The following is a 67,572-nucleotide window of genomic DNA, read 5'->3' on the forward strand; positions in this document are numbered from 1 at the left end:
ACAAACCCCTCCACGCTCTGCTCCCACACAGCCACCAGCCTTCAAAGTCACTCCTGTCTACACTGTACTGAATGCGACTAGCCAGACACTCAGGAATGTACCAAACAACACAGCAACATCAACCAGTTTTCTACTCCCAGCTTTGCACCCTGGGAATGTGCATCTTGGACTGCTCAGTCTGTCCACTGTGATGGACAAACTCAATAATTAGTGGGTCGTCCCCATAAAGGGGCCGGATTAGGCCAAAGCCTTGTTCTCTCCAGTCAAATCCCCCAAACGCTTCAATGAAAACACACAGGTCCAGACAAAACACTAAAACCAGTTTATTAACTGGAGCAAGGGGGTTTTCAGGGATTACAAGAGAGAAAGATGTAAAAGGTCAGAACCGGATAAAACTATAAAATTAAAACATGCATTTTAAATCCTAAATTTTACCAATCTAAGTCCTTGGTACACTTGCGAGTTACAGCGCTGTAAAGCCGCCCCCAGCGCTGTAACTCACTCCCCGTCCACACTGGCAAGGCATTTGCAGCGCTGTATCTCCGTGGTTGCAGCGCTGCATGTACTCCACCTCTCCGAGAGGAATAGCGAGTATTGCGCTGCTGCTCCAGTGCTGCGGCGCCAGTGTGGCCGTCCAGTGCGCTGTGACTGGCCTCCAGAAGTATTCGGCAGTATCCCACACTGCCTGTTCTAGCCACTCTGGTCATCAGATCAAACTCTATTGCCCTGGCCTCAGGTAACCAATCATGTGACCCACCGTTTACATTCCCCGGGAATTTTAAAAATCCCCTTCCTGTTTGCTCAGCCCGGCATGGTGTGGAGTGCTATCAGCGAATCTTTCCAGGTGACCATGCCTCCACGCGCCAAGCGAGTCCCAGCATGGAGCAATGACGAGTTGCTGGACCTCACCAGTGTATGGGGGGAGGAAGCTGTCCAGTCCCAGCTGCGCTCCAGAAAATGGGAGTGAGGGTGGTGGGGCGGATGGAGACACCCCGGAGTCCCTGGAGCCATGCAGCCAGGAGCTCTTCTCAAGCCAGGAGGAAGGTAGCCAGTCGCAGAGGCCGGTACTTGGTGGAGGACAAACAGAAGGGCAGGTTCCCGGTAAGTGGGTTTTTTTCAGGGAAGGAATTTTTTCTGTGCGGGCTCTTTGGGAGAGGAGGGTTAGGCATGCATGCCTAGATGCGGAATAGTGCATTGATGTGGTTTATCACATCACGGTAATCGGCCTCGGTAACGTCCTCGGATGTCTCATCCAGAATGCGTGCAATGCGCTTGCGCGGGTTTATCGGGAGAGCCACCGTGGTCCTTGTCCCAGCCAGGGTAATGTGTCCGCGCCACTGTGCCGCGAGGGGCAGGGGGACCATTGCTGCACATAGGCAAGCTGCATATGGGCCAAGGCAGAGGCCCCATTGCAGTAGAAGACCCTCCCTTGCTTCCCAGGTCACCCTCAGCAGCAAGATATCGTCCAGGACGAACTCCTGTGGAAAATGTTTGGACAGTGTTCAGTCTAGGTGCCCCCTGAAGCTGTTGGCTCTCCCCAAGGCACAGACACCCAGAGGACAGTGCAGCCCTGAAACAATCAGTGCCCCTTACTCACCATTTTGAGGCTCCCGTGGGATATGTGTGCTCTGTTTCGGACGGGAAAATTATGCTATTGTGTAGACCATGTGTGTTTTCTACTCCTTAAGTGCGGGGGGAATCACTACTCTGTCTGGTATAAACAATGCTGCCTCTGTTAAATGTTGTATTTTGCCTATACAGCTGCATCAACCTTGAGACCTCAGCCGTCCCTCTTATCGCCTGCTCAAAGCCTGCAAAGACTCAGGAAGAGACGGCGAAAAAGCAAAGACATGCTGCAAGAAGTGATGCGGCAATCTATTAAAGAGAATGAGAAAGCACAGAACTGGAGAGAGAGAGAAAGCAGGATCCGCCAGGAAAACGTAGCGCACTGGAGGCAAAGCATGGAGCACTGGCAGCAAAGCACGGATCGTCTCATAAGCATCCTGGAGCGCCAAGCACACGCTATCCAGGAGCTCGTAGCCATGCAGAAGGAGCAGTACCAGAAATGCTAACGCGACCCACCCCCGACAGCCCTTGTACCAAAACTCTTTCCGTTGTGCCCCACTGTCACCTCCAACCCACTTTCCCCAACTTCCCTGTTTTTCACACACCAGCTGCCTCCAGCACCAGTATCTTCACCACGCAGTTCTGAAAACCATGACCCTTACCCTCTGCACTCAACCCCCATCACCATGCAGTATAGCTATCCTGAAGTGCAGCACTCACTGCACAGCACACCAGACAGGACATATGCGAATCTGTGATTGTACCGTTCCCCACTCCACCCCCTTGTTTCTTTTCAATAAATAAATTTGTTTTCTTTTTAATAAATGCATTTTTTGGCTTTGAAAACATTTTTTATTATTGCATAAGGTAAAAGACTCCTTAGCCCAGGAAATAAACTGGCACTGCAAGTCTGCTTGTCTGCTTAGCAAACACTGATTCCTAAAGATTGGAACTACTGCACTTCACTCCCATGCAGGACACCAGATATCACTGCTGGTTTTCAGCCTCAAATTGCTCCCTGAAGGCATCCCTAATCCTTGCAACCCCGTGCTGGGACACTGTAATAGCCCTGATCTCTGGCTGTGCAAATTCAGCCTCCAGGTGTTGAACCTCGGAGGTCTATGCCTGAGTGAAGCTTTCACCCTTCACTTCACAAATATTATGGAGGGCACAGCACGCGGATATAACCGCTGGGATGCTGTTTTCGGCCAAGTCCAGCTTCTCATACAGAGATCGTCAGCGGGCCTTTAAATGGCCAAAGGCACACTCCACAGTCATTCGGCACCGGCTCAGCCTGTCGTTGAACCATTCCTTGCTGCTGTCAAGGCTCCCTGTGTAGGGTTTCATGAGCCATGGCATTAACGGGTAAGCGGGATCTCCAAGGATCACAATGGGCATTTCGACTTCCCCACCGTGATCTTCCGCTCTGGGAAAAAAGTCCCGGACTGCATCTTCCTGAACAGCCAAGTGTTCCGAAAGATGCGTGCGTCATGCACCTTTCCGGGCCAGCCTGTGTTAATGTCAATGAAACGCCCACGGTGATCTACAAGCGCCTGGAGAACCATAGAGAAATACCCCTTCCGATTAACATACTCGGATTCTAGGTGGGGTGGTCCCAGAATAGGAATGTGTGTCCCATCTATCGCCCCTCCACAGTTAGGGAACCCCATTTGTGCAAAGCCATCCACTATTTCCTGCACGTTACCCAGAGTCACGGTTCTTCTAAGTAGGATGCGATTAATGGACTTGCAAACTTGCATCAACACGATTCCAACGGTCGACTTTCCCACTCCAAACTGGTTTGCGACCGACCGGTAGCAGTCTGGAGTTGCCAGCTTCCGGATTGCAATAGCCACCCGCTTCTCCACTGGCAGGGCAGCTCTCAATCTCGTGTCCTTGCGCCGCAGGGTGGGAGCGAGATCCTCACACAGTCCCATGAAAGTGGCTTTTCTCATCTGAAAGTTCTGCAGCCACTGCTCGTCATCTCAGACATCCATGACGATGTGATCCCACCACTCGGTGCTTGTTTCCCGAGCCCAAAAGCGGTGTTCCACGGTGCTGAGCATGTTCGTGGATGACACAAGCAATTTTGTGTCGTACGCGTTACGCGGCTCGATAGCATCGTCGGACTCCTCACTCTCACTGTCACTTTGGATCTTAAGGAATAGTTCAACAGCCAAACGTAACGTGCTGATGAGATAAGTCAGCATACGCCTCACCAGTTCGGGCTCCATTTCCCGCAGACAGATCACGCTGCACAGAAACCGTTGAAAGATGGCACTAAAGGTGGATGGAAACAAAGGGATTTCTGGGATGCGAAGCGATGCATAACGGGGTGTTGGGACCGGACCCAGAATCCCCTGCACCCACGCCTCCTTCCCCCAACCCACGGTGCCAGAATGGGAAGAAGTGCTCTGTGGGATAGCTGCCCATAATCTACCGCTCCCAATGGCGCAGCAAATGCTGCAAATGTGGCCACGACAGTGCGCTGGGCAGCTGTCAGTGTGGACAGACTGCAGTGCTTTCCCTACTCAACTGTACAAAGTCAGGATTAACTCTCAGCGCTGTACATCTGCAAGTGTAGCCAAGGCCTAAGGAAAATACGAAGCAAGCAGGTTTTCTCACCCCACCTGCTGTTGCAGGCAGTTCATAGTTTTTAGTACACAGCCTGGATTTCCTTCCAGCCCTGGTCCATCCTCCCCACTCCAAGGCCCCTGTTGCCTTTCAAGCCATCTTGTTGCCTTCTGTAAAGATGGGAGAGGAGAGGTAAAAATGGAGGCAATTCTCCCTTGTGCTTTTATACCACTCTCCTCTTTGAGGTTCACCCCCAGCCGGGGGGCAGGCGACAATCAGTCTGTGGCCTAAGTGAGCGTGCAGCCGTCCTTCCGGAGAATTGTAACTCTCCTGTTCCCAGCTCCACAGCTGGTGAACGGCCGACTGAGCAATTACTGGCCACGTAGCACCTAGCTGGTGTGCAGGTGACATTGTCTCTGAGGAGCTCGTCTGTGGGCGTTTTCCAGCTTTACAGCATGTAACAAACATACAGCAAACTCTCAGAGCTCCATGGACAGTGCTGATAGACACATTTTAATGGGACAATAATATTCAGCAGATGATGACTTTTCCCATGATACCTCACAAGCCATACTTTGCAGAAGATTTATCATTTTATAAACGTGGTGCCCATAAGAGTGTAGACCAGTGGTTCTCAAATGTGTTTCATTGCCACCCCCACCTTGGTGTCTGTGGTCATTTACGCCCAGACCCTCAAAAGCACATATATCACCACCCAGCTCTAAAGGCAGAGTAGTCGTTGGTGATGTGCAGAGCTCTGAAGGCCTCCAACAGCAGCGCAGAAGTTAGGGTGGCCACGTGAAGAGTGATATTCCTCAATATCGCTGTTCACAGCAGACTTATCACCCCATTGCCACCCCGACTTCTGTGCTGCTGCTCCACCTGGGTTTGAGAGCCTGAGCATTTATCCCCACCTCCCAGATAGGCCTGTTCCTTCCTCATGAGCCGCAGCCAACTGGGGCTGAAAGCCAGTGCTCTTTAAAAAAAAAAACCCAACAACCCACACTGATCGCGCCTCCCCTGACACATTCCTGTGCCTCCATTAGGATGCTCTGCCCACATTTTGATAATTGATAGTGTAGAGAGTCACCATGGGGATGCGGACTCAAGATAGTAACACCTGCTCCTTTCCGTCTCTGGGATCCCCAGAGAAAATGTCCGAGCAGGAAAGCGGAACAGATCCGATTAACACTAACCTTGCAAAATTTCAGCTATAAACTTTCCCTCCATCCTTCAGCCCCTACCCCCAGCGAATTCAAAGAGACTGAGCTGGAATTGGGCAAGTGGCATGGGACATGGGCATAATCACTGAATTATTGATCCCTGATTTAACAGAATACAGGAACACTTTGGATAGCTAAACATAGACTACTACAGTTACCCCTCTTAGAATCATAGAATATCAGGGTTGGAAGGGACCTCAGGAGGTCATCTACTCCAACCCCCTGCTTAAAGCAGGACCACTCCCCAACTAAACCATCCCAGACAGGGCTTTGTCAAGCCTGACCTTAAAAACCTCTAAGAAAGGAGATTCCACCACCTCTCCAGGTAACCGATTCCAGTGCTTCATCACCCTCCTAGTCAAAAAGTGTTTCCTGATATCCAACCTAAACTATCCCCACTGCAACTGGAGACCATTGCTCCTTGTTCTGTCATCTGGTACCACTGAGAACAGTCTAGATCCATCCTCTTTGGAACCCACTTTCAGGTAGTTGAAAGTAGCTACCAGATATCCCATCATTCTTCTCTTCCGTAGACTAAACAATCCCTGTTCTCTCAGCCTTTCCTCATAAGTCACGTGCTCCAGCCCCCTAATCATTTTTGTTGCCCTCCGCTGGACTCTTTCCAATTTTTCCACATCCTTCTTTTAGTGTGGGGCCCAAACCTGAACACAATCCTCCAGATGAGGCCTCACCAATGTTGAATAGAGGGGAACGATCACGTCCCTTGATCTGCTGGCAATGTTCCTACTTATACAGCCCAAAATGCCGTTAGCCTTCTTGGCAACAAGGGCACACTGTTGACTTATATCCAGCTTCTCATCCACTGTAACTCCTAGGTCCTTTTCTGCAGAACTGCTGCCTAGCCAGTCGGTCCCTAGTCTGTAGCAGTGAATGGGATTCTTTCATCCTAAGTGCAGGACTCTGCACTTGTTCTTGTTGAACCTCATCAGATTTATTTTGGCCCAATTCTCTAATTTGTCTACGTCCCTCTGTATCCTATCCCTACCCTCCAGCGTATCTACCAGTTCTCCCAGTTTAGTGTCATCGGCAAACTTGCTGAGGGTGCAGTCCACATCATCCTCCAGATGATTAACGAAGATACTGAACAAAACCGGCCCCAGGATCGACCCTTGGGGCACTCCTCTTGATACCGGCTGCTAACTAGACATGGAGCCATTGGTCACTACCAGTTGAGCCAGTCGATTTACCCAGCTTTCTATCCACTTTATGGCCCATTCATCCAGGCCACACTTCTTTAACTTGCTGGCAAGAATTCTGTAGGAGATCATATAAAAGCTTTGCTAAAATCAAGGAATAAAACATCCACTGCTTTTCCCTCATCCACAGAGCCAGTTATCTCGTCATAGAAGGCAATTAGGTTACTCAGACATGACTTGCCCTCTTCTTCCAAGTCTTTGAAAATACACATTTACATTTCAATCTCTAGCTATCTAAGGTGGACACACTTTTAAAATCTCTCTCTAAACGTTGACCCTGAGTCAATTACATGCAAGTTGCTTAAACCTTTCTTGCCACGTGTCACAGAAGTTTAGATCCTGTGTGGATTCTTCCATGTTTAATAAGGTCAGATCTCCATATGAAACACTTTCCGCAGTCCAAACACTTGTGGGGTCTCTTTCCTGTATGGATTTCCTGATGTTGAACAAGGTGTGACCTTCTTATGAAACTTTTCCCACAGTCCAAGCACTTGTGGGGTCTCCCTCCTGTGTGTAATGCCTGATGTTTAACAAGGTCTGACCTTCTTATGAAACTTTTCCCACAGTCCAAGCACTTGTGGGGTCTCTCTGCTGTGTGTAATGACTGATGTTTAACAAGGTGTGACCTTCTTATGAAACTTTTCCCACAGTCCAAGCACTTGTGGGGTCTCTCTTCTGTGTGGATTGCCTGATGTTGAACAAGGCTTGATCTTTGTAAATAACTTTTCCCACAGTCCAAGCACTTGTGGGGTTTTTCTCCTGTGTGGATTGCCTGATGTTTAACAAGGTCTGACCGCTCTATGAAACTTTTCCCACAGTCCAAGCACTTGTGGGGTCTCGCTCCTCTGTGTAATGCCTGATGGCGAACTAGGTGTGACCTCTGTATGAAACTTTTCCCACAGTCCAAGCACTTGTGGGGTCTCTCTTCTGTGTGGATTGCCTGATGTTTAACAAGGTCTGACCGCTCTATGAAACTTTTCCCACAGTCCAAGCACTTGTGGGGTCTCTCTCCTGTGTGTAATGCCTGATGGCGAACTAGGTGTGACCTCTGTATGAAACTTTTCCCACAGTCCAAGCACTTGTGGGGTCTCTCTCCTGTGTGTAATGCCTGATGTTTAACAAGGTCTGACCTCTGTATGAAACTTTTCCCACAGTCCAAGCACTTGTGGGGTTTTTCTCCTGTGTGGATTGCCTGATGTTTAACAAGGTCTGACCGCTCTATGAAACTTTTCCCACAGTGCAAGCACTTGTGGGGTCTCGCTCCTCTGTGTAATGCCTGATGGCGAATTAGGTGTGACCTCTGTATGAAACTTTTCCCACAGTCCAAGCACTTGTGGGGTCTCGCTCCTGTGTGTAATGCCTGATGGCGAATTAGGTGTGACCTCTGTATGAAACTTTTCCCACAGTCCAAGCACTTGTGGGGTCTCGCTCCTGTGTGTAATGCCTGATGGCGAATTAGGTGTGACCTCTGTATGAAACTTTTCCCACAGTCCAAGCACTTGTGGGGTCTCTCTCCTGTGTGTAATGCCTGATGTTTAACAAGGTCTGACCTCTGTATGAAACTTTTCCCACAGTCCAAGCACTTGTGGGGTCTTACTCCTGTGTGGATTGCCTGATGATAAACAAGGTTTGACCGCTCTATGAAACTTTTCCCACAATCCAAGCACTTGTGGTGTCTCTCTCCTGTGTGGATTGCCTGATGATAAACAAGGTGTGACCTTCTTATGAAACTTTTCCCACAGTCCAAGCACTTGTGGGATCTTTGTCCTGTGTGGATTGCCTGATGTTGAAAAAGGTTTGCCCTCTCTGTGAAACTTTTCCCACAGTCCAAGCAGTTGAGGGGTCTCTCCCCTGTGTGGCTTAACTGATGTCTAATTATTTGTGTCTTTGATATGAAACATTTCCCGCACTCGAGAGACTGAAGGTAGTGCCAGGGTGTCTCTTTCTTGGGATTTGTCTGCGGCGCTGTGGGATCCTCCTCTCCTCCCCCACCGTTAACAGATTCATCCACTTTCTTCCCTGGGAGGTGTCCCAGAAGCCTCTCTGACCTATGCCAACTTCCCCAGGCTTCTGCCTGCTCCAAGTACTGGGAAAAATTCCCTTCAGCTCTTCCCACAAAGGTCCCCTGCGGTTCCACTTCCCCAGGAACTTCCTCATGATGATTCCCCGCCTCATTCTCACTCCCTCGCTCAGCACCTGCTGGGAGAGACACAATCCAGACAGGAGTCATTGTGCTGGGGAGAAAGAGGAACAGCACAAAGGGAAAACCCAACACAAAGACTGAGCAATGGGACTCCGCCTCCACATCCCACCCAAACATTCACAGAGAAGGAAAGCTGGAAAGCAAACTCCTGCAGATTAGAGGCTGGGTGGAATGGCGTGAGCTATATCTGATGACTGAAGCCCTGTCCTGACTGAGATGAGGAAGAACTGAGGGCGCTTACTCACACCATATTTTGGGATTCTCAGCTTTTTCCTTCATTCCCTAGATGGTTTCTGTGTCAGTCCTCACCTGTACGGGTGCTTCTCAGAAGCCTTCTTTCCTCGCAGACTTGGAGATCGGACACCCAGGGCTCTTCCCCTCGTTCCAGCCGGGCGATCAGCTCAGGTTTGGGAAGGGGGAATCCTGTGCAGAGGGGGAAATCAGACCAGATTAGGGTGCATGGAGCACTGGTGGAGTATTTGTCAGAAAGGACATTCCGTAAGTGGAACCTGTCCCTGCGCTCTGCTGGAGGAACGTGGAAGCCAAGAGGACGGGAAAATGGTCACTGAGTCTCTTGCGCAGAGGAAGTTATCTGGGGAGGTGAGTTGAATTATTACTACACCCTCACCAGGCTTTCCCAAGATCTGTGCACTCTGGGGGTCTTGCTGACTCACACACAGCTCTGGACTTAAACCCCTGCCTCTTTCTAAACCTGCAGAGCCCAGAGCCCTCCTCATGGCTGGAGCTATTCCCAAGGAGGGAGGTGAACAGGGATTGTTTGTGCAGCTGGGAAACAACACAGACAGGACAATGATGGATTTATGCCCCTTTGAAAGCTGGAGGGTGGGGATGGTTTAGCTTGTCCATTGTGTTTTGACACCCATGTCCCACTGGAGAGGGCACAGAGATGCAAGTCTCTCTCACACGGCAGCTGTGCATTATGGAACCCATTCGCCTCTGATCTAACTGACCAGGGAAGAACCTGACCAGAGTTAGACGTGCAGACCCCACGACTTCGAATAACGGAGGGGACAAGAATCCCTTACCCAGTGAGGTCACCGTCTCGTAGTTCTCCTGCATGACGTCCCTGTAGAGGGCTCTCTGAGCAGGGTCCAGGAGAGCCCCCTGCCCCTGGGTGAAATACACAGCCACCTCCTCGAAGGTCACCGGCATCTGGAACACCAAAAGCCCCCACTCATTACCTGATGCTTCAGCCACAATCCCACTAGTCATGTGTGAGGACAGATAAAGAAATGGAAGCTCTGGGAGCGACAGAGTCGCAGAATCCCACCCCCACCCTGCTCAGAGCAGCCAGGAGCCTTCAGGGGATGGGGAGAAGGTGAGAGCTACTTGTCTCCCCCCAGCACACGGAGCAGGGCAGGGTCTCCTCATTTCCCACACACCTGCGAGACACAGGCTGATACGGGAAGCAGAGCTCTGAGCCAGGGACAGGAATCCCAACAGCTTCCCTTCATATTTCACAGCAGCCTGTGGCTAGTGGGGTCTCACTCCCAGCCCTGTGCAATGGTGTTATATCCTGTTTGAGAAATGGGGGAATGTCCCGTCTCCCCTCCCCCATCACCAATGGGCCCACTCAGAAAATCAGCAGGTTTATCACACCCTGTCTCCTCCCTGCCCCTGCCCAGGAGCTCCCTGATAATCCCCTACCTGAGCTGGCTCCATCACAGACATTTCCGTTCCCTGTCTCATGGAAGACGGGCCCATCTGGAGTAAAACGTGGACGTGATTCCTCAGCCTGTCAAGGAAAGAGGGGTGATGGGGGAGGTTACAGAAGGGGCTTCAGTCCATGTAACACCGTGATTCCCTACCAGACTCTTCAGACCCTCCCAGTAACAGTATCTCTGAGCCAAATGCTAAAAAAAAAGCAGAACTAAAGGGGCCACTTTGGGAGATTTTCACACACTTCCGTGTAAACTCCTCTCCCTTAGGAGCAGCAGGAGCCCTCTGGTGGCATCACCTAAAGAATGAGCTGCCCTGGACTCCCCCAGCAGCCCCCAGGGACAGGCAGGCAGAGGCTGATCCTATTGGTCCAGCCACACTCCCTGCCTGCCCAAAGCAGCAGTGACTCCGGTGTGGCTGAGATGTGAATCCTGCCCAGAAATCAGACCAGGGCCCTGGGCGACCCCAAAACTCATGAGACACAAACCCCACCAGCACGGGTGTGTCTGACAATAACACGCTGGGAGCACGGTGGGGGAGGGGGGATGGGTTTTTGCCTCTGTCCCCCGCCAGTCTCCCCACACCCCCTTCCCTCGCAGTGCCCCCGACTCACATCATCCCCAATTCCAGCCTCGCTCCCCTCAGCCCCACAATCCCCCCCATCACCCCATCTTCCCTTCAGTGCATCCCCGCCCCCATCCCACCCTGCCCCCCGCATCCCCAGCGCCCGCCTCCTGCCCCCCCCCGGTCCCCCCGCCTGCCCTCACCCCCTGCCCCTCTTTATCCAACTCCCCCTGCAGCCCGGGGGTGACGGGTGGGGCGGGTCTCTCTCACCTTCCCTCCGAGCGGGGCCCCCTGGGGCAGGGGCCGGGCCGGGAAGGGGCCTGGCCGGGCTGGGGGCTCTGCCCTGGGAGAGGCTCCTGGGGAGCAGCGGGAAGGGCCCTGCTGGAGATTCCCCTCTCCCGGCTGCAGCCCGGGCTCCGGGCTCCCAGCACCAGCCGCCGGGGCTCGGGGATCTCGCCAGGAGCCTGGAGCCAGAGTCCCCGCAGCGGCTGCGAGTCACTTCCTGCTGCCGGGCCTGAGCCCAGCGATCGCTCCCCCCAGAGCCGCCTCCCAGCTGCTCCTGGGTCCTAGCGATCAACCCACCGCGCTGCAGCATCTCTGTGTCCGGCTCCTGTTCCACTCACAGGCTCTACGGTCAGAAGGGCCCATCATGAGCATCTAGCCCAGGGATTCTCACAACCAAATGTGGTGGCCTCAGAGTGTGGCCAGCAACTCTCACTGGTGGCCGCTCTGACACTTTCCCCTGTAATCCTAACTAACTTTACGAGAAACCAATAAATATGCAGAGGTAAGCAGGGGAAACGGTCTTAGTATTAGAGTAACAGCCGTGTTAGTCTGTATCCGCAAAAAGAACTAATAAATTTGTTAGTCTCTAAGGTGCCACAAGTACTCCTGGTCTTAGTATTGTGGGGAACTCTTCTGGCTTATACACACCCTGATAGAATCGAATAGCAAAAGGAGCTGAGTCCTCGCTCCCACTCCCTTTACCTGGAGACCTGCCTGACCTCGAGGACTCCCCTTCCACTCTGGTGTCTGAAACCCCGACAAGGCTGGCCCCAAGATTCCTGCAGGGTCTGCAGCCCCAATTTTATTGCGATCACTCAGGACAGAGGCTAGGGTGTCGTATCCGCACTCTGGGGTGCTCTTTTCACTCCGGACGCATCCCCGATGCCGCTATTCAGCATTGCGTAAAGTTCAGAACAAATACGATTTATTAAACAGCAAGTAATAAAAAAAAATTAAGGAAAAAATGGGAAAGGGGAAAGGAAAACATGATGTCATCCCACGCTGCCCAGGGTCCCTCCCTCGCTCTCCCCAGCTGCTCACCACACCCAGCTCCAGACTGCTCCAGCCACAGCTTCCCTCTGCATCAGTGCTTCTACTCCTCTGCCTCCAACCCAGCTCTAGCTGCTCCTCTCCCCTTAGCTCTGCCCTTCTCTGGCAGGCAGCTCCAGCTCACACAGAGAACTGGCACCTGACTCCCTCATTGGCCTGCCTGCCTCAGGGTTTTCTTTTCTCATTGGATCTTCCTGTCTTTTGGTACTGGGAGAAGCCAACCAACCCCTCCCCTGTGCACTAAGTTTCAGTAAGGGGCCAACAGTCATGGGGTCAGGCAACTTCCTGGTGTGTGTGAGCTCCAAAGCATCCTTCAGGTGAATTATAAATTTCTTTGTTTACCCCTTTCTTCCTCTTGGTGATGGACGGCCAGATAAGAGTTTTCTAATACCCACAGTCGGTCCTTTGTTATCTCTCAGGACTTTGAGTGGGACAATCCCTTGAACTATGACATATTTCAGTAACAAAAACTTTGACATATGTCTGGGTCTTTATGGACAGATCCTCTTGTTTGAGCCTGCTGAGGGGTTTTGCCATAACAACAAATGTCCGGGGGTGTTTGCAGAGCACAAGTGCTGAAACTCAGAAACATCCCTGATTATTCACCTTCCCAACTAGCCAATTGCCCTGCATCCACAGCTGACTGATTGCTGCGAGATCCCACTCACCCAGGCCCAGACTCCCAGTCCTGGGGGAGTGTCCCGCAGGTCGGTGCTGACTGACAGCTGTTGCCAGCACTCTGCCACTGTGACAGCTGCCAACACTGCCCTCACCTCATGAGTATCCCCACCGCACCCCCTCCAGCACCTCTAACTCTACAACCCCCCGTCAGTTCCCACCCCCCATCAGCTCCCACCCCCCATCAGTGTCCTCTTTTGGGGCACCTGGAATATGGTCAGCGTAGCAACAAACATACATTAAAATCTCACCATTCTACATGCACTGGTGTCACACGCATTTCAACGGCACAATATTCAGCAGATCATGAGTTTTCCAATGATCCCTCACCAGGCACACTTTGCACACAAAATATCATAACCCTACACAAGTGGTGAACATGGGGTGCAGAGGTTATCACAAGAGGGATCAGTGTGGGGTGAGTGGGGCAACTCTCTGTCATGCCAACGCAGGACACGGTGGGACATGGGGAGGGCGTGACCAGCTGGCTATCGAGGGCCGTGAAGGAAGGCAAGGAGAGGAGCCCCTCCCCAGGCTTGGTCCAGGTCCACTGGAGCTGCTGGGGAGAGGAACTCCTCCCTCACCCCAGCCACAGGAGCTGCCACGGCTGGGGAGAGGTGCCTCTCACCCAGTCCCAAGCAGCTGTGGTGAGAAAGGGCTGGGGGTAGTCCTCTCCCCACCGCAGTCTGCACCGCAAACTCCTCATCTGGAGCCCCATCCCACAGTCTGCACACCTGGCCAGAGCCCTCACCCCTGGAGGGATAGCTCAGTAGTTTGAGCATTGGCCTGCTAAACCCAGGGTTGTGAGTTCAATCCTTGAAGAGGCCACTTAGGGATCTGGGGCAAAATCAGTACTTGGTCCTGCTAGTGAAGGCAGGGGGCTGGACTCGATGACCTTTCAAGGTCCCTTCCAGTTCTAGGAGATAGGATATCTCCATTAATTTAAATCCCTCTGTCCCAGCCTGGAGCCCCCCCACACTCTCCAAACCTCTTGGCCCCACCCCCATATGAACTAGTATGGAGATGATGCACATGTAAGCAGAGTCAGGATGAGCTCTACCCTGACATCTGTTGGTGAATTATGGCGAGTGTGGAAAAGAACTCCAGGGGCTGATCTGGTTTGCATAGGCACAGCCACTCGCCTGGCCTGAAACAACAGCAACTCCAAGTGGTTACTTTGGCTGGTGTGGGATCCCCAGTTTCTCTATTATTGGGGCAGGAAGAATAAAGTTTTGTTACCCTGATTCTGTGAATCAAGGCCAGTGGAACTGTTGTATGACAGAAGGACTGAGTGAGTCCTTCACCATTACCTAAGTAGCACTTGCTTGACAAGGGGCATGGGTTACCAAACCCAGTGAATTGAGAGAGGATGGGGTCAGGTATTTATATCTGATGATATGGGCTCTCTTTGAGGGTTTGAAACACCAATTGCACTATCTCCTCTCTCCACTGTTGAATGTCGGAGCTAACTTTGATTCCATTAGGAGTCTAGTTACAGGCAGCTCAGCTGAATTCACTTTGGACTAATGGTGCACTAGCACTGGGGTACTATTGCTAAGAGCTGAAATCACAAAAGAGCTAAAGTTATTAAGAGCTGAGATCACTGAGACTGTGTTAACTAGTGGGGGAGCCTGAAGCTATATTGCTAAGCGGCTGGTGGAGCAGCTAGCAGAGTGGAGCCGCACAGGGACGGTTGGAGTGGAGCTGAGCGACTCACAGGGCGGTGAGCAGAGCGGAGCGGCTGGAGGAGCAGAGTGGAGCCTTGTGGGAGCGGCCCAAGGAACAGCTGAAGTGGAGCAGAGCTGAGCGGCTCACAGGTCGGTGAGCAGAGCGGAGCAGCTGCCAGAGCAGTTCGTGGATGGCGGGAGCGGCTCACAGGACAGCTGGTGGAGTGGAGTGGAGCGGAGCAGCTTGTGGAGAAGGCTGCGGCGGAACCCACCAGAAAGGCAGCCAGTCGGCCTCGGATCACGTAAGGTGCTCCTTAACACCCTGCGTGCCTCCCCCCCACCCCCCGCTTGAACTCTGGGGCTGCACTGACCAGGGACAGAGACTTTGGGGCGTTGTTGGACTTTTCGGACTTTGGTGATCCTTGGGTTGCTGGACTTTTGGGACCTTCGTGATTCTTGGGTTGCTGGTTTCAAGAACCAAAGGGAAAGGACACAGCCCAATTTGCTGGGGTGGGTTTTTTGCTCATGAAGCCTGTTTGTGGTGTTTTTCCAATTTAATGCTGATGTTGTTTACCTCATGTTATTAAACATTTTCTGTTACACTCAGACTCCGTGCTTGCGAAAGGGGAATTATTGCCTCCTAGAGGCGCCCAGGGGGTGGTATGTAATTGTCCCAGGTCACTGGGTGGGGGCTCGAGCCGGTTTTGCATTGCGTTATTGAAACGGAACCCCTAGATACAGAACCCGGCCCTTGTTGCTGCCAACTTAGATGGGCAGAAGGGTTACACACATTCTGGTGCATAGAACCAAATTCATTCCACACATGGATGTAAAAAATGAGGCAACACTGGTCACAGCACATAAGATGCTCAGAGTGAGTTTACACTAGGAAATCTGGTGGAGGGTCACAGAGATCTGCTGACTAATCCCAACCACACCTCCTAGCCTAGCCAGAACTTCAGAGGCTGATGCTGCGGAGGCAGAGGTGGGATCTCCAGGCCTCTGACAAAAGGTCCTGTTGGAATCAGTGCCTCTCAGTGGTGCTGTCTGAATGCGCTTATCCTATGATCCCCAAACACGCGATACCCCCGCACCCAGTTCCCCCTGATATCAAGCTCCACCAGCCCCAGCCATTCAATCCCCAGAGACATCTTCAGAACCCGAAGTCCTGATCCCTTAACATTTGATTCCCCCAGAGTCCAGCACCCTGGGGGATTTGGGGAGGGGAGGAGTTACCAGCCCCCAGGGACACTTGCCCAAAAGGGAACAGCTCAAGTCAGTGGGGAAGCCCAGCTCAGGGGCTGGTGGAAGATGGGGGTTGGGGACAGGTGTCTAGAGTGAAGGTGGGGTCTGGCCCAAGTGTCCTTCTCCTCATCTCCATGGCAGGGGGATCCTGGCTGGCAGGGGTGGGGAGAGGGGGGAACTTCAGCCAGGGAGAGGGAGCGGCTGGTGGTGTTTCTTTCTCTCCCTTCCCCGACCTATGGCCCATCAGCTCAGCAGCCAGGGCTGCAGCAGGGAGGAGGGGCTGATCGGGGAGTCTCCTCCTCTGCCTGGGGTTTGCTTAGACCAGGCAGAGCCAGTGGGTCACTGACCAGCTGATGCTTGGCTGCTGCTGGATCCTCACCCCAGTCATGGGCAGCTGGATGCTTGGGAGCCAAAAGCCCCTGACGTGTGTGGGAACGAGGAAATGGGGTTATTCCTATGGCCTAGTCAGGGCCCTGAGAGAATTTCCCTGCTGTGTGGGGGAGTCTCGGATGTCCAACATGGTGTTAGCTCCACTTGGAGCGTTTTCCGCACTGAGAACATCTCAGCGGTTTCTTCCCTGTACAGATTTCTAGATGCTTGATACTCCGGGAGCACCTAATGCTTCCCCCGCATTCAAGGCCTCTCTGCTGTGTGGGTCACTGAGGTGTGAAGTCAAATTGAATCTTTTCCTGCAGTCCGGCTATTCCTAGGCTCTCTCATACCTCTGTGGATTCTCTGACTTTTAATGAGGGGTGATCGCTGAATGAAGCTTTCCCCACAGTCCAAGCATTGATGAGGTCTCTCTCCTGTGTGGATCCTTTGATGTGTTATAACGGCTGACTTCTACAGGAAACATTTCCGACAGTCGAGGCAATTCTGAGGTTTGTCTTAAGAAGGAATGTGAGGTGTGCAATAAGACGAGAGCTCCAATTAAACTTTCAAACTGTTTATAGTGTCTCTCTCACACGTGGATTTTCTCATGTTGAGTGAGTTTTGAGCTACAGTTACAATTTTTCTCACAGTCCAAGCATTTAAAAGGGTTCGCTACAGTGTGGATTCTCTGATGTCTAATAAGTTGTGAGCTTAGTATGAAACCTTTCCAACAGTCCAAGAAGTTATGACGTCCCACTCCTGTGTGAAGTGTCTGATGTGTAAGAAGTGCTGATCTCTCTGTGAAACCTTTCCCACAGTCCAAACACTTATGGGTTCTCTCTCCTGTGTTTATTTTCTGATGCTTATTAAGGGCAGTAAACGATCTAAACTCCTACATGCCACAGGGGGCTTCAACAAGGGTACCCTTAACTCACCCACCAATATTGTTAATCTATCCAACCACACCCTTAACCCGGCAGAAGAGTCTGTCCTATCTCGGGGACTCTCTTTCTGCCCCACCACCCGCCCGCACACGATACAATTCTGTGGTGATCTGGAAGCCTACTTTTGTCGTCTCCGACTCAAGGAATATTTTCAACACGCCATTGAACAGTGCACCGACCCAAAGGAACCCTCCTGTAGGGAGCCAGGGTGGCTTCCCTCCGAACCTGAGGGTAAAGTGCCTTTCTCTCAGCCTGAGTGGCGGGGCCAGCCCAAGCTCGCTCCACCCCCCGGAAGGGGAGGGGTGGAACAGGAAGTATAAAGGGCGGGGCCCTTAGCTCAGTTAGGGCAGCACCAGGGAGGGAGGCAGACCCAGACTGTGGGCTGCTCCCTTCAGAGCCTGCTGCCACACCAGGGGAGGCCCTGGACCCGTGGAAACCTCACCTGGAGGACGGACTGGGGCTGCCAGGACTGCCTGCTGCCGAGTACCCAGAGGAGCTGGAGGAGCCTGAGCCTGAGGGGGAGCCGGAGCTGCCAGCAGCGGACTACCCTGATGCACTCACGGGACCAGAGGGATTCGGGCGAGCAATCGGGTAGGAAGTAGCCCAGGGACAGAGCTGCACAGTGGTGAGTCTATGTAGCGGGACGACCCCGCTGACCCAGTGGTGGGACCCTCGTTCTGCCACTGTCGGGGCCCTGGGCTGGAGCGCAGTGGTGTAGGGCGGGCCTGCGTTCCCCTACCCGGCTGAGCCACACCGGGACCTTTGCCGGCGCTCCCCTGTCTGAGGGGCGCGCTACTGACCTTTGCCGGCGCTCCCCTGTCTGAGGGGCGCGCTACTGACCTTTGCCGGCGCTCCCCTGTCTGAGGGGCGCGCTACTGACCTTTGCCGGCGCTCCCCTGACTGAGGGGCGCGCTACTGACCTTTGCCGGCGCTCCCCTGCCTGAGGGGCACGCTATTGACCTTTGCCGGCGCTCCCCTGTCTGAGGGGCGCGCTACAGACCTTGGCTGGCTGCTGCCCCGCCGCTAATTCCCCACTGACGGAGGCGTGACCCAGGCCGGCCAGTGACCTCGTAGCTCCCCACCACCCCCTAGCGGGTAGGTGGGCCGACGCCGATCACACCTCCTATCAACAATACGAGAAGAAGAATTCTGCGTGGACTCCTTCTGACGGTCGAAATGACAGAGTGGACTTCTACACAGAGTGCTTCCACAGACTTGCACAGGCTCAGATTGTGAACAAACAGCATCACGTGCCCCATAACCTCAGCCGCACAGAACGCAACGCCTTCCACGGCCTCAGAAACAAGCCTGACATTCTAATCAAAGGGGCTGACAAAGGAGGTGCTGCAGTCATCATGAATAGGTCGGATTATGAACAGGAGGCTGCCAAGCAACTCTCCAACACCACTTTCTACAGGCCACTATCCTCCGATCCCACTGAGACATACCAAAAGGAACTACACCATCTGCTCAAGAAACTCCCTGAAAAAGCACACGAACAAATCTGTACAGAGATCCCTACAACTCCGACTAGGGGTATTCTATCTGCTACCCAAGATCCATAAACCTGGAAATCCTGGACGCCCCATCGTCTCAGGCATTGGCACCCTGACAGCAGGATTGTCTGGCTATGTAGACTCTCTCCTCAGGCCCTACTTTACTAGCACTCCCAGCCGTCTTCGAGACACCACTGACTTCTGAAGAAACTACAATCCATAGGTGATCTCCCAGAAAACACCATTCTGGCCATTATGGATGTAGAAGTTCTCTACCCCAACACTCCACACAAAGATGAACTACAAGCTGTCATGAACAGGATCCCCGATAATGTCACGGCAAAGCTGGTGGCTCAATTTTGTGACTTTGTCCTCACGCACAACTATTTCACATTTGGGGACAATGTATACCTTCAAGTCAGCGGCACTGCCAAGGGTACCCGAATGGCCCCACAGTATGCCAACATTTTTATGGCTGACTTAGAACAACGCTGCCTCAGTTTTTGTCTGCTTGAGCTACATTGATGACATCTTTATCATCTGGACCCATGGAAAAGATGCCCTTGAAGAATTCCACCATGATTTCAACAATTTCTATCCCACCATCAACCTCAGCTTGGACCAGTCCACACAAGAGATCCACTTCCTGGACACTACAGTGCTAATAAGCGATGGTCACATAAACACCACCCGATACCGGAAACCTACTGATTGCTATACTTACCTACATGCCTCCAGCTTTCATCCAGACCACACCACACAATCCATTGTCTACAGCCAAGCTCTAAGATAGAACTGCATTTGCTCCAACCCCTCAGACAAACACTTACAAGATCTCTATCAAGCGTTCTTACAACTACAACACCCACCTGCTGAAATGAAGAAACAGACTAACAGAGACAGAAGGGTACTCAGAAGTCACCTACTACAGGACAGGCCCAACAAAGAAAGTAACAGAATGCCACTAACCGTCACCTTCAGCCACCAACTAAAACCTCTCCAGCGCATCATCAAGGATCTACAACCTATCCTGAAGAATGATCCCTCACTCTCACAGATCTTGGGAGACAGGCCAGTCCTCACTTACAAACAGCCCCCCAACCTGAAGCAAATACTCACCAGAAACCAGACAACAAAAACACTAACCCAGGAACCTATCCTTGCAACAAAGCCGGTTGCCAACTCTGTCCACATATCTATTCAAGGGACACCATCATAAGACCTAATCACATCAGCCACACTATCAGAGACTCATTCAACTGCACATCTACCAATGTGATATATGCCATCATGTGCCAGCAATGCCCCTCTGCCATGTACATTGGCCAAACTGGACAGTCTCCTAGCAAAGGAAGAAATGGACACAAATCAGACGTGAAGCATTATAACATTCAAAAACCAGTCGGAGAACACTTCAACCTCCCTGGACATTCAATTACAGACCTAAAAGTCACCATTATTCAACAAAAAACTTCAAAAACAGACTCCAATGAGACACTGCAAAACTGGAATTAATTTGGAAACTGGAAACCTTTAAATTAGGCTTGAATAAAGACTGGGAGTGGCTGGGTCATTACACAAACTGTAATCTATTTCCCGATGCTAAGTTTCCCGCTACTGTTACTCACACCTTCTTGTCAACTGTTTGAAATAGGCCATCCTCATTATCACTACAAAAGATTTTTTTCTCCTGCTGATAATAGCACACCTTAATTGATTAGTCTCGTTAGAATTGGTACGGCAACCCCCATTTTTTCATGTTCTCTGTATTGTGAGGGGGCAAGGCCAGATGGCTACAGTAAAGTGGAGAGGAACAGGTATGTTAACCCAGGCTAAACAAATCCCTGGTACCATGGTAACCAAATGGCAGTTGCTCCAGGTTAATCAAGACACCTGGGGCCAATTAAGATCCTTCTAGAAGTCAGTGGAGATAGCTAGATTGATTGGGACACCTGAAGCCAATTAAGGGCTCTCTGGAACTAGTTAAAAGCCTCCCAGTTAGTCAGTGAGATATGAATGTTAGGAGCTATAGAAGGGTTGCTTCTCCTCAACTTCCTTGTTGGCTTATAATGAAAATGGCTGAGTAAGCTGTGACTCATGTGTCTAGAGAGAGAAGGGCTACGTGGAGAGTCATGGTGAGCCTCTGAGGCTAGCAAAATCTGCCAGGAAATGGAGGACCCATGGAGTTAAGGACAGAGCTTTGTCACAGTCTATCTATCTATCTGTCTATCTAATCTTCCTTCTGTATTTTCCACTGCATGCATCTGATGAAGCGGGCTTTTGCCCACAAAAGCTTATGCTCAAATAAATGTGTTAGTTTCTAAGGTGCCACAAGTACACCTCGTTCTTTTTGCTGATACAGACTAACACGGCTTCCACTCTGAAAACTTTGTTGTTTTAGGGTTTGGTGACCTTCGAGGAGGTGGCTGTGTATTTCACCCAGGGGCAGGGGGCTCTGCTGGACCCTGCTCAGAGAGCCCTCTACAGGGACATCATGCAGGAGAACTATGAGACTGTGACCTCGCTGGGTAAGGGATTCCCATCCCCTCGGTTATTAGAAGCTGTGGGGTCTGAATGTCTGACTCTGGTCAGGTTCTTCCCTGGTCAGTTAGATTGGAGGGGAATGGGTTCCATAATCCATAGCTGCCGTGTGAGAGAAACTTGCATCTCTGTACACTCTAGTGAGACCAGAGTGTCAAAACCTATGGGATATACTAAATGATCCCCACCTGACCCCCTGCTAGCTTTCCAGGCGGAGAAGCCATGTATTGTCCTGTCTGTGTTGTTTCTCATTCACACACAGAATCCCTCTTCACCTCCCTCCTTGGTAACAGCTCCAGCCATGCAGAGGGCACTGGGCTCTGCAAGTTTAGAAATAGGCAAGGGTCTAACTCCATAGCTGGGTGTGCGTCAGCGGGGTCCTCAGAGAGCACAGATCCTAGGAATTCCTAGTGGGGGTGTCACAATTCCCCTCACCTCCCCAGATGTCTGCCTCCCCCAAGGGGGCTTAGTGACCATGTTCCCATCCTCTTGGATTCCATGTTCTTCCAACACAGCAAAGAGACAGGTACCACCCATGGAATGTCCTTCCTGACAGATGCTCTCTCAATCCTCCACACACTCTGATCTGGTCTGATTTCACTCCCTGCACAAGATTCCCCATTCCCAAACCTGACCTGATCACCTGTCTGGAATGAGGGGAAGAGCCGTGGGTGCCCAATCTCCAGGCCTGTGAGGAAAGAGAGATCCTGGGAGGTGCCCACACAGCTGAGGACTGACACAGAAACCATCTGGGAAATGAAGGAAAAAGTGGAGAATGCCAAAAACGTGTTATCAGTAAGTTCCCTCGGTTCTTCCTCATCTCACCCAGGCCAGGGCTGCAATCAGCAGTTTCCTTCCCTGTGAATTTTTGGGTGGGAAGTGGAGGCAGAATCCAATTGCTCCATCTGTGCAGCTTTAGTATGTTGGGTTTTCCCTCGGTGCTATTCCTCTTTCTTTCTCCCAGGCACAATGACGCCTGTCTGAATTGTCTCTCTCTCCCAGCAGATGACGAGACAGTGAGTGAGAAGGAGGGGAAACAACAACAGGAAGTTCCTGGGCTTGGGGAACCACAGGGGACCTTTGTGGCAAGAGCTGCAGGGAATTTTTCCCAGTGCTTGGAACAGAGACAAGCCTGTGGAAATTGGTACATGTCACAGAGGCTGTTGGGAAACCACTCAAGAGAGCAAATGTATGAATCTATTATACTTGGGGAAGGATACAGGGATCCCACAGCCCAGTAGACAACCCCCAAGGAAGAGAAATGTGATGAATGCCTCAGTTATGGGACCACAGTTTGTTTCGCCTCAGACAATTCATACTGGAGATAAATCACTTCAATGCTCGGACTGTGGGAAACGCTTCAATAACCACTGGGATCTTAATAATCATGGGAGAAGCCACACGGGACAGAAACCCTATCAATGCTTTGAGGGCAGCAACTGTTTGAATTGGAATTCAGCACTGACTACACATCAGATAAGCCACACAGGAGAGAGACCCCACAAGTGCTTAGGCTGTGGAAAGTGTTTCATAAGGAGATCAACCCTTCTTAATCATCAGGCAATCCACACAGGAGAGCGACACAATAAGTGCTTAGACTGTGGGAAAAGTTTCATATGGCAGTCAGCCCTTATTAGACATCAAGTAGGCCACACAGGAGAGAGACCCCATCAATGCTCTGACTGTGGAAAAAGTTTCATACAGAGTTCAACCCTTGTTAAACATCAGGCAATCCATACAAGGGGAAGACCATAAGTGCTTGGACTCTGGGAAAGTTTTCAGAAACAGATCAGCCCTTCTAAACATAAGGCAAAACACACATAGTGTTTAGACTATGGGAAAACATTTCAAATAGATGCCAGCCCTTGTTTTACATCAGAGAATCCGCCTGGGGAGAGACCCCATAACTACTTAGCCTGTGGAAAGAGTTTTATACAGAGGTCAAACATTGTTAAACATCCAGCAATCCACATTGGAAAGAGACCCCATAAGTGCTTAGACTATGGGAAACATTTCAGAAACTGATCAATCCTTCTTTTACATCAGAGAATGCACACAAGAGCAAGACTCCATAAGTACTGGACTGTGACAAAAGTTGTACACAGAGATCACACATCATTAAACATTGGAGAATTCACACGATCTAAACTTCTGTGAGAGCTGGCCTGAAAGAGTTAAGAACCTTGCAGGCTAATTGACCCACATTCAACCTTTAGAGACAAATTATAAAAGTGTGTAAATAGTATTTGGGGCCATTCCAAGTAATATAGACCAGAACTTTCAAATGTAACCTGGTATTGTTAAGAATTTGGAAGAAGATAGTAGTGCTGTCGATTAATTGTAGTTAAGTCGCATGATTAACTCAAAAAAATTAATTGTGGTTAGAAAAATTAATCTCGATGGCTCACATTGTTAAGTAATAGAATACCAATTGAAAATTGTTAAATATTTTTGGATGTTTTTCTACGTTTTCATATATATATATTGATTTCTACCCAAACAAAGAATAGAAAGTGTACAGCACTCACTTTATATTATTTTATTACAAATATTTGTACTGTAAACATGAAAACCAAAAATAGTATTTTTCAGTTCACATCATACAAGTACTGTAATGCAATCTGTTTATCATGAAAGTGTAACTAAGGCCTGGTCTACACTAGGAGGTTATGTTGAATTTAGCAGCATTAAATCGAATTAACCCTGCACCCGTCCATACAAAGAAGCTATTTAGTTCGACATAGAGGTCTCTTAAATTCGATTTCTGTACTCCTCCCCAACGAGGGGAGTAACACTCAATTCGACATGGCCATGTCGAATTTGGGTAGGTGTGGATGGAAATTGACGCTAATAGCTCTGGGAGTTATCCCACAGTGCACCACTCTGTTGACACTCTGGACAGCAGTCGGAGCTCGGATGCTCTGACCAGACACACAGGAAAAGCCCCGGGAAAATTTGAATTCCTTTTCCTATCTGGCCAGTTTGATTCTCATTTCCTGTTTGGACATCGTGGTGAGCTCAGCAGCACTGGCAACGATGAGGAGTTCTCCAGCAGAGGTGACCATGCAATCTCAGAATAGAAAGAGGGCCCCAGCATGAACTGATCGGGAAGTCTTGGATCTGATCGCTGTGTGGGGCGATGAGTCTGTGCTTTCAGAGCTGCGATCGAAAAGACGGAATGCAAAGATCTATGAGAAGATCTCAAAAGCCATGACAGAGAGAGGATACAGCCGGGATGCAACGCAGTGCCGTGTGAAAATCAAGGAGCTGAGACAAGCATACCAGAAGACCAAAGAGTCAAACGGACGCTCCGGATCCCAGCCCCAGACATGCCGTTTCTACGAGGCACTGCATTCCATTCTAGGTGCGGCCGCCACCACTACCCCACCACTGACCGTGGACTCTGAGGATGGGATATTGTCGACGGCCGCTTCCTTGGAGATATTAGCGGATGGGGAAGATGAGGAAGGTGAGGAGGAGGACAAGGCAGTCGACAGCGCTTACAACGCTGATTTCCCAGACAGCCAGGATCTCTTCATCACCCTCACAGAGATCCATCCCCAGGCATTAACCCAGACCATGAATCAGGGGAAGGATCAGTCAGTAAGCGTTTTAAACATGTAAACATTTATTTTGAACAGAACAGGAATATTAACAATGGGTTTTTCATGATTAGTTTGCCCTAGGCGCTTAACGTTTTAGTCCTTGGCAGTGCAACTACTGCAAAAGAATCTAACAATGTCAGGTTTATCATGATTAGTTTGCCCTAGGCGCTCTACTTTTTAGTCCTTGCCAGTGCAGCTACTGGAAAAGAAGATCTATATGTCAGGGGATAGAGCTGAAATCCTCATGGGACATCTCCATGAAGCTCTCCTGGAGGTAATTGGAAAGCCTTTGCATGAGGTTCCTGGGGAGAGCGGCCTTATTGTGTCCTCCGTGGTAGGAAACTTTTCCTCGCCAGGCTATCATCAAGTAATCTGGGATCATTGCCTTGCAGAGCATGGCGGCATATGGCTCTGGTTTTTGCTGGCTTTCACGCAGCATGGGTTCTTTCTCGGTCTCAGAAATCATCAGCAGAGTGATGTCGCTCATGGTGACCTGCTTAGAATTAGGGGAATGTTACTATCGGGACTGCTTGCCTGTTCCTTTACAGAACTGTCACCGGCAGTTTACAGCCACGCGGTGGAGGCGGGAGAGGGTCAGCATACAGAGATCTTTCCCGGGGACAGCCACGAGCGGGGGGGGGGGGACAGGGGCAGAGTTCATGCTTGCTGGATTGCCAGCAGCATGGAACTGGCCAACGATAGGAGCATTGCTTTGAATGTGAAAGGAGGGCACTGCTATAATTTAAGTTTTAAGCAGCCAAAAGTCTACGACTTGCCATGTCAGCCTGCTACCCGAATTCCGCTGTCCTGCCCCGCTTGTCTGATCTCCACTGAAAGACCCCAGGCACTGAATGTGAAGGCCGAAAATTTGACCTTGTCCTGAGTGTGCATGTGATAGGTGCTGTTGCATGGTCTTGTTCACAGAGAAAGACTATGTTCAATGTTCACAAAAAATTATCTTTATGAGCAATTCACTCCCTTTTTCCCATCCCACAGCTGCGAATGTCTCCCGAAATACCCTGGCATCCCCCTCACAGAGGCTGGGGCAGATTAGGCGGAGAAAGAAAAGGACACAGGACGACATGTTCTCAGAACTTATGGGCTGCTCCAGAGCCGATGCGGTCCAGTAGACCCAGTGGAGGGAGAACATGTCGCAATACCAGTGAGCACACAGCGAACGGGAGGATAGGTGGCGGCAGGAAGACCAGCAGGTGACTCAAACGCTGCTTGGACTAATGAGGGAGCAAACGGACATGCGCCGGCCCCTTGTGGATGTTCTGCAGGACAGGAGGCAGGAGGACAGAGCCTCACTGCAGTCTATCTCTAACCGCCCTCCCCCGCCACAAACTCCCATACCCCCGTCACCCAAAGTCCCAAGAAGGAGGGGCGGCAGGGGCCGTGAAAACTCTCACTCCACCCCTGCAGACTGCTCAAGTACCAGAAGGCTCTCATTCCCAAAAATTTGATAAGTCCTTTCCTTCCCGCCTCACTCAAGCCCCCGTCCCTGTTTCATCCCCTAACTGTGTAGTTGCTAATAAAAGATAAGTTTCTGTTAATTACTGTTTCCATCATGTTCTTTTAGGGGAGAGTGTGTTTGAAGGGGGGAAAGGGGTTGGCAATTGGAGAGGACAGTCACCTTTTCCAGGGTACAGACATGGGGGCAGGTTCAGCAGAAGGTCACACACACATTGCAGTCACTAGGCACCCTGGTCAGTCTGGGAGGTGGTTTTCATGTTCTGGGGGGTGGGGGGGAATGTGACTTTGTGGCGGGGGAGGGCGGATAGAGATCTTATGCAGCGGTCCTTAGCTTGGATCAGAGAGCCACGCAGCAGGGGATCTGTAACCATCCTCCCCCGCCACAAAGTCACATAGCCCCCCCCCACAGAGTCCCGAAAAGGAGGGGTGGCAGGCTCCATTGAAACAACCAGTCCACCACTGCGGACCACTCTAGGAGCAGGAGCCTGTCATTCCTCAAGTTTAGAAGCGTTCTTTCCATCATTACGCCCGCTCCCCACCACAGTCTGCGTCCCAGTTTCAACACTTTACCGCAAAATCCGTAATAAAGAAAACGATGTTCATTAACAAAGTTCCATTTCTTTTATTTTTAAATGTGTGTTGGAAGGGGGTGGGGTGGGGTATGGAGCTGAAGAGGATAGTCAACAGTAAGTGGGTAAAGGAACGGAGGCAGGTTCAGCTTCTCTTTAAACAAACTTAATAGTCACAGGTTACCCTGCTCACTGTGGAACCTAGCTTTCAAAGCCTCCCGTATGCACAGCGCATCCCGCTGGGCTCTTCTAATCGCATGGCTGTCTGGCTGGGTGTAATCAGCAGCCAGGCTATTCACCTAAATCTCCCACCCCGCCATAAAGGTCTCCCCCTTGCTCTCACAGAGATTGTGGAGCACACAGCAAGCTGCTATAACAATGGGGATATTGGTTTCGCTGTGATCAGAGCGAGTCAGTAAGCTTCTCCATCTCCCCTTGAGACGTCCAAAAGCACACTCCACCACCATTCTGCACTTGCTCAGCCGGTAGTTGAAGAGTTCTTTTTCACTGTCCAGGGCGCCTGTATAGGGCTTCATGAGCCAGGGCATTAGCGGGTAGGCTGGGTCCCCGAGGATCACTATAGGGATTTCCACATCCCCAAGAGTTATTTTCTGGTCCGGGAAGTAAATACCTTCCTGCAGCCATCTAAACAGACCAGAGTTCCTGAAAACACGAGCGTCATGAACCTAGCCCGGCCATCCTACGTTGATGTTTGTAAAATGTCCCCTATGGTCCACCAGTGCTTGCAGCACCATTGAAAAGTAGCCCTTTTGGTTAATGTACTGTCTGGCCTGGTGGTCCGGTCCCAGGATAGGGATGTGAGTTCCATCTATGGCACCACCGCAGTTTGGGAATCTCATCGTGGCGAAGCCATCTTTGATGACCTGGATGTTTCCAAGGGTCACTACCTTTGACAGCAGTAGCTCAATGATTGCGTTGGCTACTTGCATCACAGCAAACCCCACGGGAGATTTCCCAATGCCAAAGTGATTTGCGACTGACGTAGCTGTCTGGCATTGCAAGCTTCCAGAGTGCTATGACCACTTGCTTCTGGACAGTCAGGGCTGCTCTCATCCGGGTGTCCTTACGCTTCAGGGTAGGGGACAGCAACTCACAAAGTTCCAGGAAAGTTCCCTTCCACATACAAAAGTTTCGCAGCCACTGTGATTCATCCCAGACCTGCAGCACTATGCGGTCCCACCAGTCCGTGCTTGTTTCCTGGGCCCAGAATAGCCGTTCCACAGCATCAACATGACCCATTGCCACCATAATGTTCACGGCGTGGGGTCCCATGCTTTGTGAGAGGTCTGTGCCACTATCAGACTTCATGTCCTCACCGCGCTGCCGTAGCCTCCTCGCCCGATTTCTCAGCATCTGCCTCTGGAAAAGGTGGATGATAAGGTGCGAGGTGTTGACAATGGCCATAACTGCAGCGATGGTGGCAGCAGGCTCCATGCTCGCACTGCTGTGGCGTCCGCGCTGTCACTCACCAGAAAAGTGAGCGAACTGATTGCCCACCGGCGCTTTCAGGGAGGGAGGGCAGGAGTGATGGTAGGATGATGACAGTTACCCAAAACCAGCCTCAACACATTTTTTTCCCGAGCAGGCACTGGGGGCTTGACCCAGAATTCCAATGGGCAGCGGGGACTGCGGGAACTGTGGGATAGCTGCCCACAGTGCACTGCTTCCAATGTTGACGCTTGCCCCATTAGTGTGGACTCACAAAGTCGAATTACTGTCCTTTGTGTGGATACACACGTTCGACTTTGTAATATCGATTCCACATATTCGATTTAAGTACAATCGAACTACTCTCGTAGTGTAGACATACCCTTAGAAACATAGATTTTTTGTTATCTAAATGCACTCAAAAATAAAGCAATTAAAATCTTTAGAGCCTAGGAATCCACTCAGTGCTATTCTGCCTATTACTAAGAGAAACAAGTTTGTTTACATTTACTGGAGATAATACTGCCTGTTTCTAATTTACGATGTCACCGGAAAGTGTGAGAAGGTGTTTGCATGGCACGTTTGTAGCTGGCAATACAAGGTATTTATGTGCAAGATATGCTAAACATGCATATGTCCTTTCATGCTTCGGCCACCATTCCAGTGGACATGCTTCCATGCTGATGATGCTCATTTAAAAAACAATGCATTAAATTATATTTGTGAGTGAACTCCTTGGAGGAGAATTGTACGTCCCCTGTTCTGTTTTACACACATTCTGCCAAATATTTCATAATATAGACGTCACGGATAATGACCTAGCACGTGTTCATTTTAAGGACACTTTCACTGCAGATTTGACAAAACGCAAAGAAAATAACAATGTGAGATTTCTAAAGATAGCTACAGCACTCGGCCCAAGGTTTAAGAATCTGAAGTACCTTCCAAAATCTGAGAGGGACAAGGTGTGGAGCATGCTTTGAGAAGTCTTAAGAGACCAACACTGCAATGCGGATACTACAGAAGTTGAACCACAAAAAAAGAAAATCAACCTTCTGCTGGTGGCATCTGACTCAGTTGATGGAAATGAACACGCATCGATCCACTCTGCTTTGGTTTGTTATCGATTAGAACCCATCATTATCAAAGATGCATGTCCTCTGGAATGGTGGTTGAAACAGGAAGGGACACATGACTCTTTAGCTCTTCTGGCACATAAATATCTTGCGATGCCGGCTGCAGTAGTGCAAGGAGAATGCCTGTTCTCACTTTCAGGTGACATTGTGAACAAGAAGCGGGCAGCATTATCTCCTGCAAATAGTTATCAAACTTGTTTTTCAGAGTGATTGGCTGAACAAGAAGTAGGACTGAGTGGAGTTGTAGGCTCTAAAGTTTTACATTGTTTTATTATTGAATGCAGATATTTTTCTACATAATTCTACATTTGTAAGGTCAATTTTCATGATAAAAAGATTGCACTACAGTACTTGCAGTAGGTGAATTGAAAAATACTATTTCTTTTGTTTTTTACAGTGCAAGTATTTGTAATAACAATATAAAGTGCTCACTGTACACTTTGTATTCTGTGTTGCAGTTAAGTATCAGAGGGATAGCTGTGTTAGTCTGGATCTGTAAAAAGCAACAAAAAGTCTTCTGGCACGTCTTGCGTCTGAAGAAGTGTGGATTCACCCACGAAAGCTTATGCTCCAATACTTCTGTTAGTCTGAAAGGTGCCACAAGACTCTGTGTTGCAGTTGAAATCAATATATTTCAAAATGTATAAAATATCCAAAATATTTAAATAAAAGGTATTCTATTATTGTTTAACAGCATGATTAATCACAATTAATTTTTTTGATTACTTGACAACCCTAGAAGATAGTAATTGTAGTAGTCTCGAATGGGAATTTACAAGTCTAAAGATGCGGTGTTTCTCCATGGAACTCTGGGTTCAGTCCTGCAAGGACTCAGAGCATCGGATCGCGACTGACAGAGCCCAGCTCCTCACTCATGCTCAATCTAACTGGCCATTAGATTGACTCGAGCTACAACAGACTGGTAACTATACGACCATCTGTGGGACCTGTGTGTGTGTATATGTGAATGAATCTGCTAATTTTTATGCTGTATTTTCAATAAATGTAGCATATTGCCTTTTCCCCTGAAAAAGATCCCATGTGCATTTTATAAGCATAACATTGTCACCTGGTACTGTAATCCATCTTGAAGCTGGGACTTTTCCAGAGTGGAGTGGGGTGGGATTGCAAACAAAGGTTTCCCGCCTTCGGGAAGTTCTATATGAAGTGGGGGAAGCAAACAATGAGAGTCTTCAGCTGGCTTAAGAGACAGCCTCCCCACCCCACAGAAATACCTGAAAGCACCTGGAAACAAAAAAACTGTAATTGGTGGGGTGGGAGAACACAGGCTGGACCCAGGTCAGAAAAGGTAACTGACCTGCGAAGGGTTTTACGTGAAATAACAGCTTGGGTGCATTTATAACTGATTATTTAGTGTATTAAGTTTAGTCTTGCGTCTTTTGTTTTGTTTTATTTTGTTTTGTGACTTACTTTGTTCTGTCTCTTATTACTTGAAATCACTTAAATCCTACTTTTTATACTTAATAAAATCATTTTTCTTTATTAATAAACCCAATGTAGTAATTGTTACTGGTGTGTGTGTGGGGGGGGGGCAACAGTTGTGCAAATCTCTCTTTTAGTGATGTAGGGGGTGAATATCAGTTTACTCTGTTTTAAACAGAGTAAAACAGATTTATTTGGGGTTTAGACCCCATTGGGAGCTGGGTGTCTGAGTGCTGGAGACAGGAATCCTGCTGATCTGGTTTCAGTTTAGATCTGCAGTTGTGGGGGTGTGGCCGAGACCCTGGATCTGTGTTGCAGCAGGCTAGCGTGCCTGGCTCAAAAGGACAGGGTTCAGGAGGCCCAGGCTGGTGGGGAAAATGGGCTCAGAGGTAATTTCTGCATCAGATGACAGTCCCAAGGGGGTCTCTGTGACTAAATCCATCACAGTACCCACCAGACATCACCCCACGTTCATTCTCTCATCAATCATTCACTCAAGATGTCAGCGCGATGCCTTCCAAAGTGGTCGTTTTGGTCATTTTGCCCCGGATCAGCTTGTGCCAAGCTCACTGATCTTGTGTCTATACGTTTTCTTTACCTAGTGAGCTGACATATGACTGATAAATGTCGGTAATAGAACAGACATGCAGAATAGAGAATTTCCACTTTAACCCTTTGTCAAGACTAAAATTCCCCACTCTGGCACTTTGAGTGCAGAAGGTGGGGAGCCGCATGAAGGACCCCCTAAGCTTATATTCTACCAGCTTAGGTTAAAACTCCTCCAAGGTACTGTAGGGAGAAAACTGAGTAGGCCCAACCTTTGTCCAAGATAACTTTGGTTTAAAAAATGTGTACAAGGGGCAGGAGGAGAGAGAGAATGGAAAATTTAAGCAGAACAGTTTGTAATAGCCAGTCTTATGAAATATACCTGTGATTGCTAGTGTTAGGGAACTTAGTAACTGCAAGAGTACAAACTGTGAATAACAGGAAAAGCTTGTTTTTGCTGTATTCCTAATAAGGAAAATACTAATAAGGCAGTGTGTGTGTAATTGATTGTGGTTTTGAGCTATATATGCTTCTGTATTCCCTTTCGGGAGAGGGGGAGTTGGCAGCTTGGCTGTCATCCCCTGCATGCTTATAATAAAGTGGGTGTCAGGCTGTTCTGATCCAAACACAAAGTGTGGTTAATTTTTCCACAACAATTCTTGGTGCCGTGACTTGGATCCACAGCATACCACTGGACCAGAGGACTGTGGACTGTTCCCCACTGAACCCAGCGCGCCCATCTGAAAGGTAAGAGACCTTTTAAATCTCTGTTTGGGTTTTGGTGGAGGATTGCCTGTAAACTATGGGTTTGGGTGAGTTGCATGCTGGATCCGGACCTTTTGCTGCCAAACACGCCTGATGCCCTTCTGGTTTCCCTGGGAAGATCTACGTGGGTGGCTGGTTAGGACTTTGTTTGAGTGTGTCACTTTGTGTGAGTGAGGGTCACAGGAAGACGCCCAGAGCTCTCTGTAAAGCCCACAAGCTCATGACCAGAGATGTCTCTAATGCAAGCCCAGTGAACACAACTAGTAGGGCTGAAAGAGAGGGCCCTGACTGAAGCAGTCTCGCTCTGCAAGGCTTGACCGGCGAGGGGTCTGCCTGGGTCCAGGAGTGTGTGACCCTATCCTCAGTCTTTGGAAGGTCTGGTTCCCATCTTCGGATGGTCCGTTTTTTGCACCCTCTTTCCTCCCTTGTCTCTGGTGCCTGCCTGAAGGTGGTCTGATAAGCCACTGAGCGATCTGATCACCTCACCTGAAGCAACAGAGTAGGCGGCACCGTTCTCTCTGAGACTAGCCAATGCTCTTTGCTGAAAGGGGGCTGTAGGCGAGGTGTGGATGCCCTAAATAAGCCTTCCCTGTCTGAGTGACCCGTGTGAAAGTGATTCAGGTCCTAGGGGTCGGAGAGTCCGAGGTGATCCCCATCTTGCCAGGAAAAGCCTAGGATACTGGGGGCCGGAGGGTCCAAGGTGATCCCTGTCTCACCGGGAAAGCTGGGAAAATGGGGGCCGGCGGGTCCAAAGAGAGCATCGTCTCTCCAAAAGGCACACGCTAGTCCTGTTACTTGCAAGTTCCTGGGGAAATGGAATTGGTATACCAGGGATAGGAAAGATTTAAAATTACAGTTTCTCTTAGAGGAAAAGTTTCAACCTTGACAAGATTGTGCACCTCAGAGGTGCGCTTCTGGCCAATGTCAGTTTGCTGCATATTTCAATTGGTATGAAGAAACAGGAAAACGGCGCCTGAATCTCAAGTGAGGAGTCTCAAAGACTCCCAGAAGAAAATTAAAACACAATTGAAAGAGGCAAAGGAGAAATTGGCTCCTTCCCAAATTCCTGCTGGCCAGCAGATCTCTCTCTTCCCTTTAAGGCCTCTTCGGGGTACCCCCTCAGCTCCATCTAAAGATTCCATATGCTTAGATTTAAACTGCAGTAGGGGTGGGCAATACTCCTATTCCCCACCCAATTTCTTCACCACTGTCTGTTTCTATCGGTCCTTTGTCTAACCATCATGCTTTCCTCCTCGGTCCTTGTTTGCTGGTTAACCTTTTGGAAAGAGACTTGCTATGTAAATTAAAATGTACATGGATGCTCCAAGGAGCAGACTGACCCCAGCCCTTTCTCGTTGCAACAGGAACAGCTGGCTAAGGTCCCTCCCTCCTTGTGGGCTGATCATGCCAACCAGGTTGGGTACATTGGGTCCACCCAACCAGCATAGGCAGTAGGTTTGTATAATTTTTGGTGGTGCCTAAAATGGTGGTGCCCCCCCGCTCCCGCCCTGTAAGCCAGTATAGATTCATAGATTCTAGGACTGGAAGGGACCTCGAGAGGTCATCGAGTCCAGTCCCCTGCCCGCATAAAATGAAGCATAAAATGAAGCTACAACACATCGGTGCCACAAGATTACAAGGGTCAATTAAAAGTGGAAAGTCAGAAGCAGCACTTGCCTGCTTCAATATACAGTATTATATTTTGTTGCACCTGTTGTGACGAAGTGGGAATGTTCTTAATGTTTTCCCTGAATACTGTGTGGGTGCCTCAGTTTCCCCTGCAAGGTGCCAACTGAAGGTGTTGGGGACAAAGATCAGGTGACCTCCTTGTCCAGAAGAGAGACAAAGGCCAGAGGAGGGAGTGTCAGTTTGGAGCTGGCTCAGGAAATGGGAAGAGGCCCAGAACTTGGGTCTGGGCTCTCCACCCCCCTAAGATGGATCTGACTGAGGGGTCCTGTTTTCTGTACCTACAAGCTCTGTTTTAGACCGTGTTCCTGTCGTCTAATAAACCTTCTGTTTTACTGGCTGGCTTAGAGTCACGTCTGACTGTAGAGTTGGGGTACAGGGCCCTCTGGCTGTCCCAGGACCCGCCTGGGCGGAGTCGCTGCGGAAAGCGCACGGTGTGGAAGGGCATGCTGAATGCTCCGTGGTGAGACCCAGGAAGGTCGAAGCTTCTTGCTCTGGAGACAGTCTGCTCAGAGAGAGGAGGCTCCCCCAGAGTCCTGACTGGCTTTGTATGGAGTAGTTCTAAAGCATCCCAGCATCCCCTTCCACACCATGCGCTTCCCGGAAGTCCGCACAGGCACTAACACTCCCTCCTCTGGCCTTTGTCTCTTTTCCAGGCATTAGGAGGCCACCTGATATCTTTGTTCTCCAACACCTTCAGTGGGCACCTTGCAGGAGAGCGGCCCAGGCCATCAGTTGACCGGAGGCAGGGTTTCAGCCATTCTCTGTGCAGACGGCATCACACTGGCCCTCTAGGGCTCTACAACAATCACACCCCCTTATCCCACCATCTAGATCTTTAAGAACTGCATAGGGGAAACTGAGGCACCCACACAGTATTCAGAGAAAACATTAAGAACATTCCCACTTTGTAACACTTGTATACTACTAGTTATATACTTCAAAGGGTGTAAAATAATCAAGTATTGTGCTAAACACAATGATACTCCAAACTGACCACCAACTTTAAGTTGTGTGTTTTTCCCCTCAGGTGAGGGCTCTGGGGTGGGGCTTGGGATGAGGGGTTCACAGTGCAGGAGGATGCTCAGGATTGGGGTCCTGGGGGTGCAGGCTCTGGGGTGGGGCAGGGCTGGGGATAAGAAACTTGGGGTGCAGACAGGCTGCCCCAGGGCTAGGGCCAGAGAGGACTTCCCCCCCACACACACACACACTGGCAGCCGCAAGCTTTGGGGGAGGGACTCCTCCTCTTCCTCCCCCCGCAGCACACTCACTCTGCATCATGGTCACTGCACATGCTCCTAGGGCCTCTCTCAGGTTCAGAAAGCCCACTTACCTCCCCTATGGTGGGTAGCGGCGGTGGGGAGTTGCCATCACGTGTGCAGGAGGACTGCCAGGGTTTTTGCTCCCCTAGGCGGCAGCGCTCCTCCTCTGAGCATTCGGCGGCAGGGGTCCTTCTGCTCTGAGTCTTCGGGGCATGTCAGCAGCGGGTCCCGGAGAGGAAGGACCCCCTGCTGCCGAATTTCGACCAAAGTCCCCCGCCGCCTCATTTCCGCCGAGGATGGCAAAATGCTGCCCCCCAAATCCTGCCGCCCTAGGCGACCGCCTAGTGGAAGCGCCGGCCCTGCATGTGTGGCCTCCCCTGCTCTTGCCCCTCACCATTGCCTCACTGGGGATGGGGCTGCCCCTCGCCCAGTGTGGGGCAGGAGTGGGGACTGCAGGGGGGTGGCTGGGAGGGGTCACAAAATTCACCCAAGCCCCAACTGTTCAGGTCTAGGAAACCCATCTCCCCTGTGGTGGGTGGGTGGGTGCTGGTTGGGGAGGGGACTGCCATCACATGTGGCTTCCTTCCTCCCGTGCTGCAGCCTGCTGCCCCTCACCGGGGGTGGGGGGATGGGGCTGCCCCTTGCCCAGCGTTGGGCAGGAGTGGGGGCTGCAGGGGTGTGTGTGTGTATCACAGGATCAAACACTCACCGAAGCCCCAGCAGCTTCTCAGTTGAGTGAGATCCACTCCAGATGTCCCTCTCCTGGCAGGAAGTCCCCTTGGCGTCTCCTCCAGGTGGTTACCGGGGGAGGGGAGGGGGGCTGCCAAACACATGTGTGCCTCCTCCCCCTCCTGCTGCTCTTGTGCGATAGCCCTTAGGCAGAAGCAGCGGCAGCCAGCAGCAAAGCAGAAGCAAGCAAGGGAGAGGCACCGTCACCGGGCTCTTTTCTTTCAGGCAGGGAAGCTCCGGGGTAGGGGGAAGCACTCGGGGGGTGGCCTGCGGGGTCCAGGGCCCGCTCCAGGCAGGGCCAGGGGAGAAACCCAGCTCCAGATATTGGTGGAGCACAGCCCCCAACCTTGAATATTCCTGGTGCTCGGGCACCACGAGCCCATATAACCTGCCGCACCTGCCAACCAGACAAAGTTCACCTGAACCCAGCAAGACCCCTTCCCAAGGTGCAGCAGTACTCTCTATCAAAACAGGCTGAGGAAGAAATTTAACGAGTAATCACCTCCTTAAAGCCATTATTTCTAAGATCAGTACGTGTAACTTCCCCATTATATGCCTTTGCAGAATCCTGATCTCATTTATTTGTGGAGGGCTTGGGCATGAGAAATCCTAAGTGTAAAATTGGTTGCTGGTTGTGCTGTATGTGCCTTTTCCTTTTGTGTTTTAACCCAGGTTGCTGACCTTATTGCTTTGATCAAGCCTGCATTTCAGCTCAGGAGCAAGCAGTTACTGTTTATACAGATTCTTGCGATGCCTTTGGAGCGGTACATAATTATGGTTTACTTTGGAAGTACAGGGGTTTTCTTACATGCACTGGTCCCCCAGAATGGCCGACGTGAGCAAAAGGGGGAATGATAGCATCAGTGCTGCAACTTCATTTCTTCTTCCAGCTTGTCTCTTTCCTGAGCCAGCCGCTGTCCCAGGTTGCAAATCTCTTTGTGAATATCCAGATTGATTTTATTCAAATGTTTAAATGTTGTAATTATGAATATGTTAGTTTTAGTTCATGTATTTTCCAACTGGGTTGAGGCCTTTTTCTGTAAAAAGGCAGATGCCAAAACTGTTGTAAAACTTGGTTTAAGGATTTTGTACCACAATTTGACATACCTGTGAGTAGCAACAGTGATTGTGGACCTAATTTTACTGGACAAATTATAACAAGTTACGTGCAGCTTTACAGATCCAACACAATCTCCACTGCCGGGACAGTGAAACATCAAAATGGGATTTTGAAAAATAAATTGGCCAAAATCTGTGCTAAAACAAATGTAATGTGACCAAATACCCTCCCATTAGCATTAATGACTATGAGGGCCACTTCAATCGAAAGACGGGATTCAGCCCTCATAAGATTCTAACAGGGCACCTGATGCAACTACCGGCTGCACCCCCACTGGCCCTGGCTCAGATGGACATTCATTTAATGGATGACACAATGCTTACTTATCCCCAGGCACTAATGAATTGTGTTGCTTCTTTTACCTGTGTATAAGACCTACTACCCAAGAATCCTAAGCAACCCTGCCACTCGCTGGGACCAGAAGACTGGGTTTATATAAAGGTCCATCAGCGAAAGGCTGCCCTGGCCCTGCCCTGGAGAGACCCTTACCAAGTTCTGTTAACTACCAACACAGCTGTGGGGTGCCTGGACTGCCTGGACCCATGCTTCTTGCTGCAGGGGGACCCCTCCACATCAGGATAATTCTCAGACTGATGATCGGTCTCTCTCTCCTCCTGGTGCTGCTGTTTCTTCTGGACAGCAGGAAAAAAGGACAAGGTGAAGTACTAGTAACCTCTCCCTTGTCCACTGACAGACCTACCATGCATTTGGACTTTGCTAGAAGAACCAAACCATTACAGGGTGATGTGCTAGTAACCTCTCCCCTGCATAATGCTAAACCACGGCTGTTCCAAGAAAGAAGAAGGAACCCCCTCTCCGCTGAAACCACCAAAGTCCAGGGATTCCTGACTACAAAAGTATTAAGAATTGGCCCTGGTGGAAAAGACGAAGTATTGTTAATTGTCAGGGAGGGAATTGTGAAGACCACGCTTGGAAATGTGGGATTGAATGGTGGTTTGGATTTTTTCCAGGAGAGGGGCTTACGGACAAGTACTATCAGTATGCACTGCCCTCCCTAATTGGCTTCCAGATGATGAATACCAAAAACACCTTGCTGCAACAAGCATTACCCCCACCAGCCCCTCTACCCTTGCCACCACCCCAGTAATTTATCCAGATACAGACAATACTGTCTATTCTGATGAAACCCATTGGCCAAGGCCTTCACATCTTAGTGATTTATTGAAATTTTGTTCAGAAAGATTATTTTTGGGGGTTCAGAATAGTTTGTATGAACAAACAATTAAGTGGAAAACAAATGGGTCGGTGGAAATAGAAATATATAATATCACTATAAATAAGCCCCAGAAATCAAAAATTAAAATCAAGGGGTTCTATGAAGAGGTAAATATGATGGCCGTTCCTGGAATTTGCAGTATGTAAATGAAAAAGGCCCTTGTTATTTGGTTACCCAATTAATGAATAATCAAACGTATACCCCTTTTTATGCTATTGGTGTGGAAGTATATAAGGGTGTTTAGCCAACAGCTGAAGTATGGTACTGCACCAAAAAAAGAGATTTATTAGGGTATCGATTAACTGTGATTAATACTACACTAGGGACTATAAAATTCACACTGCCCTTATCCAGTTTTCACATTACCTCTACATATCCAAATTGCTCAAATTGGGCTGCCATTAGATTAGCACAGAAAAGGGCCTGGCTTTCCCCTAGAAAAAATAGGAATGTGGCCAGACACTTATGGAATGGTGCCAACAGCACAGCTGCAATTTGGAATATTTATAAAGGCCACAGGTCTTATTATTGGAGCACAGCTAACCCAGGTAAGGCTGGGGTTGGTGAATATCGCGTTATTTCTGCCCTTAGTTCAATAACCCAAGAAATTGCTGACCACACTGGTGCTAAATATCACTGAGGCTGGGAAGGCATTGCAGTGTGATCTAGCATGTTCAGAAATTCAGGATTTTCTGAATGACCAGCTAATGGCCATTTGGAGTGATCTCGTGCATCAGGCCTGGCCTACTGCACTTACAGATACTTGAGGAGTATCCTCTGTTCTATGGCCCTGGAGACATACTTGGAAATTTTCTGGGTGGAAGTGCAGATGTTCACGGTGTTCCTTCCAAGCGTATGGACCGATTGGAGGGGTGTGGGCTCCCACAAATCAAATCCTGCCAGGTCTGTGGGGAGGATGCATGTGGAATTGGATAATTTACCAAAACATATGGAAAATTAAACTACCTGGTATGCCTAATTGATTTTTAGTCAGTGGTCCTGAAATAATACCCGACATTTGGATGGAAATAGGAGTCAATGGACACTCTGGCAATTGGAACCCCCACAGCTTCAGTGTGTACGGAAACTGAAGCCAGGGGAAGTTGTCACTGTTCATGACAACGTTTGCTGGGAGGGTATGGGACAAGGAATTTCACTGACAGGACACCTGCTTTTCCAAGCTAATGATAGCGGTGTGCATGTTCAGGCCACCGTTCTGCAAGATATACATTTAATCTCACCACTGCTGCTGGCAGTAATATTATTTATTGGCCTGCAGACAAAAATGTGCATATAGCCCTTAAGTTTCAGATACCTTTTAATTGGACTGCCTTAGTACCTGATCTGTTTCAAAATTCGCTTTCACTCCTTCCAGAGATTCAGGAAATCTCTGAATTACAAGGGCAAAATTCATGTGCTTCAAAATATATATCAAGTTAAAAAGTATGCTGAAGGAACATAAATCCACACCGTGTAGAGGTCAAGCATAGGAGTTTATTACACACAGCGCTGGCAGAATGTCACCTTGCCTATTAGGCTCAGAGACACTGTCAATCAATTGATTACAATAAAATATATGGATTTTCCATGGGTGGGGGAAAGCGATGGGGTAGGCAGTTCCAGACCCTGGGATAGGTCTAGCCGCAAGACAAGATAGCACATTAGCCAATGGTTAACAGGTTACATAATGTCTCCGCCCACTTGGGGTCCATAGGAATGGAGTAGCTCCTCTGATTGTTCAACAGATACATTCCTAGGGGTTAAAACAAAGAAACAGTGAAAGTATATGGCAATAAAGATTGTCTCCTTTGTGTTTTAAGGCAGACATTGGTCCCTGGGAAAGGGAGGTGGGAGGATGCCTTATCTTATACTGACATGTGCCAACCTTTCATAAACTCAAGGTTGGATCTGTGGGAAGAACGTCTCCCTACAGAAGAAACTAACAACCAAAACAGGGCTTCTTTGTTCAATCTGCAACTCTGAATAAGACAAAATTATTTAGTTCTCAGCCCCAACACCTGGCAATTTGCTGACTAGGCTTATTTTGGCAAAGCAAGGTGATCTGTTTACTCCAGCTTTCTCTTAGCTGATCACTATTTGCTAGGCCTCTGGTCCCTTGACCAAATTCTGGACTTTGGGTCTGGAAAAGAGCTGGCACAATCCATATACCCGGTTGTTATATAAAATGCACATGGATTTTAACTCTTCACAATACCAAAGGATAAGACACATTACCCAAGAAGTTAATGAACACTTCAGTTCTTACTCAAATACATGCTTACAGCCAATTCTTATTAACTAAACTAAGATTTATTAAAAAGAAAAAAGAGAGTATCAGTTAAAAGACCATTATACATACAGACACGAAAAGAGTTCTTAGGGCTGTTTCACCATAGAGATGGTGCTTTAGAATTGAAGAGTCCTTTTCAGAATCATTTCATCAAGTTATAGTCCAATGTCCAAATGTTCAATGTCAGGGCAGTCCAGATGGGACTGGAGATCTGTCTTATGACTCAAATTCCCCCTGAATAAAGCTTAAGAAGATCTGAGAGAAAAGAATCAGGTCCCAAGAGTTTTTATACAGATTTTTGCAGCCTCTTGACAGCACAAAGTCCTATGGTGAACAATAGGCTTTTGAAGTAACCTTGTATTTCCTAAACATCACCGGCAATTAACTACATGGATTAGCATAAGGTAATTATCCATTAAGCAGTTCATAGACTATTTACCACAAACTTTAAAGAGACATGCAGACAATGACAGTGTTACACCCAAGTTTTATCTAAATGTTAATATTTCCTTTTGATCTCCAAATTAACTGAATACAGCCCTAGACAGGAACTGTTTGGTTACACTGTTAACCTCTAACAAGATGTAGGTAAACATAGACTACTATAGTTACCATCTCCTTCCAATTCTTTAAGAATACAAGTTTACATTTCAAAGCCCAAGCCTATATAACATGGAATGGCTTTAAATACTATTTAAACACTTATAAAGCATGTCTCTAAAGGTTGAATCTGGGTCAAGTAGCCTGCAAGTTGCTTCACCCTTTCGGGCCATGGGTCACAGAAGTTTAGATGCTGTGTGGATTCTCCTATGTTTAATGAGGTGTGATCTCTGTATGAAACTTTTCCCACAGTCCAAGCACTTATGGGGTCTCTCTCCTGTGTGGATTTTCTGATAATAATAATATATAACTAAATTATTGTTGTGTGTAAAGTAAATAAGGTTTTTAAAAAGTTTAAGAAGCTTCATTTAAAATTAAATTAAAATGCAGGGCCCCACAGACCGGTGGCCAGGACCCAGACAGTGTGAGTGCCACTGAAAATCAGCTTGCGTGCCTCCTTCGGTGCAGGTACCATAGGTTGCCTACCCCTGGTCTAAGCATTTATGGGGTCTCTCTCCGGTGTGGATTCTCTGATGTTTTATTAGTGCTGACTTCCAGTGGAAAGATTTCCTGCACTCGAGGCATTGACAGGCTGTGGCTTCTCCCATGGTTATTAAGGTCTGAGCAGTTATTGAAGCTTTTCCCAAGCATTGAAGGGGTTTCTCTCCAGTATGGATTGTCTGATGTGTTACAAGGTGTGATCTCAGAATGAATCCTTTCCCACATTCAAAGCACTGTCAGGGTTTCTCTTCATTGGGATTTGTCTATTGGGCTCTGGGATCCTTGTCTCCTCCCCAAGATATAATAGATTCATCCACTTCCCCAGAACATCCTCATGATGATTCCCCTCCTTGTTCTCACTAACTCGCTCATCACCTGCTGGGAGAGAGACAATCCAGACAGGAGTCATTGTGCTGGGGAGAAAGAGGAATAGCACCCAGGGGAAACCCAACACATTAAAGTTCCAAAGAATCAGCATTTGGATTTTGCCTCTACATCCCATCCAAACACTCACAGGAAAGGAAAGATAGGAGGAAACTCCTGCAGCTAACAGGGTGCGTGGAATGGTGTGAGCGATATCTGCTGACTATGGCCCTGCCCTGGCTGAGATGAGGAAGAACTGAGTGTGTTACTCACACCACATTTTTGGGATTCTCAACTTTTTCCTTCATTCACCAAATGGTTTCTGTGTCAATCCTCACCTGTGTAGGTGCCTCTCAGGATCTCTCTTTCCTCACAGGCCTGGAGATCTGGGACCCACAGCTCTTCCCTTCGTTCTAGCCAGGTGATCAGGTCAGATTTGGGAATGGGAAATCCTGCGCAGGGGGTGAAATCAGACCAGATCAGGATGCATGGAGAGTGTTTGTCACAAAGGGCATTCCATGTCCCGGTGCTGTGCTGGGGGAACGTGGAAAGCAAGAGGACAGGAACAGGGTTGCTGAGCCCCCTTGGGAGAGGCAGACGTCTGGGGAGGTGGGGGGAATTGTTACACCCTCACTAGGAGTTTGCAGGATCTGTGCACTCTGGAGGCCTTGCTGACAAACATACAGCTCTACAGTTAAACCCCTGCCTATTTCTAAACCTGCGGAGCCCAGAGCTCTCTCCATGGCTAGAGCTAGTCCCAAGGAGGGAGGTGAACAGTGATGCTGTGTGTGAATGAGCAATAATACAGACAGAAAATGCATGAGATCTGCCCCACTGAAAACTGGGGATGGATGGGAATGATTTAGCATGTCCATTAGGTTTTGACACTGAATCATAGACTTTAAGGTCAGAAGGGACCATTATGATCATCTAGTCAAGGGGTCTCAAACACACAGCCTGCGGGCCGCATGTGGCCCGTGGAGCTCTTCCCTGTGGCCCGCAAAGCTCCCTGTGCCCCCCCCCGAGTTATTTTATGTGGCAGCTAAGATCCCTGCTTGCTGCTCCCCAATGTTTGGGGCCGGGTCTCTCCCCCGGCCCCGCCTGCCACCTCCACGCACCTCCCCCAAGTGTCCCCCGGGGCTCACTTGCTGCCTCCTCACCGCCCCAGAGCCTGCAGCTCAGGCTAACTCCACTCCGCTCTGCTGGTTTCCGGCATCACCTACTGCCACAGGGTCCTAGTGTCCCCCTCCACTATGGCCAGGGCAGGCTGCCCTGCCCCTGCCCTAGTCCTGAGCCTGCTGCAGAAAGGGATCTAGGGGTCATAATGGACCACAAGCTAAATATGAGTCAACAGTGTAACGCTGTTGCACAAAAAGCAAACATCATTCTGGGATGTATTAGCAGGAGGGTTGTAAGCAAGCCACGAGAAGTAATTCTCCCGCTCTACTCTGCACTGATGAGGCCTCAACTGGAGTATTGTGTCCAGTTCTGGGTGCCACATTTCAGGAAGGATGTGGACAAATTGTAGAAAGTCAAGAGAAGAGCAACAAAAATGATGAAAGGTCTAGAAAACATGAACTATGAGGAAAGTTTGAAAGAACTCGGTTTGTGTAGTCTGGAGAAGATAAGACTGAGAGGGGACATGATAACAGCCTTCAAGTACCTGAAAGGTTGTTAAAAGGAGGAGGGAGAAACATTATTCTCCTTAACCTCTGATGATAGGACAAGAAGCAATGGGCTTAAACTGCAGCAAGGGAGATTTAGGTTGGACATTAGGAAAAAATTCCTAACTGTCAGGGTAGTTAAGCACTGGAATAAATTGCCTAGGGAGGTTGTGGAATCTCCATCACTGGATATATTTAAGGGCAGGTTAGACAAACGCCTATCAGGGATGGTCCAGATGGTGCTTGGTCCTGCCATGAGTGCAGGGGATTGGACAAGATGACATCTCGAGGTCCCTTCCAGTTCTATGATTCTATATCCAGCTGCAGAATTCTTTTCTTCTGCAGAAAATGCATTCTGCCCGAGAAGTGCTGCAGTTTCCCCTTTCACCCACCAGAGTCCACCGTGGCACCAGAACAGATGAATCTTTCATGATTTTTTTGTGGAAAAAAATTACCAGAATTTTTTCTCTCTTTTTTTTTTGGTCTCTCACAGACATAGTTGCTGACAGGTATTTTGGGGGAGGGATAGCTCGGTGGTTTGAGCATTGACCTGCTAAATCCAGGGTTGTGAGTTCAATCCTTGAGGGGGCCTCTTGGGGATCTGGGGCAAAATCAGTACTTGGTCCTGCTAGTGAAGACAGGGGGCTGGACTCAATGACCTTTCAAGGTCCCTTCCAGTTCTAGGAGATGGGATATCTCCATTAATTATTACAAGTTATTTTGACATATAAAATATGCAGCATTTTGCAGAATTTTAAAATATTGTGTGCAGAATTTTTTTGATGCAAAATTCCCCCAGGAGTACAATATCTAGGTCCCTTCATGGATCTCGCTCTTTGTCTCCAACTCAAAAGGAGAGAACAAAGTAACCCAGCATGTAGCAGCTTCATGAGGCCTGGAGCCCTGCCTGCTTTTTCTGATCCCACATGGCCCCCAGGACTCCCCAGGGAAGGGTGAGATAGTGAGGAGCACTGCAGTTACGTTGGTTGTTTTGTGCTATGTGATCTGAACTCTCTTGTGCTTAATATGGTGAAGTGAAAAAGCAATAATGTGTTGGACTTGTGCAAAGCATCTCTCTCTCTCTGTTAAATCCTTCAAAACTACTGTGTGCCTCCAAAGAGAGTTCAGCTGAAAACCAGAAGGCTCTCATCTTAGCAAGGAGTTCTGGGAGATGGTGTGTTCAAGCACGTTGGAGTCTGGAGAGTCAGTTCTGCACCAAGGGATAAGGTAATGGGTTCCAGGGCTCAGGATAGGGAGCTATTCCTCTTCTGGTCCCAGAAGCTTGAATTATCTGGGGATCCTGAGGGTCAGATACGAGGCTTTCCCTTAGAGCAGTCCGGTGGCACCTAACAATTTCTGGGACACACACACGAGTAAACAGAAACCTTCTCACTGCCTAGCATTCAAACACCCTTAACTCTGACCATGTGAGTTCTGGTGAATATTTCTACATATCTGAAATATTAAATTCAGAGACACGTCACATCCCTTTCCCTTTGGCTGTCGGGGGCTCTTTCCTAGATGTTTCTCCTGGTTTTTGTGTTATGGAGAGGCTCTCCCACCAGTGCTGCCACCTCCTGCTCCCTTTGCCTTGTGTTGGGAAGGAGTCTTCCTGGGCTGGGGAGAGACAACCTCCCATTCTACGTCTTCCACCATTCTTTGGGGCTAGGATAGAGCAGCTGGTGACTTTAACCCCCCACCTGCTGTGTCCTGCCCCTCCCTTCCCCCACCCTCTCCCCATGAGACCCCCCCACCTGCTCATCACATCCCTCCTCACACCCCCATCCCTGGGTGACCTGCCTGCCAGTTGCTGCATCCCTCCTCACCCCTATTTCCCTTTGAGACCCCTCCCCGCATTTCCACATCCCTTCTCAACCCCCACCCCCACCCTTACGGGGGCAGGAGAGGAGGGATGTGGTGAGTCATAGCAGCTGAGCAGGGAGGGGGTGGTGCCTGGAGTTAGGGTGACCACACGTCCCGATTTTATCAGGACAGTCCCAATTTTAGGGGACTTATCCCGCGTCCCGACCTTACATCGGTCGGGACACACCTTGTCCCGATATCGGGGGACCATCTGGTGGAGGACGCAAGCTGGTGCTGCCAGCACCGCTGACCTCTTCTTCGTGGGCCTGGGGCAGCGCAGCTGAACTCCTGGTGCTCACCCGCCGGCCAGCAGGAGCCTGCAGAGTGCTGCACCCCCACTCCCCAGGCACGCACAGAGGCGGCGAACAGGTGTCCACGGTATGCTGCAGGGGCGGGGCTTGTAGGCGCTGGCAGCGAGCCATGCCGGCAGCGAGCCCCCCCCACCCCTGCCCCCGCCCCCCTCGACCCGACCACCCTCCCTCCCCGAGGGGGGAGGTGGAGACGGAGCAGAGGGAAGCTGGGTGGGGGGCGGGGCATGGAGCTGCCGGTGCTTTCTCAGTTTTTCCTGTGCTCCGGCAGGTTTTTTTTGTTTTTTTTGTTTTGCTCCGCTACCTGCTTGTTTTTTTTTTCTCCGCCACCGGCTTGTTTTTTGTTTTGCTCCACCCTGCCCCCGCGTCCCGATATTTGACCTCTGTCATCTGGTCACCCTACCTGGAGTGGAGCAGGAGTGGAATGTGGATGCAAGAGATGGGACAGGGAAGTAGCCGCCCCCAGGGGAAGCTTCACCCACCGGCCACGTTAAGGCTGTTTTAGTGCTTGAGGGGATCACATGTGATACCTGGTGAGTGAAATCTAAACACAGAACTCACAACCCGTGTGGGGTTTGTGCCCTGCTTTGTAACTGCTCTGAGGTTGGTATTCACATTCCTCAGCTACTCTAGACCAGGGGTTTTCAAAGTCTGGGTTGCAGCTGTGTAGGAGCTGGATTTTACAATGTACTATGAGAATTAATGTATGATTTGATTTCATCTTGTCAGCCACCCTTTTTGAATAGCAGAAAGGAATGACAGACCAGAACAATCCTTATGACTAATTATGGTCATCCTTTTGTTTTAGAATAAGTTATAAAGCTACTATGGTTTCCTATATGTATTACAAATTAGGAATTAAGAGACAGGATTCTCTATTGTGTCTATGTTAAGTAGATTAGAGGAACATTGAAGGCCTGGGTCTCAATGTAAATTGTCTTGGTTATTGATTGTAAAACTTAGCAAGGTTTAATTTGCAATGCCCTTTTGCTCAATATAAAATACTACTATTTGTATTCTCAATCTGTTTGTGTGAATGAGGAATGTATGCATCAGAAAAAGATAAGGTGTGAAGGCCATTATTATAGCCAGAGTCAAGGAAGAAGGAGTGAAGAAACTTAAAGGACATCAAAGAATCATCAACACGCATCCATAATGAAGGGCAGATTGACAACCCTGAGGTAAAGGCTGACACCCCTAAAGACAATTGATTAAATCGGAACAAAGGACAGGATGACCCTCTCGGAGGTGTATTGGAATGTTTACACCAATTAAGAATGACAGGTTTCAGAGTAGCATCCCTGTTAGTCCTTATCCGCAAAAGGAACAGGAGTACTTGTGGCACCTTAGAGACTAACAAATTTATTAGAGCATAAGCTTTCATGGGCTACAGCCCACTTCTTCGGATGCATATAGAGTGGAACATATATTGAGGAGATATATATACACACATACAGAGAGCATGAACAGGTGGGAGTTGTCTTACCAACTCTGAGAGGCCAATTAAGTAAGAGAAAAAAACTTTTGAAGTGATAATCAAGATAGCCCAGTACAGACAGTTTGATAAGAAGTGTGAGAATACTTACAAGGGGAGATGGATTCAATGTTTGTAATGGCTCAGCTTCTTTTTAAGAACCTGATTGATTTTTCCTTGTTTTTAGATCCAAGGGGTTTGGATCTTGATCCACCAGGAGTTGCTGGGAGAAAGGAGGGGGGATGGTTAATTTCTCCTTGTTTTAAGATCCAAGGGGTTTGGATCTGTATTCACCAGGGAATTGGTGAAGAGTCTCTCAAGGCTACCCAGGAACGGGAATTAGCTTTGGAAATGGTGGCAGCGGACCAGATCTAAGCTGGTAGTTAAGCTTAGAAGTTTTCATGCAGGCCCCCACATCTGTACCCTAAAGTTCAGAGTGGGCTGACTTAGAACAATGCTTCCTTAGCTCTCGTCCCCTAACGCCCCTCCTCTACTTGCGCTACATTGATGACATCTTCATCATCTGGACCCATGGAAAAGATGCCCTTGAGGAATTCCACCATAATTTCAATAATTTCCATCCCACCATCAACCTCAGCCTAGATCAATCCACACAAGCAGTCCATTTCCTGGACACTGCTGTGCTAATAAGCAATGGTCACATAAATACCACCCTATACTGGAAACCTACTGACCGCTACACTTACCTACATGCCTCCAGCTTCCATCCAGGACACACCACACGATCCATTGTCTACAGCAGGTAACTTTCAGTGAAATTAGCCTATCATTAAAACCCAAAAGTTAACCCATTAAATCTGACAGCAATTCCCTACCTTGTACTCCTGGGCAGCTTCCTATATGGGAACCACTGTATGAGCGCGGTGAGCCCGGGATTTGTCGCACACCACACAGATGGGGGTTTCATCCTCTTCACAGAACAGTTTCAGAGTTTCCTGGTGTTCCCCACACACCCCATCCCCTCCTGCTGCCTTTGCTGCTTGTAAATTCAGCAGCTTTTCGATTTCTACCATGTTTGCCAGCTGCCTGTTGGGCCTGAGGTTTCTTTGTTGCACAGTTTCTCTGCACTGAGGTCAGGAGGGGGCTGTATCGGATCCCTCCCAGCACTGGCTGATGCAGGCTTGGCAGAAATTATGCCCACACTCCAGACTCACAGGTTCTGTGAAATACTCCAGACAGATGGGACATGTAGCTTCCTCCTGGAGATTTTCCACGGGGTTCTCTGCAGCCATGGCTCCCTCTGGGCAGTGGATCAGGGTTAGTTTCAATTTCCTGAATTCACACTATGCCCCGCCTGCAACAGCAAGGGGGTGTTTCCTTGCCTGAAAATGACTCCTGCTGTTTCCTGAGCAGGAACAACACAGCCAATTTCACCCCTGGAGGCTTTAGTGAAAAAATGTACAATCACACCTGAGACAGGTAACTTTCAGTGAAATTAGAATGTAATTAAAACCCGAAAGGGCTCCCGGCTCCCGTCAGCCCCTGTGCTGGTGTCGAGGGTCACTGAGGCATCCCCCTGTGAGGATGAGCCTGGAGGAGCAGGAGCTGTGTGTCAGGAGTGATAGTCAGACTGGGCAGAATTTTTTTATATTATATATTTGTGACAGATAATGTTTATTTTAAGCTATTTTTATATTTATTGATTTTAAACTTTCACAGTTGCACAACAATCTGGGTTTTAAGCATTTCATTCCAATTTAAAGTGTCAGGGTTGTGGGAAATTATGGGGGGATCAGACAATATTTTGGTCAGACCAGAACTATTTAATGACACTAGACACTGAGATTCAAAAAGTTGAAGCTTTATAATGTTTAAAATTGTCTGTGAGCAGGTAAGTCTCCTCCCTCCCCCAGCAGCTCCCCCAGGGCAATGACCCAGTGCCTCCCCCACCCCCACAGGGACCGAGGCTGAAAGTCCATCTGATGGCAGCTCAGGGGCCTGTGGGATGTGCTGGGATCTCAGCCTGGGCCCTAGTGGGGCAGGTGACCCTGTAACACAACCACACCCAGCAAGCCCTGCCCCCATTTCCTCCCTTTTTGTCAGTCCCAGCAGAGAGACCAGGGACTGCAGGGAGACCAAGCTCCTGTCCCCCAGGTGAGGGCTGGGGCCCAATGGCTGAGGGCAGCGGGTGTGCGGGGAGCTCGCACTAGGGGCCTGCAGGGTACATGGTGTGGGATAAACACAGACCTCTCAGGCCACTTGCCCATTGCGGCTGCAGGAGGGGATGTGGGGACAGACTGAGGAGGCCTGGGGCAGTCTGGGAAGCTGCCATCGGGGACGAGGAGAGGGAATTCAGCTGTGGCGGGGGAGCCGTGCTGGGCAGAGACGCTGCTGCGGATGCAGCTAGTTCCCCGAGTCCAGTGTTGCAGCAGTTTAACAACGTGGTTAATAGAGAGGTTGCGGCTCAGCCAAGTATAAGAGGTGCAGCTTCACCCTGGCCACACCCCTCTATCCCTTTCCGTCCCTTCCTCCTCCAGCCTGTCCATGCCCAAACCCACTCCCTCCCGCCCCTCCCAGGAGCACTCCCTGTGCCTGCAGCTGCTGGGGAGGAGCCAAACAGCCGTGCTAGCCGGCACAGGAGTCAGAGCACAATGATGGGCTGGGTCCAAATGTCAAGAATCTCTTTTGATTTAGGTTTCAGAGTAGCAGCCGTGTTAGTCTGTATCCGCAAAAAGAACAGGAGTACTTGTGGCACCTTAGAGACTAACAAATTTATTAGAGCATAAGCTTTCGTGGACTACAGCCCATGCATCCGAAGAAGTGGGCTGTAGTCCACGAAAGCTTATGCTCTAATAAATTTGTTAGTCTCTAAGGTGCCACAAGTACTCCTGTTCTTTTTAATTTAGGGTTCAAATTTGGGTCCTGACCTAAGTTCTTAGGGGCTGGTTCTCCAAGGGCTGGGCACCCACAGCACCCACTGACTCTGGCTGCAGCTGCAAATGCAGGTGGACCATGTGCCCTGAAGTCCTGTATTTCGAGGAGATAAACCGAGAAACCCACAATTAGGCCACTGCTGTAAATTTAGGCCTCACCGACTTGTCCATTAACAACAGGACGTGGGCTAAGTCTCATTGTAAGTCGCTGTTTATACTTGGTCACTGCTCGGTCCCATGACTATAAGCAGCAGAGGTGCTGACCCCATGGGTGCTCCGGAGCTCAAACACCCATGGAACAAATATAGGGGGAGCTCAGCACCCACCAGCCACAGCTGTTGGGGGGAGGGATAGCTCAGTGGTTTGAGCATTGGCCTGCTAAACCCAGGGTTGTGAGTTCAATCCTTGAGGGGGCCACTTGGGGATCTGGGGCAAAATCAGTACTTGGTCCTGCTAGTGAAGGCAGGGGGCTGGATTTGATGACCTTTCAAGGTCCCTTCCAGTTCTAGGAGATGGGATATCTTCATTAATTTCTGCAGGGTTGCAAATCAGCAGTTTGATGCCTGGGGAGGGCAGAGAACAGCAAGCTGCAGATTGGCTATGGTTTTGGGGAGGGGTTGGAGCAGGGGCAGGAAGAGGCAGACAGAGGGCAAGGCCTTAGGGGAGGGGTCGGAGTGGGGTTGGGAAGAGGCGGAGCGAGGGCAGGGCCTCAGGGGAGTGACATAGTGCAGGCAGAGCCGGGGGGAACCCTCTGGGGAAAAACAAAAGTCAGTGCCTATGGTAAGCAGAGACCTAGCAGTGAAAGGCGCATATTATATCCCCAGTGTCTACAGGCTGCCAATCCCCCAGGGATGTAACAAGTTCATAATCTTTCCCCCGGGATGGGTAAATCCACCGTTTTGTTCACAGGGCGAGAACCTCAAGGTTAACTTGAACAAAGTGAAAGTAGCAGAAATGTGGCTCCTGTCCACACTGTGCTGAGGGGAGACGTGACTTCACCTGGTGTCCAACCCCTGCCCAGTCTCAAGAAGTGTGAGGGGGAGTGAGGAGCCACATATCTGGTCGAGGTGCCTCTGATGTCTTAGAAGGGAAAAAGAGAGAAAAGAGCGCTCGATCTAATACATCAAACAGTGGGGTGGGGCTATCGGAGTCTGGGATGCAAGGCAATTGCTTTGTGCATGGTAAGTTTAGATCCTATCCTATCCAACCCTGCCCCGCTCCCTGCCCACTGATTGACCCCCATATCTCCCACCTCCTATCCACTCACCCTGCACCCTGACTTCCCCCTTGGACCCCTAACCCATCCAACCCCCCTGCTCCCTACTCACTGACCACCCTCTGGTACCCCCACTCCCTTCAAGCCCCCCCTCTACTTCCTGAATGCCCCCCAGAACCCCCAACCCAATCCAACCCCCCCGGCTCCTTGACTACACCCTGGAAGGGACCCCTGCCGTCATCCAACTATCCAGATTTCATTTCTGGTTTTCATGTTGCAATTTTAGTTTTTCCAATTCCTGTTCCAAATGTTCATTTTCACATTCACAGGCATTGTGCTTTTCTGTGAGCTTATTTACAGCCTGAGACATAGCACAGATGACTCGTGCTGCTGTTTGGACTTTCTTGGGAGAATTGCCCTGTTGATTCCCCAACAACAAGTTGTCCAAACCTTTCTTATGCAGTGTAGAGACTGCAGCAGTCACACATGGATCAGACCCAAAGCTTTTAAACACCTGTCTTAACAAGCACCCATTAACCATAGCCGGAGGCTTCAGGGCATCCCCCTTGTCCTCCAGAGTAAACCCGCCTTGCTCGCACTTCCAGAACATCATAGACTTAAAGATAGCACTAATTAAACTCCACGTGCCTGTGTGTTTCCCTCTCTCCCAATAATCTGTAACCAATCTGATCCCAATCTGATCCTATCCTCGTTTCCTGTCCACTGAGTCTAATATGGTCTAGACAGTATTTGGTCCTGCCATGCGGGCAGGGGACTGGACTCGATGACCTCTCGAGGTCCCTTCCAGTCCTATAATCTATGAATCTATGAATATCTTAAGACAATATTTTAGCTTCTCCAACCAGTTCAGAAACAGTTAACTTACTCACTGACATGGTAACCATCCTCTGCTACCAAATGTTGAGATGGCTCTTTAACAGCTCACAGCTGGGCAGAATGTTTCTCGGTACCAATCAACAAGTCAGATTCAGTAGACTCCATGCACAACAGTGTATTTAAGAAAGAATTCCAGAAGCAGTATAAGGTTGTCTAATTCATGTCTCCCTAGTGAGCCTCAATTCCCCAAGCATAAACTCTCAATATTTATGCTGCCAGTAGGGTTGCCAACTCTCCTGGATCAGACACCATTTGTGACAATGGCGTCTAGTCCGGGAGAGTTGGAAATCTTAACTATCAGGGAAATCCTCTCTGGCTGGCATTTCCCACGTGTCTGCCTCCTGCCATAGGAGAGTCAATTGTCATTTATTTATTTTTTGAGCTTCTCCCACAGACATAGCTGCTATTGCCCATTGGGGTGGATTAATTAACTCTCCCACAGGTGCAGTACAGAAAACTGCTCCCTGTAGGAATGTGCTACTAATGGTGGACTGAGCATGCTCAGTAACATCTGCTGAAGCCACTGCCCTTACTAAGCATGGGATTGTGCTGACTGCTTTTTACAGGGGTTAAAAAGGGCCAAAGGGGACAAATCGGAGAAGGGGGGACAGCCAGGGTCTGAGCAGGGGGCAAAAATTGACTGGTCAGGGAGCGGGGGCATGCAGCTGACAAACACCTGCCAGGAATGGTCTAGATAATACTTAGTTCTGCCATGAGTGCAGGGAACAAGAAAAGAGTGCAGGGGACAAACTGTTATCTGTAGTCATTTGCTACACCAGAGAGCAGATTTTTTCACAATAGCCATTTCTTATAAACCAGTTACAGATCAGCAACTGGTACAGGTAGCACATTCCTGCAGGGAAGTTTCCTATCTCCCATTGTGTGCAGAGGAGGGGGGAAGCCAACCCATGCTGCACTGGGGGCTGGGATAGCCACACCTGGGATGGGGCGGGGGGGGGGAAGAAGGGGAGAGCTGAAAGAGGGCTGAAGAGGGGAAGGGTGTGTGTAGATAAGGTTGGATTGAGGCGGGATGAGGGATGGATCAGGGGTAGATGCAGTGGGCAAGGCGGGGTGCTGCAGGACAGATGGGGCAATGCAGGAGAATCAGGGAAGACTTATGGGGTGGATGGGAACAGGGCTACAAGAGAGGGAAACTCTAAGTGAGGGAGTCACTGCAAAGGAAAGAGAGGATGTGGGGAGGGGAGGCTGTGAGAGCAAGAGCAGATTGGCTGGGGAAGGGAGGGAAAGACGGTAGGGGTTGGGGAGAAGAAGAGGGAAAGATACAATGGCAACTCCCCCACCCCTTGGTGCAGAAGAGGGGGAGGGGTTGCCCCACCCAGCAGCCAGAGCGGAATTCTTTTACTGAAAATAGGGAAGCTTTGGGGGTTTGCGGAGGATTCTGCCTAAGGGCTCTGAAGCTACAAGGCAGGTGTCCAGACTAGGGATGAAAATAACATGTAAAAAGTAACTGTTTCAACTATTAAAATACTACTGGTTACATGTTAAGGAGTTCACAACATGGGGATCTGCCCAGCATCCCAGCTGCCACCATGACTGGTTTAGCCCAGCAAAGCACAGAGGGAGAGGCTGGAATTGCTCTGGGCCCAGTGGAACACATTTTAGAGTAGGGGTGCGGTGCCCCCCCTTATCCCGTCTGCGCCCCCCACCCCACCCCCTTGATTTAGGGCCGATGGCAGGGCTATGGCTCGAGGAGGGAGGAGTCCAGATGCAGAGAGGGGTAAGGGGTGCGAGGCTGGACGTGGAAGTTGATTAAGTCATCCCCGTTGTACTGGCGTTTCCCCCACCCCCCGGGGATGTCCCAGTCCATGGCCTGCACCCCGTGGAACCCTGGGGGAGGGCAGGGACAGAACTAGGTCAGCAGCCAGACATGCTCAAAGATCATGAGTCTGCCCCCATGCCCCCCCAATCAGCTTACAGAGATTACTAAATCTGGGGGCTTTTTATTTGTCCTTTGGATTTGCACCTTTCTGGGGACACTGGCAAGAAAGGTCCTGTCACCTAGAGCCTGCGGGCGTGTGGCCACTGCCAGAGTACGTGTCTGACCCGCAGCATCCCTGCAGCACAGCCAGGGCCTGGGCAGGAGGCCTGGGACGTGAGAGGGACAGACTGTGAACTGCCCTGGCATCCCACAGACGCTGTTTGTGCTTCCCGCCCCCAACCACAGAGTGGGGTGAAGTGTTTTCCTTTTGCCTTTTCCATTGTTTCCTGATTTCTTTTATTAGCTGCTGTGTTGTAAATTGCATTTGTTCTGAACTATAGACAATGGCCAGGGAAGCGTCCAGAGCGGAGAAAGTACCCAGAATGGGGACGCTCTAGCCTGTGTTCTGAGTGGTCACAACCAGGTTGGGGGATGAGCCCCTCAGGAAGCCTGGGCCCAGCCTTGTTGGGGTTATAAGGACCTTGCCACACAGGAGAGTGGAAGGGGAGCTCTCAAGATGAGGCAGGCTCTGGGTGAAGGAAGCGAGGACTCAAATCCTTCTGCTATTTGATTCCACCAGGTGGTGGTGTTTAAATCAGGAAAGTTCCCCCCAATAGCAGGACCATTTCCCTGCTTACCTCTGCGCATGTTTACTGGTTTCCCCTAAAGTTCATTAAGTATTTTAGGAAAACGTGTCAGCGGCCAACAGCGAGAGTTGCTGGCCGCACTCTGAGGCCACCAAAAATGTGTTCGTGAGAACCTCTGGACTAGATGCTCACGATGGGCCCTTCTGACCTTAAAGTCTGTGAGTCTAGCAGAAGCTGGACACAGTGAGGAGAAGCGCAGGGAGGTCAGTTGATCGCTAGGACCCAGGAGCAGCTGGGAGGCGGCTCTGGGGGGAGCGATCGCTGGGCTCAGGCCCGGCAGCAGGAAGTGACTCGCAGCCGCTGCGGGGACTCTGGCTCCAGGCTCCTGGCGAGATCCCCGAGCCCCGGCGGCTGGTGCTGGGAGCCCGGAGCCCGGGCTGCAGCCGGGAGAGGGGAATCTCCAGCAGGGCCCTTCCCGCTGCTCCAGGAGCCTCTCCCAGGGCAGAGCCCCCAGCCCGGCCAGGCCCCTTCCCGGCCCGGCCCCTGCCCCAGGGGGCCCCGCTCGGAGGGAAGGTGAGAGAGACCCGCCCCCCCCCCCCGTCACTCCCGGGCTGCAGGGGGGGGTTTGGCCCCAGGCTGCTCCCAGCGGAGCTGGCTGCGATTCTCGCCCTGGGCCCGGGAAAGCTGCCGCCAGCTCCCGGTGTGTGCGGGGCGGGGGCAGGATCACGTTACCACCCATCCCCCTCGCCCCCCTCAGCTGCTTTGTTTCCCTGCCCCTGGCCGCGCTGGTGCGGACGGAGGCTGCAGCTTAGGGAGATCTGAGGGGGGCAGAAGGTGGGCAGGGGCCAAAGTGAATGCAGGGTGGAGGGCCCCAGCTGGGGGCCGGGGAAGGAGAGGGGCCTAGGGGCACAATCAGGGCTCGGGGGCAGCACAGGGGCTCGATCTAGGCTGGTGAAGCCCTGCCGCACCCCCTGTCTTGAAGGGGTTTCCATCCTATCCAGGGTTTACAGTTTGGTTCAATGGCTCTCAGGGCCCCCCACTGTACAGAATGTTAAAGCCCCTCTGCCTGGGACTGGGGATAAGAACCGGATACAACCGGCGGGGGGTGAATCTAGGGATGAGGGAGGCAAGCCCCCACCCTGACTGTAGGGCAGGACCGCAGCCTCTGAGCACCCCCAACTTCCCCCCACCCGCTGAGCCTGTGGCCCCAGCCTGAACCACAGGGGCAGCCGAAGGAGAAGCCTGACATGCTCCCCCACAAGGGCCATGCACCCCACCGCCACAGTCAGCTGTGACTCTCAGCCAGCTTAGAAAACAGAAGGTTTATTGGTTGCTGGGAACACAGCACAGAACAGAGCTTGTTAGCACAGAAATCTGGAGCTTTCAGCAAAGTCCATCTGGGGGGGAATCCAGAGACCCGAGCCCTGGACTCTCCCCACTGAGTCCCAAACCAGGGGACTGACCCACTTCCAGCCCCCCATCCTCAGTGATGTCCAGCTGCCCCTCCTGCGTGCTTTCTCTCTTTCCCAGGAAAACAGGTCTCATGGCCTCCCCCTCTCTCACTGTTCTCCAGCACCTTGGGCTGGCTCCTTGCAGAGGACAGTCTCCGGCCATAGCTTGCCAGGATACAGAATTTTGACCATTCTCTATGCCCAGGCAGCCACTCTGCAGTGACACCTGCCCTCTAGAGGTCTCCGCAATGATCACACACCTGTATCCCACCAGCTTGATACTTGAGTAACACTTGGGGAAATGGAGGCACACACTCAGTATTCAGAGACAACATTCAGAACATTCCCACTTCATCACACCCCTCTGAGACCAGCCCCAGGGGCATTTTCTCCATTGGCTGGAACCCCTCTGACCATACCAGCCCCTCAGCCTGAGTCTCCAGGTGATGGAGAGACCTGGGGAAAGGGCTGGAGTGGGGCAGGGAAATGACTGTGACAAAAGGCTCCTTTCAGGGACCAGCTGGTGAGTTTGGCCTTCAAGAAGAGGGGCTCCCTGTGTCTGTGAGACCCAGAGCTGCTGCCCTCAGTGACACAGCCGGGTTCAACCCCCGTTACCAGTGTCGGTGGCTGAGCTGCCTAAGGAGAGCAAAGGCCCACAACAACTGGGCAGTCGCCCATTCTCCCAGGGAGGGGGAAGAAGATAAAAAGGGAGAGTGGAGAGACTTGAATATCAGCAGGAGCAAGAAGTGGGGAGGGAGGTGCCCAGCCCTGCCCAGATCCATTCCCTGCACCCCCGGGGCAGTCAGCTCTCCTGGGAACAAGGGGAGGAGCTGAGAGAGGAAAAGCCAGTTGCTCACTCTGCTGAGCACCGCAGGACTGAGGGAGATGGGGAAGAGCTAGAGGGGTTACAATACACTGTGGGGCAGTGCCGTAAAGTGACTCATTTGATTCTGCTCTATTTCCAGCGTTTGGCTCAGAGATGCTGTTCTGGGAAGTTTTAGAAGGGACTTGGTGGGTTTAGTTCTAATGGGGCGGAAAGTCCTGGCCAGGATGGTAATGAACTAACTGGGTTTCTTCCCAGCATGGCAGAGTCCTAGAATCAGAGCGTCTGTCTGCAGGGAGAGAGCCTGGGGGGAATTGGGGGGTGACATGGACTCCAGCCCCTTCTGCCCAATCTTCCTGGTCCTCTGACAGGCTGAGGAATCACGTCCACGTTTCACTCCAGATCGTCCCGTCTTCCAGGAGACAGGGCAGGGAAATGGCTGTGATGGAGCCATCTCAGGTAGGGGATTTTCAGGGAGCTTTTTGTGGTGGTGGTGGTGGTGGTGGTATTGTAGAGGGGTTAATCACCCGGGGTGGGACGGGGTGTGATAAACCTCCCGGAACATGATCATCCGGGGTCTGATTTTCTGAACAGGCCCATTAGTGGGTGGGGGGAGGGGTGGACATTCCCCCATTTCTGAACCAGGAAACACCTCCTTGGGCAGGGCTGGGAAAATTGACCAGACTCCCAGTGCTGGGGCCTGACCCCATTGGCCAGAGGGTGCTGTGAAACATGAAGGGAAGCTGTTGGGGTTCCTGTCCCGTCCCCGGCTCAAAGCTCTGCTTCCCCTATCAGCCTGTGGCTGGCAGGTGTGTGGGAAATGAGAAGACCCTGCCCTGCTCTGTGTGCTGGGAGGGACAAGGAGCTCTCATCTTCTCCCCACCCCCTGAAGCCTCCTGGCTGCTCTGAGCAGGGTGCTGGGAGGATTCTGCTTCTCTGTCCCTCCTCCCCTGTGACTAGGGGGATTGTGGCTGGGGCAGCAGGTTCTGAGTGGGGGATTCTTGTTGTTTCAGATGCCGGTGACCTTCGAGGATGTGGCTGTGTATTTCACCCAGGGGCAGGGGGCTCTGCTGGACCCCGCTCAGAGAGCCCTCTACAGGGACGTCATGCAGGAGAACTACGAGACGGTGACCTCGCTGGGTAAGGGATTCCTGGCCCCTTGGTTATTGGAAGCTGAAGGGATCTGCGTGTCTGACACTGGTCACGTTCTTCTCTCATCACTCTCCAATGAGACCAGGGAGTCAAACCCTAAGGCACATACTAAATCATCCCCATCCAACCCCGCTAGCTTGCAAGATGGAGAAGCCGTGTATTAACCTGTCTGTTGTTTCTTGGTCGCAAACAGAATCCCTCTTCTCCTTGGGAACAGCTCCAGCCCTGTGGAGGGCTCTGGGTTCCGCAGGTTTAGAAATAGGCAGGGGTTTAACACTAGAGCTGGGTGTGCATCACAATTCCCCTCAGCTCCCCAGATGTCTTCCTCCCCCGAGGGGGCTCAGTGACGACGTACCCGTACTCTTAGATTCCACATTCACCAGCACAGGGACAGGTTCCGCTCACGGAATGTTCTTTTTGAGACATTCAGAGCTCTCAGTCCTCCACACACCCTGATCTGGTCTGATTTCACTCCCTGCACAAACAACAAGGAGTCTGGTGGCATCTTTAAAGACTAACAGATTTATTTGGGCATTACATTCACTACAGAAGCAGCTTTTCCTCTCCTGGAATTCACACCTCCTCATCTATTACTGGGAGTGGACTACATCCACCCTGATTGAATTGGCCCTGTCAACACTGGTTCTCCATTTGCAAAGTAACTCCCTGCTCTCCATGTGTCAGTATATAATGCCTACATCTGTAACTTTTATTCTATGCATCCGAAGAAGTGAGGTTTTTACCCATGAAAGCTTATGCCCAAATAAATCTGTTAGTCTTTAAGGTGCCACCAGACTCCCTGTTGTTTTTGTAGATACAGACTAACACGGCTACCCCCTGATACTTGACTCCCTGCACAGGATTCCCCATTCCGAAACCTGACCTGATCACCCAGCTGGAACAAGGGAAACAGCCGTGGGTGCCCGATCTCCAGGCCTGTGAGGGAAGAGAGATCCCAAGAGGCGCCCACACAGGTGAGGACTGACACACAAACCATCTGGGGAATGAAGGAAAAAGTTGAGAATCCCAAAAATGAGGGATCAGTAAGTGCCCTCAGTTCCTTCCTCATCTCATCCAGGGCAGGGTTGCAGGCAGCAGATATCACTGATATCGCTTCGAATGTGTCCTGTTACCTGTAGGAGTTTCCTTTCCTACTTTCCTTCCCTGTGAAAGTTTGGGTGGGAAGTGGAGGCAGAATCCAATTGCTCTGTCTGTGCAGCTTTAGTATGGTGGGTTTTCCCTTGGTGCTATTCCTCTTGATTTCTCCTCAGCACAATGACTCCTGTCTGCATTGTCTCTCTCCCAGCAGGTGATGAGAGAGAGAGTGAGAATAAGGATGGGAATCAACAGCAGGAAGTTTCTGGGCATGGGGAACCACAGGGGACCTTTGTGGGAAGAGCTGAAGAGAAATTTTTCCAGTGCTTGGAACAGGGAGAAGCCTGGGGAAATTGGCAGAGGTCAAAGAGTCTGCTGGGAAACAACTCAAGGGAGCAAATGGATGAATTTGTTATATATGGAAAAGGACACAGGAATACCACAGCCAGGAAGACAACCCCCAAGGAAGACAAACGCTATGAATACCTCGGTTCTGTTACGCTTCAGGCAATAAATACTGGAGAGAAAACACTTCAATGGTTGGACTGTGGGGAAAACTTCCATAAATGCTCAGATCTTGCTAACCATGGGAGAAGCCACCTGGGGAAGAGACCCTCTCGCTATCTGGAGGGCAGGAATTGTTTGATTTGGAAGTCAGCGCTGATTACACATCAGAAAATCCACACAGGCGACAGACCACATAAGTGCTTAGACTGTGGGAAAAGTTTCACCTGGAGATCAGCCCTTGTTAGACATCAGGCAATCCACACCGGAGAGAGACCCCATAAGTGCTTGGAGTGTGGGAAAAGTTTCATACGCAGGTCAGCCCTTGTTAATCATCAGGCAGTGCACGCCAGAGAGAGACCCCACAAGTGCTTAGACTGTGGAAAAAGTTTCCTGCAGAGATCACAACTTCTTATACATCAGAGAATACACACCGGAGAGATACCCCATAAGTGCTTGGACTGTGGGAAAAGTTTCCTATGGAGGTCAGCCCTTATTAATCATCAGGCAGTGCACACAGGAGAGAGACCCCACAAGTGCTTAGACTGTGGAAAAAGTTTCACATGGAGATCAGCCTTTGTTAGACATCTGGCAATCCACACCGGAGAGAGACCCCATAAGTGCTTAGACTGTGGGAAAAGTTTCATACGGAGGTCAGCCCTTGTTAATCATCAGGCAGTGCACGCCAGAGAGGGACCCCACAATTGCTTAGACTGTGGGAAAAGTTTCAGATGGAGGTCAGTGTTTGTTAAACATCAAGCAGTCCATAAAACAGGGAGACCATAAGACCCTGGGAAAGGTTTCAGAAACAGATCAGCCCTTCTAAACATCAGGCAATCCACGCACGAGAGGCACCCCCACAAGTGCATAAACTATAGAAAAATGTTTCAAATAGATGTCATCCCTTGTTATACATCAGAGAATCCACACAGAGGAGTGACCCCATAACTGTTTAGCCTGTGAAAGGTGTTTTAAATGGAGGTCAAAACTTATTTCAAATCAGGCAATCCACACAGGAGAGTGACCCCATAAGTGTTTGGACCATGTGAAAAGTTTCACAGAAAGATCAAATCTTTTAACACTCAGAGGATCCACACAGGGGAGAGACCCCATCAGAGTTCAGACTGGAAAAAGTTTCCTACATGGGTCAGACTTTGTTAAAAATCAGCTAATCCACACAGGAGAGATCCCATAAGTGCTTAGGTGTGGGGGAAATTTTATATGGAGTTCAGGCCATGTTTTACATCAGAGAATCCACACAGGAGACCCCATAAGTCCTTAGACTATGGAGAATGTTTCATACCCTGATCAAGTACTTGGACCTTGGGAAAGGTTTCAGAAGCACCTCAGCCCTACAGAACATCAGGCAATCCACACAGGAGAGAGATCCCATAACTGTTTAGACTGTGGAAAAAGTTTCATATGCAGGTCAGACCTTGCTAAAAATCAGGCAGTCCACACAGGAGCGAGCCCCCAGAAGTGCTTGGACTGTGGGAAAAGTTTCATACAGCGGTCAGACATTGTTAAACATCAGGCAATCCACACCAAAGAGAGACCCCATAAGCACTTAAACTATGGAAAACATAGCAGAAACTGATCAGCCCTTGTTTTACATCAGAGAATCCACAAGACTGCATAAGTGCTTGGACTGTGGCGAAAGTTATACACAGAGATCACACCTCATTAAACATTGGAGAATTCACACACGATCTAAACTTCTGTGGCACCTGGCTCGAAAGAGTTAAGAACCTTGCATGCTCATTGACCAGCTCCAATCTTTTGAAACGTGTTAGAAATGTGTGTAAATGTATTTGGGGCCATTTCAAGAAACAGAGCCTAGAACTTTGAAATGTAAACTGGTGTTGTTAAAAAATTGGAAGAAGATAGTAGCGCTGTTGATTAATTGCATTTAAGTCGCGTGATTAACTCAAAAGAATTCATTGTGATTAGAAAAATTAATCTCGATGAATCACATTGTTAAACAATAGAATACCAATTGGAATTTGTTAAATGGTTTCTGGATGTTTTTCTACGTTTTCTTATATATTGATTTCCATCACAACAAAGAAGAGAGAGTGTACAGGGCTCACTTTATATTATTTTTTATTACAAATATTTGTACTGTAAACATGCAAAACAGAAGTAGTATTTTTCAGTTCACCTCATACAGGTACTGTAATGCAATCTCTTTATCAGGAAAGTGTAACTTAGAAACATTGATTATTTTAATGATATAAGTGCACTCAAAAATAAAGCAATTAAAAACCCTATAGCCTAGAAGTCAACTCAGTGCTACTTCTTTCTCTGCCACTCGCTAGGACAAACAAGTTCGTTTACATTTACGAGAGAGAATGCTGCTTTGTTTCTAATTTATGATGTCATCCGAAAGTGTGAGAAGGTGTTTGCACGGCACGTTTGTAGCTGGCAATACAAGGTATTTATGTGCAAGATATGCTAAACATGCATATGTCCCTTCGTGCTTCGGCCACCATTCCAGTGGACATGCTTCCATGCTGACAATGGTCATTTTTAAAAAAATGCATTAATTCAATTTGCGACTGAACTCCTTGAAGGAGAATTGTATGTCCCCTGTTCCGTTTTACAAACCTTCTGCTGGTGGCATCTGACTCAGTTGATGAAAATGAACACGTGTCGGTCTGCTCTGCTTTGGATGTTATCGATTAGAACCCGTCATTAGCATGGAGGCGTGTCCTCTGGAATGGTGGTTGAAGCAGGAAGGGACCTATGACTTTTTAGAGCATCAGGCACATAAATATCTTGTGACGCCGGCTGCAGTAGTGCAATGAGGATGCCTGTTCTCACGTTCAGGTGACATTGTGAACAAGAAGCGGGCAGCATTATCTCCTGCAAATAGTTATCAAACTTGTTTTTCTGAGTGATTGGCTGAACAAGAAGTAGGACTGAGTGGAGTTGTAGGCTCTAAAGTTTTACATTGTTTTATTTTTGAATGCAGGTTTTTTTGTACAAAATTCTACATTAGTAAGTTCAACTTTCATGATAAAGAGATTGGACTAAAGTAATTACAGTTGGTGATTTGAAAAATACAATTTCTTTTGTTTTTTACAGTGCAAGTATTTGTAATAAAAATATCAAGTGCTCACTGTACACTTTGTATTGTGTAAAAAGAACAAGGAGTCCTTGTGGCACCTTAGAGACTGACAAATTTATTTGGGTATAAGCTTTCGTGGGCTATAACCGACTTCATCAGATGCATGGAGTGTATTCTGTGTTGCAATTGAAATTAGTATGTTTGGAAATATCTAAAACATCCAAAATATTTAAAGAAATGGTTTTCTATTATTGTTTAACAGGGCGATCAATCACGATTCATTTTTTTAATCGCTTGACAGCCCTAGAATATAGTAATTGTAGTAGTCTCTGTTTACCTATATCTTGTTATAGATTAACGGTGTAACCAAAGGGTACCTGTCTAGGACTGTATTTTGTTAATTCAGAAGTCAAAAGGAAATATTAACATTTAAATGATACTTGCGTGTAATAATGTCCTTATGTATATATCTTTTTAAAGTTTGTGGTAAACTGTCTATGAACAGCTTTATGGATAATTACCGTATGTTAATCCATGTTGTTTTATTACCTGTGATGCTTGGGAAATAGGAGTGTATTTCCAAAACCTATTGTTCCCCCAAGGACTGCCTGCTGTCGAGAGGCTGCAAAAATGTCTATATAAACTCTTGGGACCTGATCCTTTCATCTCAGATCTTCTTAAGCTTTATTCGTGGGGAGTTTGAATTGTAAGACGGAGATCTCCAGTCCTCTCTGGGCTGCCCTGATATTGAACATTGGACTAGAGCATGATGAAATTGTTAGGATATGTAGGAATGCATAGCTCCCGAATCGCCAGCCCACGGCCGCGGCAAACTGCTCCCATGGCAACGAGGCAGGAGTGACCTTCAATCCAGCGTTTGTGTTTGGGAAACTTATTTGGCTGATTTGATTGTTTCCTCGCAGCTGGCATTCACGCGCTCAAGAGATGGGTTTGTTATCTTATGTGCATTTATACTGCCTGGCTTTTCTATGCGCAGGAATGTAACCACTAAGAAGTGTTGTAAACAAAGTAAGGAGAGAAATAAAAACCCCAGGAAAAGTTTTCCTGGAGGCTTTTTGCTTGAGGCTTTTGAAGCTCTCTAGCTACCAGAAACCTGGTGTTCTATTTCTTTTCCTGTGTCGTCATCACAAGGATATAGATATTCAAGCCTGTCTGTAAAGGCCTATACTTTAAAAATGTAGGTCTGTGTTTATTATTTAGCTGGTTATAGAGGTATAAAAGAATCTGTGTAAGGCCTTCTCACTGTGACAGTCTGAGGCCTGTTCTTAGGCTAAGGCCTTTGGCCAAGCAGCAGAGGCAGTCATAATCTGGGAAGCGAACGGTCACATCCTCACATTCCAAACTAGTTGAAATAAGGCAATCTGGGGCTGTTAGATCGGATCAACTTCCTGTCACCTCCAGAGAAAGGGAAGAGCCTAGAAGATGTAAAAGGAAATTTAGTTTGATAGTTTTCTGTCTGGTAAGAACTCACTTAGCAATCGACACAGCTGGGAAACCCTAATGTCTTTATAGATGTCGTTGTGAAAACCTCACTTCTGTCTTGTTTTGTCATTCTAGTTACCACTTTGCTGTGTTTATTTGCATGGTCTCTGTCTGGTTCTGTGATTGTTTCTGTCTGCTGTATAATTAATTTGGCTGGGTGTAAACTAATAAAGATGGTGGGATATAATTGGTTAGCTAATCATGTTACAATCAGGATTGGTTAAGTCAAATTTAGGAGACTGATTGGTTAAAGTATAGCTAAGAATATTATATATAAATTAGGGGCATACAGGAAGTAAGTTCGGATTTGAAAATAAGGAAAAGGAACTTGGGTTTAAGCTTGCTGGAAGGTCACCCTAATAAACGTTGACTTATTTGCACCTCCGGACTTTGCGTATTGCTGCTCTCTGTTTATGAAAGAAGGACGGGGTAAGCGAAAGGGTGAAGGAATAAGCCCACTAACATCTTGGTGCCGTGACTCAGATGCATCGCACTGGATAGGTGAGTGGCAGCCTGTAAGTCCCCCTCCTCAACAGTCCTCGCAGCTGCTTGGAGGGGGTATGGTGAACTCTTGTGATGGTAGTTGTGGGTTCTGGCCAGCTGGGATAATGGATTTTTTGAACAAATGGATAAGGAGAATCAGGGCCCATAGCAGGTGCAGGGGTCTATCTGGGATGAGTTTGAGAAGGAGATGGGGGTGGTTTTGGGAGACCGCAAGGGAAAGGAGTGTAGGAAAAACGGAATGGTATTACAAGGTTTGTGTGCTGGGATGGCATACTGGGTAAAAAGGGAAGCAGATCTCTTCCAACACATTAAGGCTTTGGAGGGGATTGTGGAACAGCAGTGGATTTTAACAGAAAAATCCGTGTTAGCGGCAGAGGTACCGGAATTGAAAGCATAGGATGCTGCACGGATAAAGGAGTCTTGTGAGGCAATCCGGAGAGAGAGAGAGAGGAACTGCTGGGAAGTGTAGGAGACTTATAGGAGGAATTGTATCAATGTAAACATTGGGGCAATGGATTTGGAGACCCCAAATCATCCACCCCACTAATGGGGCTGATGGAAACACCTCCACCACCCTACCCTGAAAAAACACTGTACCCATCACTGCCAGTGGACGTTGTAAGCCGGCGATCCACCGTTACAGCCGCCGCGAGAGAGGCTACGAGGGAGGAACTGCAGGAGGCAGGAATAGTGGCCCCAGTTGCAGGGTGAGGGGACCATGCCCCACAAGGAGTAGAACAGGCAGAAATCTGCCCCTTTTCCCTGAAGGACCGGGAGACATTACTGGGCCGTTTGGGAAAGGTACCCCGGGAGGATTGGGGTCAGTTTGTGCTGTGGCTAGTGGAAGTAGGCAGGGAAATGGAGGATCTAACTCGTGAGGATCAGGTGATCATATGGCATAGTCTTTTGGGATGGGGCACCTTAGGAATTGATGTGGCATGACTGGCACACCCATTTCTAATCCCCAGACAGGTGGCAAAACAGTTGTTTCGGGTGTACTCTCGTACTGCGGGGATGAATAAGATGAAGCGAATCCCTGGGGAAACAGGGCAGGATACACTTAATTGCATACAGTCATGGGCACAGTGCTGGGTGCATCCCAGGGACGGTCCATGGGGGATATCCCAGACAGGGGCACCAGGTCCTGGTGGGGGTGTAGAGCATGGCAGGGGTGTGGAATTGCTGGAGAAATAGTTGGAGCTGAACGATCCGCAGTTTGGGGCATTTAAATTTGCAGCATTCTGAACTTGCTCCCAATCAGCTACCCCAGTTTCTGGAACAGGCAGATGTGTGGAGGCAGATGCATCAGTGGGGAGAGCCAGTCCATGTTGTTGTTGCAAGGGATCAGTACAAGGTGGAAAGGGGTGGATCAGCGTGGAGGGGAGGAGGGAGAGGGAGAGGCCGTAGCTTTGCTGGGGGGTAGTCAGGGATGAGCGGGCAATTAAAGAGCAAAGTTCCGTAGACTGCAGGCTCAACTGACTATGCAGGATCTTACCAGATCAGGGGGAAAGTGGCCCAGGAGGCCAGGGGACTGGGACTGGGACTGCCTGAAATGCCAGACACACAATTTTGCTTGGAGACAGGAATGTGTTCGGTGCCGGGACCCCCAGTCCCCCTGTGAACCAGTGGGAGGGACAGAGGTCAGTGCTGCGACTTAGGGGTGCCCTGGGAGGCATCCTATCCATGTTCTCAGTTTAGGACGGGACGCGTCTGCTCGCCCCACGCAAAGATCTGTACACAGGTGCTCAGCCGAGTCCCTTCCACCTGGAGAGCCAATTGCAGAGTTGGACGCTGAGGAGTTGCTGATATTCAGAGCAGAGTTTGAGCCATTGTTTCCGTAGCATCCCTGCCAGCTGTCAGCCTGCTCCAGCAGCGGGGCTCTCAGCCATGCAGTGAGAGATGGACACACCTGGGGAGAGCAGGGGAGACGTGCAAGGGGCAGACAAAGAGTGAGGAGCAGCTGGGGAGGAGAACGGCTCTCCTTGCCAAAAGGGGAAGAGTGGGCGTGAGATGGGGAGGAGATGGAGTGGTGGGCAAGGGGCCTGGGATGGGGAAGCGAAGGGAATAGGGGAAGCGGGGGCAGGGAGGGAAGCTGGAGCCCAGCATGTGGCATCCCCTTGACAGAAGCTGACTCCCCTGTTAAGCAGGCCCATCGAACCCTCACCCTGACAAGTCCCACCTCCCCTGAATCTGCACCACCCCGATGATCCCCCCCAGTCACCCTCCCCACTGAGCCGCAACCACCTGCACCTGGATCCCCTGCAGAGTCCCATTGCCCCTGCACCTGGAACCACTCAATGAGCTTCTGTGCATCTAGATCTCCCACTGCGCTGCCCGCACCCAGATTGCCCCACAGAGAACTCTCTTACTCCCACCTGGGTCTCCCCACACTAAGTCCCTCTGCACTCGGATCCTGCTGCCGGGCTGAGCCTGCTCACCCACACCTGGTGTGCCTGGCACAGGGGGGCAGGGCCCCAGGGTGTTTCTGGGGCAGGCCTGGCCTTTGCACTGTGTCAGGGTCGGGTGCAGCCTGACTGCCGAGTCCC

The 67,572-nt window shown here is 49.7% G+C and overlaps 2 protein-coding genes and 1 long non-coding RNA gene across 3 annotated transcripts; 1 reads left to right on the forward strand and 2 right to left on the reverse strand.

Moving 5' to 3' along the window:
* Positions 1-307: 307 nt before the first annotated feature.
* Positions 308-11,587, reverse strand: LOC128847508 (zinc finger protein 160-like). The gene is made up of 5 exons (XM_054046986.1): positions 11,298-11,587; positions 10,452-10,539; positions 9,830-9,956; positions 9,093-9,206; positions 308-8,776 (listed from the first exon to the last, which is right to left on the reverse strand). The coding sequence occupies exons 2-5, from the start codon at positions 10,506-10,508 to the stop codon at positions 6,903-6,905; spliced, it is 2,172 nt and encodes a 723-aa protein (XP_053902961.1). The 5' UTR covers positions 10,509-10,539; positions 11,298-11,587; the 3' UTR covers positions 308-6,902.
* Positions 11,588-42,324: 30,737 nt separating this feature from the next.
* On the reverse strand, positions 42,325-48,413 carry LOC128847539 (uncharacterized). The gene is made up of 3 exons (XR_008446907.1): positions 48,228-48,413; positions 47,504-47,614; positions 42,325-42,534 (listed from the first exon to the last, which is right to left on the reverse strand). It is a non-coding gene; the product is annotated as an uncharacterized LOC128847539 (long non-coding RNA).
* Positions 48,414-55,249: 6,836 nt separating this feature from the next.
* On the forward strand, positions 55,250-64,910 carry LOC128847527 (zinc finger protein 34-like). Its single transcript, XM_054047018.1, has 5 exons — positions 55,250-55,497; positions 57,570-57,657; positions 58,212-58,338; positions 59,211-59,324; positions 59,657-64,910. The coding sequence occupies exons 2-5, from the start codon at positions 57,634-57,636 to the stop codon at positions 60,733-60,735; spliced, it is 1,344 nt and encodes a 447-aa protein (XP_053902993.1). The 5' UTR covers positions 55,250-55,497; positions 57,570-57,633; the 3' UTR covers positions 60,736-64,910.
* Positions 64,911-67,572: the final 2,662 nt, after the last annotated feature.

The sequence above is a fragment of the Malaclemys terrapin genome, chromosome 13 (genome assembly GCF_027887155.1).
Source record: "Malaclemys terrapin pileata isolate rMalTer1 chromosome 13, rMalTer1.hap1, whole genome shotgun sequence".
In the NCBI taxonomy this organism is placed as follows: Eukaryota; Metazoa; Chordata; order Testudines; family Emydidae; genus Malaclemys; species Malaclemys terrapin.

Excerpts from the sequence above, each read along its gene's own strand:
- LOC128847508 (XM_054046986.1), bottom strand. The coding sequence starts at position 10,508 with ATGGGCCCGTCTTCCATGAGACAGGGAACGGAAATGTCTGTGATGGAG. Across the intron at positions 9,207-9,829 it reads CGAGACGGTGACCTCACTGG|GATTCCCCCTTCCCAAACCT; the intron begins GTAAGGGATTCT and ends CCCTCTGCACAG. Across the intron at positions 8,777-9,092 it reads TCTGAGAAGCACCCGTACAG|GTGCTGAGCGAGGGAGTGAG; the intron begins GTGAGGACTGAC and ends CTCTCCCAGCAG.
- LOC128847527 (XM_054047018.1), top strand. The coding sequence starts at position 57,634 with ATGGCTGTGATGGAGCCATCTCAG. Across the intron at positions 57,658-58,211 it reads CTGTGATGGAGCCATCTCAG|ATGCCGGTGACCTTCGAGGA; the intron begins GTAGGGGATTTT and ends TTGTTGTTTCAG. Across the intron at positions 59,325-59,656 it reads CCCAAGAGGCGCCCACACAG|CAGGTGATGAGAGAGAGAGT; the intron begins GTGAGGACTGAC and ends TCTCTCTCCCAG.